At 37.6% G+C, this 52,417-nt stretch overlaps 1 protein-coding gene and 2 pseudogenes across 1 annotated transcript; all 3 read right to left on the bottom strand.

Annotated features, from left to right (window-relative positions):
* Positions 1–16,335: 16,335 nt before the first annotated feature.
* On the bottom strand, positions 16,336–18,251 carry LOC100659485 (olfactory receptor 143-like). The gene has a single exon (XM_003422065.3). The coding sequence runs from the start codon at positions 17,978–17,980 to the stop codon at positions 17,027–17,029; it is 954 nt and encodes a 317-aa protein (XP_003422113.2). The 5' UTR covers positions 17,981–18,251; the 3' UTR covers positions 16,336–17,026.
* Positions 18,252–37,090: 18,839 nt separating this feature from the next.
* Positions 37,091–39,261, bottom strand: LOC100667739 (olfactory receptor 143-like; annotated as a pseudogene).
* An 8,311-nt stretch (positions 39,262–47,572) lies between these two features.
* On the bottom strand, positions 47,573–51,093 carry LOC100666597 (olfactory receptor 8B3-like; annotated as a pseudogene).
* Between the last annotated feature and the right edge of the window lie 1,324 nt (positions 51,094–52,417).

The raw sequence follows: 52,417 nt of genomic DNA, 5'->3' as shown, positions 1-52,417 counted from the left end.
AATGAAATAAGGCAATCTACAGAAAAAGCCAATGAACACACTGATAAAGCAGTTGAAGAACTCAAAAAGAATATTCAAGAACATAGTGGAAAAAATAAGCTGCAAGAATCCATAGAAAGACAGCATTCAGAAATCCAAAAGATTAAAATTACAGAATTAGACAACTCAATAGGAAGTCAGAGGAGCAGAATCAAGGAACTGGAATGCAGAGTGGGGGAGGTGGAGGATAAGGCAATTGACACCGATATAGTTGAAGATAAATCAGGTAAAAGTATTAAAAACAAAATGAAAAAAACCTAAGAATCATGAGGGACTCTATCAAGAAGAATAACTTGCTTGTGATTGGAGTTCCAGAACAGGGAGTGATAACAGCAAATACAGGGAGAACAGTTGAAGATCTGTTGGCAGAAAACTTCCCTGACATCATGAAAGATGAAAGGATATCTATCCAAGATGCTCATCGAACCCCATTTAAGATTGAACCAAAAAGAAAATCACCAAGACATATTATTATCAAACTTGCCAAAACCTAAGATAAAGAGAAAATTTTAAAAACAGCCAGGGATAAAAGAAACATCTCCTACAAAGAAGAATCAATACGAATAAGTTCAGACTACTCAGCAGAAACCATGCAGCCAAGAAGGCAACAGGATGACATATATAGAGCACTGAAGGAGAAAAACTGCCAGCCAAGGATCATATATCCAGCAAAACTCTCTCTCAAATATGAAGGTGAAATTAAAACATTTACAGATAAACACAAGCTTAGAGAATTTGCAAAAACCAAACCAAAGCTACAAGAAATACTAAAGGAAATTGTTTGATCAGAAAATCAATAATATCAGATACCAACACAACACAAGGTCACAGAACAGAACATCTTGATATCAACTCAAATAGGGAAATCACAAAAACAAATTAACATTATTTTCAAAAAGAAAAAAATGCTCAAAACAGGGAATTATTGAAGTCATCATGTAAAAGATCACCATAATGAAAAAGAGGGACTAAACACAGGAGGCATAGAAGTGCCATATGGAGAGGGAAACAAGGCAATATAGGATGATACAAGTTAGGTTTTTATTTAGATAAATAGGTGTAAATATTAAGGTAACCACAAAGAGGTCTAACAATTCCATAACTCAAAATAAAAACCAAGAAAAACATAATGACTCACCAAACAAAAATTCAACTACTATGAAAATAAGGAACACCCATTTAAAAAAAAAAAAACTCAGCACAAAAAAGTAAGTGGAAAAATGAAATTGTCAACAATACACACCAAAGGCATCAAAATGACAGCACTAAACACATAAAAAAAAATACTTATGTATAATTATGCTGAATGTAAATGGACTAAATGCACCAGTAAAGAGACAGAGAGTCTCAGACTGGATAAAGAAACATGATCCATCTATATGCTGCCTACAAGAGACACACCTTAGACTTAGAGACACAAACAAACTAAAACCCAAAGGATGGAAAAAATATATATATCAACAAACAATAAGCAAAAAAAGCAGGAGTACTAAAAAAAATAGCAATATTAATTTCTGACAAAATAGACTTTATAGTTAAATCCACCACAAAGGATAAAAGAGGACACTACATAATGATTAAAGGGACAATTGACCAGGAAGATATAACCACATTAAATATTTATGCACCCAATGACAGGGCTGCAAGATACATAAATCAAACTTTAACAGAACTGAAGAGTGAGATAGACACCTCCACAATTATAATAGGAGACTTCAACACACCACTTTCAGAGAAGGACAGCACATCCAGTAAGAAGCTCAATAGAGACACTGAAGACCTAATTACAACAATCAACCAACTTGATCTCATTGACTTATACAGAGCTCTCCACCCAACTGCTGCAAAGTATACTTTTTTTTTCTAGCACACATGGAACATTCTCTACAATAGACCACATATTAGGTCATAAAACAAACCTTTGCAGAATCCAAAACATCGAAATATTACAAAGCATCTTCTCAGACTCCAAGGCAATAAAAGTAGAAATCAATAACAGAAAAACTAGGGAAAAGAAATCAAATACTTGGAAACTGAACAATACCCTCCTGAAAAAAGACTGGGTTATAGAAGACATCAAGGAGGGAATAAGGAAATTCATAGAATGCAACGAGAATGAAAATACTTCCTATCAAAACCTCTGGGACACAGCAAAAGCAGTGCTCAGAGGCCAATTTATATCGATAAATGCACACATACAAAAAGAAGAAAGAGCCAAAAGCAGAGAACTGTCCATACAACTTGAACAAATAGAAAGTGAGCAACAAAAGAATCCATCAGGCACCAGAAGAAAAGGAATAATAAAAATTAGAGCTGAACTAAATGAATTAGAGAACAGAAAAACAATTGAAAGAATTAATAAAGCCAAAAGCTGGTTCTTTGAAAAAATTAACAAAATTGATAAACCATTGGCCAGACTGACTAAAGAAATACAGGAAAGGAAACAAATAATCCGAATAAGAAATGGGATGGGCCACATCACAACAGACCCAATTGAAATTAAAAGAATCATGTCAGATTATTACGAAAAATTGCACTCTAACAGATTTGCAAACCTAGAAGAAATGGATGAATTCCTAGAAAAACATTACCTACCTAAACCAGCACAATCAGAAGTAGAACAACTAAATAGACCCATAACAAAAAAAGAGATTGAAACGGTAATCAAAAAACTCCCAACAAAAAAAAGCCCTGGCCCGACGGCTTCACTACAGACGGAGTTCTACCAAACTTCCAGAGAAGAGTTAACACCACTACTACTGAAGGTGTTTCAAAGCATAGAAAATGATGGAATACTACCTAACTCATTCTATGAAGCCACCATATCCCTGATACCAAAACCAGGTAAAGACACCACAAAAAAAGAAAATTACAGACCTATATCCCTCATGGACATAGATGCAAAAATCCTCAACAAAATTCTAGCCAATAGAATTCAACAACATATCAAAAAAAAGTAATCCACCGGGACCAAGTGGGATTTATACCAGGTATGCAAGGTTGGTTTAATATTAGAAATACCATATAAATAAAACAAAAGACAAAAACCACATGATCTTTTCAATAGATGCAAAAAAGGAATTTGACAAAGTCCAACACCCATTCATCATAAAAACTCTCAGCAAAATAGGAATTGAAGGAAAATTCCTCAACATAATAAAGGGCATCTATACAAAGCCAATAGTCAACATCATTCTAAATGGGGAAAGTCTGAAAGCATTTCCCTTGAAAAAGGGAACCAGACAAGGATGCCCTTTATCACTGCTGTTATTCAACATTGTGCTAGAAGTCCTAGCCAGGGCAATTAGGCTAGACAAAGAAATAAAGGGCATCTGGATTGGCGAGGAAGAAGTCAAATTATCTCTATTTGCAGATGACATGATCTTATACACAGAAAACCCTAAGGAATTCTCCAGAAAACTACTGAAACTAATAGAAGAGTTTGGCAGAGTCTCAGGTTATAAGATAAACATACAAAAATCACTTGGATTCTTCTACATCAACAAAAAGAACATCGAAGAGGAAGTCACCAAATCAATACCATTCACAGTAGCCCCCAAGAAGATAAAATACTTAGGAATAAATCTTACCAAAGATGTAAAAGACCTATACAAAGAAAACTACAATGTACTAGTGCAAGAAACTAAAAGGGACCTACAAAAGTGGAAAAACATACCATGCTCATGCATAGGAAGACTTAACATAGTAAAAATGTCTATTCTACTAAAACCCATCTATACACACAATGCACTTCCGATCCAAATTCCAAAGACATTTTTTAATGTGATAGAGAAACAAATCACCAACTTCATATGGAAGGGAAAGAAGCCCCGGATAAGTAAAGCATCACTGAAAAAGAAGAAGAAAGTGGGAGGCTTCACTCTACCTGATTTTAGAACATATTATACAGCCACAGTAGTCAAAACAGCCTGGTACTGGTACAACAACAGGCACATAGACCAATGGAACAGAATTGAGAACCCAGATATAAATCCATCCACATATGAGCAGCTGATGTTAGACAAAGGCCCAGTCTGTTAATTGGGGAAAAGATAGGCTTTTTAACAACTGGTGCTGGCATAACTGGATATCCATTTGCAAAAAAATGAACCAGGACCCATACCTCACACCATGCACAAAAACTAACTCCAAGTGGATCAAAGACCTAAACATAAAGACTAAAACGATAAAGATCATTGAAGAAAAAATAGGAACAACCTCAGGAGCCCTAAACAAGGCATAAACAGAATACAAAACATTACCAAAAATGACGAAGAGAAACCAGATAACTGAGAGCTCCTAAAATCAAACACCTATGCTCATCTAAAGACTTCACAAAAAGAGTAAAAAGACCACCTACAGACTGGGAAAGAATTTCAGCTATGACATCTCCGACCAGTGCCTGATCTCTAAAATCTATATGATGCTGTCAAAACTCAACCACAAAAAGACAAACAACCCAATCAAGAAGTGGGCAAAGGAGATGAAGACACACTTCACTAAAGAAAATATTCAGGCAGCTAACAGATACATGAGAAAATGCTCTCGATCATTAGCCATTAGAGAAATGCAAATTAAAACTATGATGAGATTCCATCTCACTCCAACAAGGCTGGCATTAATCCAAAAAACACAAAAGAATAAATGTTGGAGAGGCTGCGGAGAGATTGGAACTCTTATACACTGCTGGTGGGATTGTAAAATGGTACAACCACTTTGGAAATCTATCTGGCGTTATCTTAAACAGTTAGAAATAGAACTACCATACAACCCAGAAATCCCACTCCTCGGAATATACCCTAGAGAAATAAGAGCCTTCGTGCAAACAGATATATGCACACCCATGTTTATTGCAGCTCTATTTACAATTTACACTAGCAAAAAGCTGGAAGCAACCAAGGTGTCCATCAATGGATGAATGGGTAAACAAATTGTGGTATATTCACAGAATGGAATACTACGCATTGATAAAGAACAGTGACGAATCTGTGAAACATTTCATAACGTGGAGGAACCTGGAAAGCATTATGCTGAGCAAAATTAGTCAGAGGCAAAAGGACAAATATTGTATAAGACCACTATTATAAGATCTTGAGAAATAGTAGAAACTGAGAAGAACACATGCTTTTGTGGTTACGAGGCAGGGAGGGAGGGTGGGAGAGGGTTTTTTACTGATTAATTAGTAGATAAGAACTGCTTTAGGTGAAGGGAAGGACAATACTCAATACATGGAAGGTCAGCTCAACTGGACTGGACCAAAAGCAAAGAAGTTTCCGGGATAAACTGAATGTTTCAAAGGTCAGCGGAGCAAGGGCGGGGGTTTGGGGACTATGGTTTAAGGGGACTTCTAAGTCAATTGGCAAAATAATTCTATTATGAAAACATTCTGCATCCCACTTTGAAATGTGGCGTCTGGGGTCTCAAATGCTAACAAGCAGCCATCTAAGATGCATCAATTGGTCTCAACCCACCAGGATCAAAGGAGAATGAAGAACACCAAGGTTACATGATAACTAAGAGCCCAAGAGACAGAAAGGGCCACATGAACTAGAGACTTACATCATCCTGAGAACAGAAGAACTAGATGGTGCCTGGCTACAATCGATGACTGCCCTGGCAGGGAGCACATCAGAGAACCCCTGAGGGAGCAGGAAATCAGTGGGATGTAGACCCCAAATTCTCACAGAAAGACCATACTTAATGGTCTGACTGAGACTGCAAGAATCCCGGGGGTCATGGTCCCCAAACCTTCTGTTGGCACAGGACAGGAACCATTCCCGAAGACAACTCAGCAGACATGAAAGGGACAGGACAGTGGGTAGGAGAGAGATGCTGATGAAGAGTGAGCTAATGATATCAGGTGGACACTTGAGACTGTGTTGGCATCTCCTGTCTGGAGGGGGGATGGGAGGATAGAGAGAGTTGGAAGCTGGCAAAATTGTCACAAAAGGAGAGACTGGAAGGACTGACTCATTGGGGGGAGAGCAAGTGGCAGAACGGAGTAAGGTGTATATAAACTTATATGTGACAGTCTGACTTGATTTGTAAACGTTCACTTGAAGCTCAATAAAAGTTAATTAAAAAAAAAAAAAAGAAGACTGGGCCAAAATCAAAATGTTAGCTCCACAACTCAAACAAATACAAACAGAACAGCAGAAGAAGACCACTGGTACAAAAAGACAGGAAATATAAAGTTTAGAGTAGAGCAAAATGAAACAGAAAAACGAACAATAGAAAGAATCAACAAGACCAAAAGTTAGTTCTTTGAAAAGATCAACAAAATCAACAAACCATTCGCCAACCTGACAGAAGAAAAGCAGAAAAGGAAGCAAGTAACTCAAATGAGAAATGAGAAGGGAGACATTACGACAGACCCAACTAAGATAAAAAAAAAAAAAAAAAAAAAGGATTGTAACAGATGACTATGAAAAATTACACTCCAACAAATTTGAGAACCTAGAGGAAATGAACAAATTTCTGGAAACACACTAACTACCTAAAGTAACACAAACTGAAATAGAAAATCTGAACAGACTGATAACAAGAGCAGACTTTGAAGAAGTAGTAAAAAACAACAACAAAAAAATGAAACTCCCAACAACAACAAAGATCTGGCCCAGAAAGCTTCACTGGATAATTCTACCAAACATTCAGAGGAGGGCTCACACCAGTAATACTCCAACTATTTCAGAGCATAGAAAAGGAAAGAATACTCCACAATTCATTCTATGAAGCCAACATAACCCTGATACCAAAGCCAGAGAAAGACAGCACAAAAAAAGAATGTTACAGATCAATAATTCTCATGAATATAGATGCAAAAATTCTCAACAAATTTCTAGTCAATAGAATTCAACATCATATCAAAAATAAGAATAATAATACACCACAACCAAGTGGGATTCATATCAGGTATGAGAGAATGATTAAATTTTAGAAAATCAATCAACACAATCTGCCACATAAATAGAACAAATGAATCAGATGACCATCTCAATCAATGTAGAAAAGGCACTTCAGGAAGTCTAACATCCATTCCTGATAAAAACTCTCAATAAAATAGGAATGAAAGGGAAATTCCTCAACATAATAAAGGGCATCTATACAATACCAACAGCTGACGTCATTCTCAACAGAGAGAGGCTGAAAGCATTTCCCCTGAGAATGGGAAAGACAAGGATGCCCTTTATCACCACTCCTATTTAACACTGTTTTGGAGGTCCTAGCTAGAGAAATAAAGCAAGTGAAAGAAATAATGGGCATCCACATTGGAATGGAAGAAGTCAAACTAACCTTATTTGTGGATGATATGATACTATAAATAGAAAGCCCCAAAGATTCTTCAATAAAACTACTAGAACTAATAAAAAGATTAGGAGAGTAGCAGGATAAAAGATCAACATGCAAAACTCAGTTGGATTCCTATACACCAACAAAGAGAATTTTGGAAAAGGAAATCAGGAAACAGTACAGTTTATAGTAGTTCCCCAAAAGATGAAATACACAGGAATATATCTAAGTAGAGACATAAAAACCAAACCCACTGCTGTCAAGTGAACTTGAACTCATAAGGACCCCCTAGGGTTTCCAAGCTATAAATCTTCACAGAAGCAGACTGCCATGTTTTTCTCCTGTGGAGCAGATGGTGTGTTCCAACCACCAAACTTTACCTTAGTAGTCTATCATTTTAACCACTGTGCCACCAAGGATCCTTAGAGATATAAAAGACCTATACAAAGAAAACTACAAAACACTATTACAAGAAACCAAAAGAGACCTCTATAAATGGAAAAACACACCATGCACATGAATAGGAAGACTCAACATTGTGAAAATGCCATTTTTACTAAAAGGGATCTAGAGATATAAAGCAATCCTGATCCAAATACCAGCAGCATTCTTCAATGAGATGGAAAAAACTAATCACCAGTTTTATATGGAAAGAAAAGAAGTCTCAGATAAGCAAAGCATTGTTGAAGAAAAAAAAAAAACAAACACAAAGTATGTGGCCTTACACTACTTGATATCACAAGCTACTATATAGCCGTGGTAGTCATAACAGCCTGGTACTGGTAGAACAACAGACACATAGACCAATGGAAAAGAATTGATAACCCTGCTGTAAATCCATCTATCTATGATCACCTGATCTTTGATAAAGGACCAAAATCCATTAAATGGGGAAAAGGCAGTCTTTTTAACAAACGGTTGGGGGTAAAATTGGATGTCCATCTCTAAAAGGTCAAACAAGACCCATACCTCACACCATACACAAAAACTAACTCAAAATGAATCGAAGACCTAAATATAAAACCTAAAATGATAAAGATCATGGAAGAAACAGGGAAAAGACTAGGGGCCCTAATACCTGATATAAATACATTACGAACCGTAACCAACAATGCAGAAACACCAGAAGATAAACTAGTTAACTCGGAGCTCCTAAAAATTAAACACTTATGCTCACCAAAGAGTAAAAAGAGAACCTTCAGACTGGGAAGAAAATTTTGGCTATGACATATCCAACAAGAGTTCAATCTCGAGAATCTATAGGCTACTTCCATGCCTAAACAACAAAATGACAAATAATCCAATTAAAAAATGGGCAAAAGATATGAATAGATACTTCACCAAAGAAAACCTTCAGGTAGCTAACAGTACATGAGGAAATCCTCGCTATCATTACCCATTGGAGAAATACAAATCAAAACTACAATGAGATACCATCTCACACCAATATTACTGGTATGATTTAAAAAAACAGAAAATAACAAATACTGGAGAGACTGAGGCGAGATTGGAACTCTTATGCACTGCTGGTTGGAATGTAAAATGGTACAGCCACTATGGAAAACAATATGGCACCTCCTTAAAAAGCTAGAAATAGAAATACCATACAATCCAGCAATTCCACTCCTAAGAAAGAATACATGCTAGAGAAATAAGAGCCATCGCACAAATAAACATATGCACCCCATGTTAATTGCAGTATTGTTCACAATAGCAAAAAGATGGAAACAACCTAAATGCTCATCAACACAGGAATGGATAAATAAACTATGGTACATAATATGCAATATAAAGAACAAGGACTAAAAAAAAAAAGAACAATGATGAATCCATGAAACAAGAATCTGAGGGCATCGGGCTGAGTGAAATAATTCAATCACAAAAGGACAAATATTGTATGGGACCTCTATTATAAATACCCAAGAAAAAGTTTAAACAGAGAAAAAAAAACTTTGAAGATTACAAGGGGTGGCTAGGTTGGGAAAAGAATATCATTAAATAGATATTTGTTTTAATAGTTAGGTGCCATTGAGCCACTTCCTATTCATAGGAAAGCTAGGTACAACAGAAAGAAACACTGCTCTGTCCTGCACCATCCTCATGATCGTTGTTAGACTTGAGTCCATTGTTGCCGCCACTGTGTCAATCCGTCTCGTTGAAGGTCTTTGATCTTCATCAGTAACTGTGTCAAGCCATCTTTACTTTCAGCAAGCAAGGTTGTGTCATCTGCATATGGTAGGTTGTTAATGAGTCTTCCTCCAATCCCGAAGCTCCATTCTTCACGCAGTCCAGTTTCTCGAATTATCTGCTCAAGCATACAGATTGAACAAGTATAGTGAAAGGATATGACCATGAAACACAACTTCCCTGACTTTAAACCAGCCAGTATCCCCTTGTTCAGTTCGAACGACTACCTCTTGGTCTACATACAGATTCTTCATGAGCACAATTAAGCGTTCTGGAATTCCCATTCTTCACAATTTTATCTATAACTTATTGTGATTTGCACAGTCAAATGCTTTCCCATAGTCAATAAAACACAAGTTAACAACTTTCTGGTATTCTCTGCCTTCAGCCAGAATCCATCTGACATCAGCAATGATACCCTTCGTTCCATGTCCTCTTCTGAATCCGACTTCAATTTCTGGCAGTTCCCTGTTGATGTACTGCTGCAAACATTTTTCAATCCTCTTCAGCAAAATTTTACTTGCATGTGATATTAATGATATTATTGAAAAATTTGCACATTCCGTTGGATCACCTTTCTTTGGAGTGGGAATAAATATGGATCTCTTTTAGTCAGTTGGCCAGGTAGCCGTCTTCCAAATTTCTTGGCGTAAATGAGTACTTCCAGTGGTACACCTGTTTATCAAAACATCTCGATTGGTATTCAACCATTTCCTGGAACCTTGTTTTTCACCAATGTCTTCAGTGCAGCTTGGACTTCTTTCTTCAGTACCATTGATTTTTGATCATATGCTACCTCCTGAAATGACTGAATTTCGATCGGTTCTTTTTGGTACAGTGACTCCGTATTTCTTCCATCATCTTTTGGTGCTTTCTGCATCTTTCAATGTTTTGCCCATAGAATCCTTCAAAATTGCAACTCAAGACTTAAATTTTTTCTTTACTTCTTTCAGCTTGAGAAACGTTGAGCATGTTCTTCCCTTTTGGTTTTCCAGCTCTAGGTCTCTGAACATGTCATTATAATACTTTACTTTGTCTTCTTGAGGCTGCCTTTGAAATCTTCTGTTCATTTTTTTTACTTCATCATTACTTTTGTTCCCTTTAGCTACTCTACATTCACGAGCAACTTTCAGAGTCTCTTCTGACACCCATTTTGGTCTTTTTTCCTTTCCTGTCTTTTTAATGAACCCGTGCCTTCTTCAGGTATTATGTCTTTGATGTCATTTAGCAACTTGTCTGGCCTTCAGCCTTTAGCGTTCAACGCCTCAAATCTGTTCTTGCGATAGTCTCTAAATTCAGATAGGATATGCTCAAGATCCTATTTTCCCCTCTCCTGGACTTGTTCTAATTTTCTTCAGCTTCAACTTGAACTTGCATTTGCACAATTAATGGTCTGTTTTGAAGTCAGCCCCTGGCCTTGTCATGACTGATGATATCGAGCTTCTCCAATGTCTCTTCCCAAAGATTAGTCAGTTTGATCCTTTTGTATTCCATCTGGTGAGGTCCAAGTGTATCCTAGCCGTTTATGTTGATTAAGAAGGTATTTGCAATGAAAAAGTCCTTGGTCTTGCAAAATTCTGTCGTTCCATCTCTGGCATGGTTTCTTTCACGAAGGTTATATTTTCAGCTGCTGACCCTTCTTATATATTTCCACTTTCACCTTCTACACAAGTAATTATCAATGGATCTTGATTGCAATGCTTGATCAATTTCAGACTGCAGAAGTTGGCAAAAATCTTCAATTTCTTTATCCTTTGCCTTAGTGGTTGGTGCTGTAATTTGAATAATAGTAGTATTGTCATCTTTGTAGGAGTATAGATATTATCTTATCACCGACAGGGTTGTACTTCAGGATAGATCTTGAAATATTCTTTTTGACAATGAAAGGGACACCATCCCTCTTCAATTTGTCTTTCCAGAATAGTAGACAGTATGATTGTCCTATTCAAAATGAACAATACCAGTCCATTTCAACTCACTAATGCCTATGATATTTAGGCCTTCCATTTCATTTTTGGTGATTTCCAGTTTTACTAGATTCACACTTCTTACATTCCATGCTTCTGTTATTAATGGATGTTTTCAGGTGTTTCTTCTCATTTTGAGTCATGCCACATCAGCATATGTAGTCCCCTGAAGCTTTACCTCATCCATGTCAACTGCATTTTGAGGGGGCAGCTCTTTCCCAGTCGATTTTGAGTGCCTTCCAACCTGAGGAGCTCATCTTCTTTCACTGTATCAGATGATGTTCCTCTGCTATTCATAAGCCAGTTTTTCTAAAAGTAGGCCACTAGGTCCTTCTTCATAATGTGCCTTACTCTGGAATCTCAGCTGAAACCTGTCCACCGTGGGTGACCCTGCTGGCATTTGTGTGCTGGTGACATAACTTCCAGGATCACAGCAACATGCAAGCCACCACAGTACGAGAAACTGACAGATGCATGGGGAAGTAGATAGTAGACACTTGTTAACTTTGGTGAAGGGATAGACAACACATAATATAGAAAAAGTCAGCACATCTTGGCCAAGGCAAAGTCACAGAAGCTTCCTAGACACATCCAAACATCTTGAGGGTCTGAACTGCTAAGGCTGATGGCTGGGGACCATGGTCTCAGAGGACATCTAGCTCAATTGGTATAAATAGTTCATAAAGAAAATATTCTATATCCTACTTTGGTGAGAAGCATTCAGGCTCTTAAAACTCTTCAAGTGGTCATCCAAGATGAATCTATTGGCCCCATCCTATCTGAAGCAAAGGTGGATGAAGAAAAATAAAGAAACAAGGAAAGTATTAGTCCAAAGGACTAATAAACCACATGAACCAGAGCCTCCATCAGCCTAAGCCAAGAAGAACTAGATGGTGCCCAGCTACAACCACTGACTATTCTGACAGGGATCACAATAGACAATCCCTGAAAGAGCAGGATAAAAATGTAGAACAAAGTTCAAATCTGAACACACATACACACAAAGACCAGATTTACTGGTCTGACACAGACTAAAGGAACTCCTAAGACTAGGGTCCCAGACACCCTGCTGACTCAGAACTGAAGCCACTCCGGAAGTCCACATTCCAGTTAAGGTTAGACAGGCTTAAGAAACAAGCAATAACACATGTGAGAAACATACTTCTTAGTTAAATCAAGTATACAAGACCAAATGAGTAACAAAGACAAGAAGGCAAAAAGGGACCTGAAAAATAAACAAATGGATACGGAAAACCAAGAGTGGAAAGGGAAAGGGGAAGTTGCTGACATATTTCAAGGATTGCAACTAATGCCACAAAACAATTTGCATATAAATATATGAAAGACTAACTAATTTTCACTGTAAACCTCCATCTAAAACAATAAATTTAAAAAAAGATATACGATTTTTTAAACCAAGTACTTTAGAGAAAATGTCAAACCAATTTTAAACTTTATTTAACCAGGCACTTTAACAAATACAGACAAAAGAAGAATAGAAGCAGATAGGAGGCATTCAGATTCTGCTTGGGAAATAAAGTTTTCAACAAAATTATGACCATAAGTATTAAACAAACAAACATGCATACCTGATATTTTGGTCTCATAGTATTAATTTTAATCAAATCTAAGTAACGTTCTTAACTGGCATAATTATATTCTAAAACTGTCCTTATAAAACAATGTTTACAACTTTTCAAAACTCATATACCTTTCGATAAACATGAAAAAACAGAAATACTTAATTACATCCCCTGACTCAGATATGTCCTCTGGACATCATGCCCTCATGGAAAATAGTTATGTACAGTAGACAGTTTGTCTTCTGTGTAACACACAAACAAGGAAATTTTGTAGAGGTCTATTTTCTACTGTTTTTATTATGAATAACTCTTTTTCTGTTTCCAATTTTAAATGCTAACATAATATCTAACAGACTTTTTAAAGTGTATACAGACAGTGCTATCGTATATAAAGCCAAAAACCAAATCCGGTGCCATCCAGTCAGTACAAACACATAGTGACCCTACAGAACAGATTAGAACTGCCCCATAGGGTTTGCAAGGCTGAAATCTTTATGGAAAGAGATTGCCACGTCTTTTTCCCTTGAAGTGACTGGTAGGTTCAAACTGCCCACTTCTTGGTTAGCAGCCAAGAACTTAAAAATACATATTACTATATGGAAATTATAACATGCCTCCTCAGGGAGTCCTGTCCCCAAACTCCTCAATCTCACCATCACAGGAAATGATCAGTATAATGAAAAAATATATATAATATATATTTACATATGTAAATTTTTTAAACATATATAGATATATATATAAATGGATGAAATATTTTTTCGTATCAACCCAGGGCCATGTGGATTTCTCTAGTTTTACATCAAAGCCTCATTGGTGATCTATCTGCTACAGGCATCTTGGCTGAGAACATCATTTCCATAACCACCTTCATTCCTTTTTTTTTTTTTTTTTTTAATATTTATTGTGTTTTTGGTGAAAGTTTACACAGGAAAATAAGTTCTCCTTTAACAATTTTTATATACATTGTTCAGTGACATTGGTTACATTCTTCACAATATAACAGCATTCTCCTTATTTTTGTTTTGGTTGTTCTGTTTCCAGTAATCTAGTTTCTCTGTTCTCCCTGGCTTTCTCATCTTTGATCCAGAATAAATGTTAACCATTTGGTTTCATCTAGATGAATTGTTTGAGAAGCACAGTACTTACAGGTGGTATTATTTATTTTATGGACCAATCTGTCAATTGACTGAAAGGTGACCTCTGAGAGTGGTTTGAGCTCCAAGTTTAAAAAGCATCTCAGGGCAATAGCCTTAGAGGTTCATCTAGTCTCTTCTAGTCAGTAAGACTGGCCTTTTTTTTTTAGGAATTTCGATGTTGTTCTACATTTTTCTCCCATTCTGTTTGAACCATCTATTGAGTCCCTGGCCAAAACAGTAAATAGTGGTAGCTGAGCACCATCTAGTTCTTCTGGCCTCCAGGGAGGGGTATTGTGTAGACTATATTTTCTGTAGTTTCTTCTTTGAGTCTTTGGTTTCTTTCATTCTTCTTAGTTACAGACAAGTAGACACCAAGAGTTGTATCTTATATGGTTGCTCACAAGCTCTTAAGACCCAGAATATTGTCTTTATATTATGCCATTTGACTGAGTTGTCCCACAAGATGGTGGTCCTAAACTCTCAAACCCAGTAGACCAATCCTGTGAGGCGTTTGTGTCTCAGAAGTATCTGTAACTGTGCCCCTATGTGTTTTATTTTGTTCTTAAAACACATGCAGCACATATAAACATGTATATACATATGCCTACAGTTACTCATACATGACTTCCTGTACATACTTATGCATACTTATATATCTATGTAACCACATATTTTTAGTTGTTATTTTAGTTATCTAGTGCTACTATAACAGAAATACCACAAGTGGATGGCTTTAACAAAGAGAAATTCATTCTCTCTCAGCCTAGGAGGCTAGAAGTCCAAATTCAGGGTGCCAGATTCAGGGGAAGCCTTTTTCTCTCTGTTGGCTCTGGGGGAAGTTCCTTTTCATCAGTCTCCTGCAGTTGAGGAGGAGCTTCTCAGTGCAGGGACCCTGGGTTCAAAGGACAGGCTATTTTCCTGGCTCTTGTTTCTTGGCAGTATGAGGTCCTCATGTCTCTCTGCTCCCTTCTCTCTTTTTATATCTCAAAGATATTGATTTGAGACACAACCAGATATTGTAGATTGAGTCCTGCATCATTTACATAATTGCCACTAATCCTACCTCATTAATATAAAACAGATAGAATTTACAAAGTATAAGAAAATCACGTCAGATGACAAAATGGTGGACAATCACACAGTACTGGGAATCATGGAATAGCCAAACTGACACACATTTTTTGGGGGGACACAATTCAGTCCATAAAAGTTGTTATTATATATCCTCAAATGAATTTTTTTAAATAAATTTCCACATAAATTGTTCATGGACATTAGTTACATTTAACACAATTTGTCAATGTTCTCTTAAATTGTGTCTATACCCTTCTATTTGTGCTCAAACACTTGTCTTTACTATGGCTGTGCTCTGCTCACTACTTATACACTCTGAGCCACATTTCCAATCCCAAAGTAACAAGTATCTGAGTTCTAAAGCATACTTACTCCTACACCCCTCTTCTCTCTGATAACCACCAATTAATATGGACCTCTTTATATTTCTTTCCTCTTCTGTTCTTATAAAAAAAGGATACAATACTTGTCCGTACATACTTGACCTATTTCACTTAGCATTGTGCTCTCCCACCGCCTCCACATCCAAGCTCATTCTTTCACAATTCTCTTTTTCTTTCCTGCTATTACTTCATGGGATAAACAATGGATTCAAATGCTGGGCTCTGCAACTTTAGCTGTGTGTGACCTTGAGCCACTCACATAACCACTTCCTCATGTGGACCACAGGATAAGACGTAAGTTTCCATAGGACTGGTAAAGAATGCAGAACATGAAGAGACCAGAGATTTAATTTTTTCTTCTAGGAGCAAAAGGGAAAAATCTATTTACATATTGAAAGAATAAATCCCAATATGATAAGGTTTTTGCTATAATATTTTTGTTTATTTTTTAAAAAGAGGAAGCAGACCATCTTTTTGTTTTTAAAAAAGAGGAAACAGACCTTGACATTACATGTGGCAATCCATTCCATAGCTGAGAATGTTGCTCTGTAATTTTAATCACAATCTGTATGAATCCAAGAATACTTGTGCAGAACAAGAAAAACATAAATGTGCGAAATAACATTTGTTCCACTGATATAAGTGCAAGTCAGTGACAATTTCAATTCTATTAATGAGAACACATTTGACCAATGCAATAAAGTAGAGGCATTCAAACGAACTTCCTATAATTTTCTGCAGAGGAGTGGTTTGTGCAAGGTGAGCAGAGCGGTGACGCTCATCTGTCTTCACACATCCTCAGGGATAATAGAACCATGATTCAACAAGGTATTTGGTAACTTACAGATGTGAGGCTGAAAATCCAGAACAAAAACTATTTCTCAAAGAACGATGAAAAATTCTGGGAATTTTTATAACTGCACCATGTCTACATTTGTCACATCTTTCTCTGTTTTAATGCAATCCTAAGTGTTAACTCCCTTGAAACAAGAAAGGCAATACACTTATTTCAGAGAAAGCAAGAAAGAGATAGATTAGTCACACAGCACCTCACTCTGCAGTTCACCTTGGGTGGGAAAGACACATATACACACATAAATGATAGGCACTGTCACCTTTCCACAGAATGGAAATCAGTCAAGTGTCTCCATCTGATATGAGGAAAAATAATCAGGTTGAGTCACAAAGGGACTGGAATGACCCTGAAGTCCAAGAAAATGTCCTCATAGCTACAGTGCATGGTAAGAAAATAAAATATATTAGAGAAAAATCTCTCAAAGAATACTTTAGAAAGATGAAAAGAAGAAGAAGAGGAAAAAAGGGATAAAGAGAAGGAGAAGAAGACATAGCAATGGAGTCAGACACTAAGGCAACACTTCTGCTTGTGCTAAGTGTGTCATTCTCTTCACAGTTTTCTTCAGAGCAAGTGTGACATCCTTGTTTCTGAGGCTATAGATAAAGGGATTCAGCATGGGTACCACATTGGTGTAAACCACTGAGAAAAATTTTCCCTGTTCCACAAACCCAGCAGATGATGGTTTGACATGAGTGAGCATTCCAAATCCAAAGAATAGACCAACAGTTATTATGTGGGAGCCACAGGTGCTGAAGGCTTTGGACCAACCCTTAGATGATGACATGTGAAGGATATTCAAAAGAATCAAAGCATAAGAGAGAAAGATAATGAGGCCGGATACTGTGACAACTATGCCTGCGATGGAAACCACAAGCTCATTGACATAGGTGCTGCTGCAGGAGAGCTGGAGGAGGGGGAAGATGTCACATACATAATGGTTGATGATGTTGGAGTCACAAAAGGTCAACCTGATCATACAACCTGTGTGCACCATGGCACCAGCAAATCCCATCATGTATGAACCAGACATCAACAGGGAACAGACCTTCGGGGACATGGTGACTGTGTACAGCAGGGGCTTGCAGATGGCCACATAGCAATCATAGGCCATGGCTGTCAACACATAGCATTCAGAGTTGGCGAAGAAACAGAAGAAAAATAGCTGAGTCATGCATCCTGCAAAGGAGATAATGTTCCTCTCAGAAATAAAGCTCATCAGCATTTTGGGAATAAAGACAAATGAATAGCAGAGATCAATGAAGGTCAGATTGAATAGGAAAAAGTACATGGGGGTGTGAAGGTGAGAATTCAGGCGAATCAGATTAATTAAGCTTAAATTCCCCACCACAGTGACCACATAGTTCACCAACAACAGAAAAAACAGCGGCAGCTGGAGCTCAGGTTGGTCTGTTAATCCCATAAAGATAAATTCAATCACTGAAGAGTCATTTTTCACAGCCATTCACTTCACCAGTGTGATCTGTGGGAACAGAGGTAGAAGCAGACATTAGCAAAGAACTCTTTGTCTCCAGAGAGAGAGTTGGAGCTGCAGGTTTACAAGCTCAGAATTATCTGAAGACCCAGAGTAAGGTACCTAAGAAGCCTGGTTCCTATGGTGATTCCTGTGGGTTCCCCATTTTTCCCTCCCTTTTATCCATACTGTGTTTCTCTGTAGCATAAAGAATGCTGGCACACTCCCAAAGTCTCTGCACATCATTTCTTCCTTTCTTCCTAATATTATGCCCCAGTTCCTCCCTCCTAAGGATTAGTACTGAAAAAAAAAAAAAAAAAGGAGCAATAAATAGTGGTATTTCCCAGAACCTTTGATTCATGTAATTTAGGGTTTGATAGGAACTTATCAAGGCAGAGTTGATTCAACACTCACCTTCCTATTCCTATAGGCTTCACTGTTCCTGGACCTTCCTCCGCACTGCCTCCAGGGAACGAACTTTGATGATAAAGCAGGCAATAACCGTCAGCACAGTCCTCGGCCTTTGACATGCTAGAAGAGTGATTCTAGGTATTCTCCATGATTTCTATTTGAGAACTGGCCCAGAAGCTGCTCTTCCTTTGCAAGGAGAAAAACAATAACCTTGTATGAGCCTCCAAAACAATCATCTGGCTTGAATGGGAATGTATTTCCTGCCCTGTAGTTCTGGAGAGATGGATGAGAAACGCAGAAATTATTCTCTCCCTCCTGATTTCCTCCAAAGTTTGATGAGCCTCTTGAGGGTAGAAATTACTGAGCCTGTCTTTGTATCTTTTGTCATATATCTAATAGTGGATCCTTTGAGACTCAGTGTTCTACTCAGCTTGTAATTCCCAAACAGGAATTCTGAATCCCCAGAGCAGGGGAATGAGTGGCCTCCTTTGTCATGCCCCTGATTATCCTCTGAGTCTACGTACAGCTCTTAAAAAGGAAGGTCCAGGGGCATAGTCACTTTTCATTAGTAAAATATTAAAAGATTGCTTTAACACTAGATGTGCTGTGGATTGCACCTGAATGAAGAGTTGTTGTAGCAAAGTGGTTAAGAAAGTGAGCCCTCAAATCAGTCTGAGTTTAAACCCAGACTTCTGCACTTCCTAAATGTGATATTTTAGAAAAGTGATTTAACTTCTCTGACCTATGTGTCCTAATTGTGGGTTAAATGAGTTAATCACTTAAAGGATTAGAACTGTGTCTGCAGCATACAAAACAAACAAACAAAAAACCCATTGCCTTCGAGTCAATTCTGACTCATAGTGACCATAAACAAGAGTGGAACTGCCACTTTGGGTTTCGAAGGAGTGCTGGTGTATTCGAACTGCCCCCCTTTTGGTTCACAGCTAAGCACTTAACCACTGTGTCATCAGTTCCCCAGCACATACAAAGAGCCTGCTAAGTGTTAGCCTCTTCCCTTTCTCCTTATCTATAGCTTAGGTTTCTCATCCTTGCCACTATTGACACTTTGGACCTGATAATTCTTTTTTGTGGGGAGCTGTCCTCTGTATTAAAGGATGGACAGCACCCCTGGCCTCTAGTCATTATATACCAATAGTACACCTCTCCCAGTTGTTACAGCCAAATATATTCTCACCTCAGATCACATCCTGTACTATAAAAAGTTAATAATCTTGTATCATATGGCAACACCTATTAGGAAGATTTTTCTGTGACTACTGTTTTTCATGGGCATTCTTAAATGTCTTTCACCTTGTACCCACATACAGAAGACCCATTCGTAACTCATCTCAGGATTTTTGCTCCTTCAGTGGGCATATACAAACCCAGATAGAGCATAAGTGCCAGCAAGAGAAGGAGTGCTGCTGAAACAGTGTTGTATGACTTTTGTGTGTGGGCTACTTGCTCATGCTGCCTACTGGTGCCTTCTTTTTATGTCGGAATTGAACCCAGAGGTACTATTTCCATCAAGGGCCCCACGTAACTTGTGACATGGAGATCTGATAGAACCCAGTTCCCAACGGGCAGTCCAGATATGTCAAATAGTTTCTCTAGGGACCTGCATAGTGATTCTCTCACTAGGACTTGCCATAAACTCCACATTCCATCGTTTCCCACCACTAACAACTTCAATAGTACAAAGTCTGCTGGATTTTATGCCCCAAGTGCAGGGCTGCAGAGTTGCCTGCTGCAGAGGCTTTTTCTGCTCTGAGCTCCACTCGTATGAACTGACGTCCATGTTACAAGTATATGGGTATTCCTAAGAGTGGAATATGTTGCCTCACTAACTCTGCTTTGTGACAGAGGATGTAACAACTTCTCTTTTACTGTGGAAAGGATATCCCAACATGCCTCTGAGCACAGGACTCAAACAAGTTTAAGTGAAGTGGCAGGTTCCTAAATCTTTGTAGGGTTTGCTTTCCATTTCTTGGAGTGCATGTGTCTTACCATTGCCTCCAACATACTAGCCGTCTCTTGCTTGTATTACCTAATATGACATCAGTGCAAAAGATCAATTTTATGTTTTTTTAGGATGCCAAGATGGTTTAGATCTCTTCAAAATATCTCATGACAAAGGAAGAAGAGATAGCATAGCCCAGGAAAAAACTGTAAATATCTAATAGTACCCATTCCACTTGAATTCAAACTCATTATGATCCTCTTTTCTGATCAAAATAGAAAAGAATGCATTTGTCAAATGATTGAGGGCATAATGGATATCTACATCCTTATTAATTTCTTCCAGCAATGACAACACATATGTTACAGCAGCTGTTCATCATGCACACACTATCATGTTCATAACTAGCAGTGAGTTTCTGTTCATGGGAATGGAAAATATGGCAATGGACATTGGTGATGGTTACACAACATGATTGATGGTTTCAGTGAATTATACAGGCGGAAAACATTGAATTGGCTGAAGTTGTATTACCCATGCTTTTACAACAATAAAAATATCTTTTTAAGTTAACATCATCAATGATGGTACATTTTATAAACTAAGATCACAACATCACTTCTTTGATGTTCTTAACCAAAACGCTGCATTTGAAATTATAATGAGCAAAATAGACAAATCCAATCTAACAGACATTCTACAAACAAAATTGGTGAGAATTCCTTAAAAGATTAAGTATGGGGCAAGAGAAGGATTGACAAACAATATCACCTGGGAGGAGACTAAAAAGACATAACATCTAAATACAATGTGTGATTTTTGGGTTGCCTTGTGGATCAAAATTTTTAGTGGTTACTAGGGTAGCAGGGAGGGGGAATGAGGGAGTCTAGCTTAGGGGACACTGAGCTTTTGTTAAGCAGGTAGTGGTGATGGCTGCAAAACATGATGAATATCAGTGATGTCACTGAACTCACTACAAAGATGTCACTGTAAAAAATATTGAAATGGCAAATATTTTGTTTTATATATATATATATATATATATATATATATATATAAACAAGAACAAACCTGTTGTAGTCAATCCTAACTCATAGGGAACCTGTAAGAAAGAATAAAACTGCCTCATATGGTTTCCAAGGAGTGGCTTAAACCGCCAACATGTTGGTTAGCAGCTGAGCTCTTAACCACTGCACCACCAGGGCTCTTTTATACATATAACTTACTGCAATAAAAAAAACCTGAAAAAAATATTTAAGGCCATTATTGGGTAATTGATGATATTTAATAAGGCTTATATATTAATTACTGGTATTATATTGATGGCAGTGGCATTATGTTGATATTTTGATTTTGATAATGGTACTGTGTTTATGTAAGAAGCTGGATGAAATGTTTTAAAGAAATTCTATATTTTTAATTTTTTCTTTAAAATAAAAAAGTTTAAAATAAAATAAAACTGAAAAAATGTAATGACATTATTTTGGTACCGTATTAGCATAAAAGAAAAAGGAAACCTCAATATTATTTGTGATTCATTATTGTTATTTATTTATTCATTATTATCTAAAACAATAAATTTATTATTATCACTATTGATACAGGAAAATTCTACTCAACAAATGTTTCCTGACCTTCCCGTATATTAGATATTCTAAATATACAAAAGGGAAAATAAGGGAATTACAGGAAAGGGACTCTATGCTAAAGTTGTTTATTGTCTTACTGGTGATACAAGATATAAGTAAGTTCACAAAATGTTCCTAGTAACACAGGCTATTAGTATTAATAACCATTATTCTTTGTCTATGAATAACCTCATTAGATAAGTAAAACAACAGCTAAAATATTTCATCTAGCCAATTTTTTTTTTTTTTTTTTTAGTGTGCAGTGTTTTCCTTTCAGTGATAAATAACAAAAATTCACAATAAGGAATGTATGCCCTTTTTTCAAAATATTTGCTGTCATTGCAGGTAGTAGTAAACAAAATTTTTATTACATAAAACATCCTGCACCCTTATTGGAGTACTGAGATAAAACGAAAAAACTCTGGGGCTGTCGAGTCAATTCTGACTCATAGCGACCCTACAGGACAGAGTAGAACTGCTCCACAGGGTTTCCAAGGAGCGCCTGGTGGATTCAAACTGCTGACTTTTTGGTTAGCAGGTGTAGCACTTAACCACTACACTACCAGGGTTTCCAGTACTGAGATACATATGTATTATTTCTTTCATCCTCTGTTAATGATGTCTTTGACAATAAAAGTGTTACAAGCATTATCCTTAATATCAAATGCACTGGGCTGATAGACCCTCTCAAAAGCTGAAGAAATGTGGGGCAGATTTTGCCGCTCTCAAAAGAGAACAAGATAAGCCAGGAAAATAATAGGAAGGGCATAGGTTAAATAGAACAATAGGAGGGTTTGGTTCTATTTTAAAATGCATACAAATTTTGAAATGAAAGCTTATCACTAAATCTTTCTGCCCTGGTGGTGGAGTGGTTAAGTGTCCAGCTACTAACCAAAAGGGCAGTTCTACTATGGGGCATTTCTACTATGGGGCAGTTCTACTCTGTCCTATACGATCCATGAGTCAGAATCTACTTGACAGCAGTGAGTTTCGTTTTGTTATAAAACAGTGACAATATTAATAAGAATGAGAATGATTTTATTATATTTGGCACTTCTGTGTTTAGGTGAGTAAGCTGTAGCATAAAGTTTACCTTAGGTGATTTATGGAACTCACTAGATTCATTCAGGTTAGGAATAGACCAGGAGACAGAAGAGACATGAAACAATATTGAAAAGAGTTGGTGTATATGTTCCTTTTAGAAACACGTTCTTAATTATTCAGTAAGCTTGTGAGAGTTGCAGTAGACAAAGTAGCAAAGAATGAGAAAAGATTAGCTATAAAGAAGTGATAAAAACAAGTCTATTAAATCATACATAACACAATCCATAGAGTCAACATGGTTATAAACATAATCTCCTCGTGAAAAATGCCAATAAAAATTTGAGATGCCTGAATTTTTTTACATTACCACTGCTTCTAGTTAGAGTATGTTTCTCCTCTGGATTTTAATCAAGGCTTTCCTCGGCTAATTTGCCATCCTTGTCCTTCAAACATAGATCAGAGGGTGAGGCATGGGCCCCACGTTAGTGTAGAAAATAGATGAAACTTTCCCTGGTCCATAGATTCAGGAGAAGAATACTAAAGATGCATAAATGCTGCCGACCCCAAAAAGAAGAGAAATAGCAATGATGTGAGAGCTACAGCTGCTGAAGTCTTTTGATCTTCCTTGAGCAGATTTCTTATGAAGAATGCTAATAGGATGAAAACACAAGAAATTAGGATGGTAAAACTGGGTACTATAATACTGATACTCACCTCAATGAGAACTACTACCTTGTTAACATGGGTGTTGGTACAAGAGAGTTGGAGGAAAGGGAGGATGTCACACAAGTAATGGTTGATATTAGCATTGCAGAAAGTTAGTCTAAGCATGCAGCCTGTGTGGGGAGTGGCTCCAGCAAATCTCATGGCATATACAGCAAGTGTCAGTGCAGAACACACCTGATGGGACATGGTGACCCACTGCAAATGTCCACATAGTGATCATAGGCCATTCCTGTTAACAGATAGCATTCGGAGATGACAAAAAAAAGAAAGAGAAAAACAGTTGGATTATGCACCCAACGTAGGAGATGCTATTCTTCTAGAATACAGACTTCATCAGCATTTTGGGGATGAAGACAGAAGAGTAACAGAGATCAACGATGGGTAGATTGAACAGTAAATAGTGCATAAGGGTGTGAAGGTGAGAATTTATCCCGATAAGAACTATCATGCCAAGATTGCCCAACATGGTGACAATGTAGATCATTAGAAACAAATAAGAAGAGGTTGCTGGAGCTCTGGATAATCTGTTATCCAGCAAGAATAAATTCAGGCACTAAGAATTCATTTCTAGCAAGCATTCTCATTTTGGAAATCTGTGAGGAAAACAGAAAATTTCTTTAGTAGAGAACCCAGGTCTCTCGTGACACATACACACTCATTACAAAGGGACTCTGATTGGCAGAATCCAAGTTTTCCTTTGCTTCGTGGAGTCTGAATGTACTGCCACACACATCACTCAACAGTTCAACCAACTTATATTTTGTCTGCATGAGCTAACTTGTGATGAACAATTCCTTCTGTCTTTACTAGAAAATATAAGGATGGGGTCGCTGAGGTACAAGTCTACCTGATGATGAGCATAGAGAGTCAGAAAGCCTCTCCTATCTGTCCCTCTCATTCATCTGGCCCTTTACTTCCTGCTTCCTACTCATGTTTCCATCACTATACTCAACACTGCAGTTTCTCTGCGGTGACCATCAATGCAGACAGAACTGCACTACAGAGGAGATCATATTCATATTCTCCCTCCTGGAAAGAAGTCCCTTCACTGTCTATAGAATATTCAGGTGTCTTTCTAAAACAATTCTTGAAGTCAAAAAAGGGGGAGAAGCATTGTGGAGACCCTTAGTAGCCTAATATTTATAATCAAATATATACATCGGTGTTTCTACACATTCTCCTTCTTTGTTCCATCCCAGCTGGACAGACAATGAAGAAAGGAAGGTGGACGTGCTTTCCCAGCATCTGTATGAGGGCACGAAAGAGAAATAATTAATCTGGAAGCCGGTTACTTTAGTAATCAAGTTTGTTAAAATTCATCAAGCTATACACTTATGGTATGTAAATACTTCTATGAGAATATTAGACTTCAATAAATAAATTTAGGAGAGAGACACAGTTCTTTTTCCTCTGATTTTGCTCTATACTGGATATGCCACTTGGAACTGCTATCACTCTCTTATTACAGGAGTGAGGATGAAGCCAACACAGAGTAAGTTGAGAAGAGTGCAGACAGTAGAGGTAGTGTTGCATGCCTATGAGTGTCTTGCTATGGAAAGAAATTTCTCCCTTTTCAGCAACATACAGACTGAGTACGGACAATAAAAACTTGATGAAGTCACCCTTACTTCATGGAAAACCTCAGTCCTGGCTCTTTATGTGGATTTCACCTCCACTATTGGCTTTGAAGACAATCCTGGAGGAAGAATTGACTTTGGAGACACCAATTCTAACCACATGTAGTCACAGGATCTTCTTCCCCCTTTACTGGTAAGAGGGTGATAGCACAGATCTCACAGCCTGAAGGTTCCAAGAGTCATTCTGAGATATATATCAAATTTGTAGTTATAAATATGACAACATGGTGTGTGCAGGGAAACCACAGTCTTGACAACAGAGCCAGCATGTCATAGAGCACATGGCATTCACCTAGGCCTTTCAATTCTTTTGGCCTTGTTAGAAATCCAGCATAGGTCTCCCTTAGGACCTTCCCCTCATGATGACTCCTGCAGGGAAGAAATTACGGTGTTTTTCTTTACTCCCTAAATTGAAATAGTAAATGTAAACTACCCACAAGGGATTATATAAACCACAGGGCATAGAACTAAGGAGCCTCCGCTGTCTCAGATAAGGACATAAATAGAATTAATGTTACTGAAAATTTCACCTAGGTAACATAAGTAGTTTTAGAAAGGCTTGATGTATATTTCAATAAAGTTTATTTATAATGTTCCTTTTTAAAAATATTTTGAGTCTCTTTAAATAATCAGTGTTTAATTATGCATATTTATAGACAAAGCAAAATGATACTTTCTCATTGATTAAAGAGTTTATCATTCTTTTAAAAGTTATTTAATACAATAATGCTCCTTTATTTCATGAAAATTTATTGTTTTGGGTTCTTCTGACTTAATAAGTCTTTGCTTTTAATAGGTTAAAATCAAATGTATAAGAAAAATCACTGTTTATGGCTTCCAATTCAAGAAAATATGCCAAATTTCCCATCACTATAAATGTACACTCACTGCTTCCTAAACAGTTGTTCCACCTTCCCTCTCCCTCCCATCCCTTATAAGAACTTGTAATAACCACTCTAAACTTTGGCTCTATATATTTGCCTATTTTTATTATATCATGTAAGTGAGATCATACAATAGCTGTCCTGTGATTTACTTATTTCACTGAGCATCCATAAGGTTTTCAGGTTTATCCATGTGTAGTACGGAACAGGGCTTCATTCCTCTTTATGGCTGAGTAGTATTCCATTGATGAACACGTAAGTTGTTTTCACCTTTTAGCACTTACTTTTCATAGATTTTAAATTTTGAAATGATGATACACTTATGGGAAGTAGCAAAAACATGAGTCCCGTGAACTCTTCACCCAGGTTCCTTCAATGTCAGCATCTTATGTAACTGCAGTACAGTAGCACTGCCAGGAATTGGTATAATAATGTCAACTAGGCTTAAGGCTTTATTTAGCTTTTACAAGCTTTACAGGCCCTTATTTTTGTGTATGTATGTGTGTGTGTGCAGTTTTATATAATTTGATCTTATGTATATACTTGTTTCTAGAGCCAGCATAATCAGTCACAAAGTTATTTCAAAGGCAAAAAGAACACCCTCATAATACCTTATTTTGGGTTCTCAGTGAATTGGAATCCACTGGATAGCGACTATCAGCAATAGTATTCTCACCTACCTCCTTCCACCACCATCTGTGTCCCTGAGTAGTCATTAATCTGTTCTCCATCTCTACAACTGAGTCATCTCCAAGGTAATAAAAATAAAAAAGAGTCGTATGGTATATAAATATGGAGTCCAGTTCTTCTCACTCAGCATAATGCCTTTAAGTTCCATCTAATTTGTTGTATATATGTATAGTTCATTCCTTTTTATTACTGAATAAAATTCTATTGTTTACAATCTAAGCACTGTCAATCTTCTGAGATAGTTTAAACATTGATAGGTCCTTCCTTCAGCAAGAAATTGACTGATTTATTTTTGGAAAATGTTTCGTGGGCTAGATGATTATAGTTAAGACTTGTTTTTAGAATTTTCTTTAAGCTAACCTGAGTCAAGGCTCTCAGTCTTCCTCCTCCAAGAATAAAAATGGGACACTCAGAGTTTGAGAAGGTTGCATAATCAATCAAAGACCTGGTGAACACTGCCTATGTCCCACTCTTAACTCTATTGTGAAAGTGCACATCACCATTATTAGACATGAAAAAATTGTCAGTGAAAAGGCCTTGAGTATAACAAAATTGCAAATTATGTTCACTTGTCATCATGCAAAATGCTGACATTGCAAAAGATCAGGTAATAACAGACATTGTGTTAAGTGAAAGAATTCAGAAGCAAAAGACTATATAATATGCGCTTCCATTTATATGAAATGTGCGAAAGTGTCAAAGTTCTAGAGAATGAAAGCAAATCAGTGCTTCCCTTAAGATGGGAGTGGGAGCAGGAATCAAAATGCAAATGGGCATAAGGAAACATTTTGAGGTGATTGAAAAATTACAAATATAGATTGTAGGGATGGTGGTACAACTCTACATATTTACTCAAAATCATTGAATGTGCAGTTTATTTTGTTAGGTGCCATCAATTAAGTTCCAACTCATAGCAACTCTGTGTACAAAAGAACGATACACTGCTTGAGTTGGGCTACAACACAATCGTTGCTGTGCTTCCTGTGTCCTTTTTTTCCTTGTAGAGCCCTTCAACATAGAACCTCAAGGCTTGAATTTTTTCTTCAGATCTTTCAGTTTGAGAAATGCCAAGCATGTTCTTTCCTTTTGGTTTTATAAGTATTATAATGAAATAGGCAGGTTTTGGCCTATTTCATTATAATACTTTATTTTGTGTTCTTGAGCTGCTCTTTGAAATCTTCCGTTCAACTCTTGTATTCATTATTTCTCCTTTTCACTTTGCCTGCTCTAAGTTCAAGAACAAGTTTCAGAGTCTCTTCTGACATCCTTTTTGGTCTTCTCTTTCTTGCCTGTCTTTTTAATGACCTCTTGTTTTCTTCATGTATGATGCCCTTGATGTCATTCCACATCTCTGTCTGGTCTTCGATCATTAGTGTTCAATGCATCAAATCTATTCTTGAGATGGTCTCTATACTGAAGGTAATACTTTGTCTCTTGTGAACTTGTTCTAATTTTCTTTGGTTTCAACTTGAACTTGCATGTGAGTAAATGAAAGTCTTTTCCACAATATGCCCCTGGTCATATCTTTGGCATTAACGATTGGTGCATAAATTGGAATAATAGTCATATTAACTGCTCTTCCTTGTGGACGTACATTATTCTATTACTGACAGTGTTGTACTTCAGGAAAGATATTGAAATGCTCTTCTTCACAATGGCTGCAGTGACATTCCTTTTCAATTTGTCATTCCCAGGATAGTCGACCTTATGATTATCTGAATTAAAATGGCCAATACCAGTTCATTTCAGCTCACTAATGCATAAGATATCGATCATTAGCAGTTCATTTCCTTTTTGATGACTTCCAATTTTCCTATATTCATACTTCATACATTGTATGTTCCTATTGTTAATGAATGTTTGCAGTTGTTTCTTTTCATTTTGTGTCATGCCACATTACCAAATGAAGAATCCTAAATCCTGACTCCATCCACTTGATTAAGGTCTACTCAACTTTGATGAATAAAAAAGACCAAAGAAGAAGTGATGCCTTTGAATTGTGATTTTGGCAAAGAATATAGAATATGCCATGGACTGTCAAAAGAATGAGCAAATCTGTCTTAGAAGAAATACAACCAGAATGTTACTAGAAGCAAGGATGGCAAAACTATGTCTTACATACTCTGGACATGTATCAGTCCTTGGAGATGGGCATCGTGCTTGGTGAAGTAGAGTCAGTGAAAAAGAGAAAGACCCTCAACAAGATGGATTGACAGAGGGGCTAAAACAACCAGGTCAAGCATAACAATTTTGAGGATGGCACAGGCCCGGGCAGTGTTTCCTTCTGCTGTACATAGGGTAGCTATGAGTTGAACCAACTCCACAACACCTAATAACAACAACAACATACATAAAGAACTTGAAAGATTCCACAAGAAAATTACTGGAACTAATAGAAAGATTCAGCAGAGAAGCAGGATACAAGACCTACATGCAAAAATCAGTTGGATTCCTATGCACCAACAAATAGAACTTTTAAAAGGAAATCAGGAAACAATACCATTTATAAAAAAAAAAAAAAATTTTTTTTTTTTTATATAGTAGCCCCTAAAAAGTTAAAAACAATCAGGAATAAATCTAATCAGAGACATAAAAACTAAACCCACTGCTGTTGAGTAGATTCTGACTCACAGCGACCTTCTTGGGTTTCCGAGGCTGTAAATCTTTACAGAAGCAGACTTTCTCCCATGGGAGGCTGGTGGATTAAAATCACTGGTATTTTGCTTAGCAGTCCATCACATTAACCAAAATGCCACCAGGGCTCCTTAGAGATACAAAAGACATATACAAAGGAAAATGTAAAACACTATTGCAAGAAATTAAAGGTGATCTACCTACATAAATAGAAAAACATACCATGCTCATGGACAGGTAGACTCAAGATTGTGAAAATGTCAATTCTACCCAAAGATATTTACAGATATAAAGCAATTCTGATCCAAGTACCAAGAACATTTTTTAATGAGATGGAAAAAATGATCACCAACTTTATATCTAAAGGAAAGAGGCCCCAGATAAGCAAAGCATTACAGAAGAAAAAGAGCACAGATAGTGGCCTCACACTACTTGCTCTTACAACCTACTATATAGCCACAGTAGTCAAAAACCCTGGTATGGTACAACAAACACATAGACCAATGAAACGGAATCAAGATGTAAATACATCCACCTATGATCAGCTGATTTTTGACAAGCAAACAAAATCCATTAAATGGGGAAAAGACAGTCTTTTTAAGGAACTGCAGTGGCAAAACTGGATGTCTGTCTGTTAAAAAAAAAAAAAAAGGAACAAGATCTATATCTGTCCCGTACACAAAAACAAACTCAAAATGGATCAAAGACCTAAGCATAAAACCTAAAATGATAAAGATCATGGAAGAAAAAATAAGAACAATGCTAGGGGCCCCAAAACATGACCTAAGTAGAATACAAACTACCAATGCACAAACAGCAGAAGATAAACTAGATAACTTGAAGTTCCTAAAAATTGAACACTTATGCTCACCAAAAGAATTCAACAAAAGAGTAAATAGAGAACCCACAGACAGGGAAGAAAATTTTGGCTATGACATATTAGACAAGGGTCTAATCTTTAAAATCTATAGACTGCTTCCACACCTAAACAACAAAATGACAAATAATACAATTAAGAAAATGGGCAAAGGATATGGACAGATGCTTCACCAAAGAAGATATTCAGACAGCTAAAAGGCATGTTAGGATATGCTCAAAATCATTAGCCATTAGAGAAATACAAAACAAAATTACAATGAAATACCATCTCACCCGACATTACTGACACTAATTAAAAAAATAAATGAATAACAAATGTTGGAGAGGTTGCTGGGAGATTGGAACTCTTATGCATTGCTGGTGAGAATGCAAAATGCAGCCACTATGGAAAACAATATGGCTCTCCTTAAAAAGCTAGAAATAGGAATACCATATGAGCCAGCAATTCCACTCCTAGGAATATATCCTAGAGAAATAAAAGCTGTCGTGTGAATACACTTATGCACATCCACGTTCATAGCAGTGTTGTTCACAACAGCAAAAAGATGGAAAAAAGTGCCCATCAACAGATGAATGGATAAATAAGCTATGATATACACAATGAAATAGAACACGATAAAAATGATGAATCTGGGAAACATCTCACAACATACATAAATCTGGAGGGCATTATGCTGAGTGAAATAAGTCAGTCACCAAAGGACAAATATTGTATGAACTTCTGTTATGAAAACCCAAGAAAACTTTTATACAGAGAGGGGAAAAAAAAATCACCTTTGATGGTCACAAGGGAGAAGAAGGGTGGAAAGGAGAAATCAATAAGTAGATAGCAGACAAGTGTTAACTTTTGTGAAGGGAAAGACAACACAGAATATAGGGAAAGTCAGCACAACTTGACCAAGGCAAACACTTTGAGGGACCGAGTTGCTGGGGCTGAGGGCTGGGTACCATGGTCTTGGGGGACATCCAGGTCAATTGGTATAAATACCGCCTAAGGAAAATGTTCTACATCCTACTTTGGTGAGTAGCATAGGGGATCTTAAAAGTCTGCGAGCTGTCATCCAAGATGCATGTATTGGTCCCACCCAGAGCAAAGGTGAATGAAGAAAACCAAAGACATGAGGAAAATATTAGTCCAAAGGACTGTTAGACCACATGAACACAGCCCCCACCAGCCTGAGCTCAGAAGAACTAGCAGATGCCCGGGTACCACCAGCAACAGCTCTAACAGGGATCACCATAAAGGGTCCCAGATGGAGCAGGGGAAAATTGTAGAACAAAATTCGAATTCACAAAAAGACTCCAGACTTACTGGTCTGACAGAAACTGGAAGAACCCCTGAGACTGCGGTCCATGGACAACCAGCTAACACAGAACTGAAATCACTCCCAAGTCCACCTTTCATCCAAGGCTTAGATAAACAAACAATAACACAAGTGAGGAGACCAAATGGGCAACACCTGCCCCAAAACAAGAAGAGGAGGGAGGAAGGGACAGGAAAATTTGACAAATGGACACAGAGAACCCAGGGTGGAAAGTGAAAAGGGAAGGGTGCTGACACAATGCTGGGATTGCAACCAATGTTACAAAACAATTTATGTGTAAATTTATGAATGAATGAGAAACTAAAACTGTAAACTTTCACCTAAAACACAATAACATTTAAAAAATACATGTGAACTTTAAAAAACAAGCACTTTACAGAAAATGTCAAACCCAACAATTTTAAGCTTTCTATTTGGCCAGACACTTCAGTGAATATAGACAAAAGAACAGAAGCAGATAGGAGGTATTCAGATTCTGCTTGAAAAATAAATTTCTAAACAAAATTATGACCATGGGATAAGTATTAAATAAATACCTGATGTTTTGCTTTCATAGTATTAATTTTAATTAGATTTAAGTGACGTTCTTAATTAGCATAGTTATATTACAAAGCTATTCTTATAAAACAACATTTCCAACCTTTTCAAAACTCATATGCCCTTCAATAAACTCAAATAAAACAGTGATACTGAATTACATCCCCTGACATAGACGTGTCCTCTGGGTGTCATGACCTCATGGAAAATAGTTATGAAGAGCAGACAGTTTATCTTCTGTATAACTTACAACACAAGAAGATTTTGTGGAGTTTTATTTTCTATTGTTCTTTTTTCTGTTTCCAAATTTAAAATGATAGCATAATACCTAGTAGGCTTTTTAAAGTACATATAAACCCCAAAACCAAACCCATTGCCATCAAGTTGATTTTGACGCATAGCTACCCTATAGAGCTGCCCATAGTGTTTCCAAGGCCGAAATCTTTATGGAGGGAAATTGCCACATCTTATCCCTCAGAGCAGCGGGTAGGTTTGAATTGCCACCCTTTCAGTTAGCAGCCGAGAACTTATAAGTATATATACTATATGGAAATTAGGACTCCACAGGGAGTACCGTCCCCAAAATCCTCAGACTAAGCATCACAGGAAAAGATTGCTATTATTAGTATATATATACATATATAAACCCACACCCAGTGCCGTCGAGTCCATTCCGACTCAATATAAAAACATGTAATGTAATTACACACACAGATATATATATTTTTTTCTATATATATGTATACTGGTAAAATATTTATTGCAATCTATCTAGGTCCATGTACATTTCTCTAGTTTGACATCACAGCCTCATTGATGATCTCTCTGCTACCAGCATCTTGCCTGATGACATCACTTCTATTACCACTTCCACTTTTTTTTTTTATATTTATTGTGTTTTTGGTGAAAGTTTACACAGAAATTTGGTTATTTAACAATTTCTATACATATTGTTCAGTGACATTGCTTACATCCTTCACAATACATCAGTGTTCTTCTTATTCCATTTTGGCTGTTCTGTTTCCAATAATCTAGCTCCCCTTTACTCCCTTGCCTTCTCATCTTTTGTCTAGAATAAATGTTAACCATTTGGTTTCATTTAGATTATTATTTTGAGGAGCACAGTACTTACAAGTGCTGTCTTAGTTATATGGTGCTGCTATAACATAAATACTACAATTGGAGAGCTTTAACAAAGAGAAATCCAATCTCTCACAGTCCAGAAGACTAGGAGGACAAACTCAGGGTGCCACCCCCAAGAGAGGGCTTTTTCCCTCCGTTGGCTCTAGGGAAAGTTTCTTGTCATCAATATTCCCCTGCTCTAGCAGATTCTCAGTGCAGGGACCCCAGGTCCACAGGAAGCAAGCTATTGGCTCTACTTTCTTGGTAGAATGAGGTCACTTGTCTCTCGGCTTGCTTGCTCTTTTATATCTCAAAAGGGATACAGTTAAGACACAACCTAATCTTGTAGATTGAGTCTTGCCTCATTAACAAACTGCTTCTAATTTTACCTCATTAATATCATAGAGGTTTGGACCAGTCTGTGATTTGGCTTAAAGGTGACCTCTGGGAGTGGTTTGAGTTTCCAGTTTAAAAAGCATCTTAGGGTGATAGTCTTGGGGGTTCATCTAGTCTTTTCTGGTCTAGTATGTCTGGCTATTTTTTAGAAATTTCATTCTTGTTCTACATTTTTCTCCCATTCTGTTTGGGACCATCTATTCAGTCCCTGGTCGGAACACTTGGTAGTGGTAGCTGGGAAACATCTAGTTCTGCTCTCCAGGTAGGTAGTATAACTATTCGTGTAGACTATTGTTTCTGTAGTTTCTTCTTTGAGCCTTTGGTTTTTTTCATTCTCTTTAGTGTTGGGGTGGTAGAGACAAATCGTTGTATCTCAGATGGCTGCTTACAATCCTCTAAGACTCCAGATGCTACTAACCAAACTAGGATGTAGAATATTGTCTTTATGAATTATATTATGCCCAATGACTTAGTTGCTCCATGAGATTATGGTCCCAAACCTGCAAACCTAGTAGACCAGTCAAATGAGGTGTTTGGTTGTGTCTGCTAACTCTCTGTAGCTGGGCCCACATGTGCTTTACTTTATACTTTTATTTTTGTTTTGTACAAATGGTGCTGGAAAAACAGGATGTTAATCTGCAAAAAAAAAAAAAAAAAAACTGGACCCATACCACACAACATGCAAAAAAACTAATTCACAATGGATGAAAGACCTAAATATAAAACCAAAAACTATGACAAGCATAGAAGAAAAATATAGGAACAATGGTAGAGGCCTTAATACATGGCATTAACAGGATACAAACCATAACTATCAACACAAAACTCCAGAAAATAATGTAGATAACTGGGATCTTCTAAAAATTAAACACATGCTCATCAAAAGACTTTACTAAAAGAGTAAAAAGAGAACCTACACACTGGAAAAAATATATATATTGGCTATGACAACTCTGACAAATGTCTAATCTCTAAAACCTACAGGAAAACACAACACCTTTACAACAAAAAAAACAAATAATCCAAGTAAATAATGGGCAAAAGGTATGAACAGAGATTTCACCAAGGAAGACATTCAAACACCTAACAGACACAGGAGGAAATGCTCAAGATCTCTAGCCATGACAGAAAGTCAAATTTAAACCACAATGAGATACCATCTCACCCTGAATTTCCTGGCATGAATCAAAAAAAAGACAAAATAAAAAATGTTGGAGAGGCTGTGGGAAGATTGGGACTCTTATGCACTGCTGGTGGGAATGCAAAATGATACAACCATTTTGGAAAATGATATGGTGCTCTTAAAAAGCTAGAAATAGAAATACAATATGATACAGGAATCCCACTCCTAGAAATATGTCCTAGAGAAATAAGAGCCATCACACCTATACTCATATGCACACCCATGTTCATTGCAGCACTGTTTACACTAGCAAAAAGATGGAAACAACCTAGGTACCCATCAACAGATGAATGGATAAACAAACTGTGGTATATACATCCAATGGAATACTACCCAACCAAAAAGAACAATGATGAATCCAGGAAACATCTCACGATATGCGTGAATCTGGAGGGCATTATGCTGAGTGAAATAAGTCAATCACAAAAGGACAAATATTGTCTAAGACCACTGCTATAAAATCTCATAAAAAGAAATAATCTTTGATGGTTCTGAGGGATAAAAGAGGTGGGGATAGAAAAACACTAAGTAGACAATAGATAAGTGGTAACTTTGGTGAAGGGTAAGACAGTACACAATATTGGGGAAGTCAGCACAATTTGTCCAAGGCAAGGTCAGGAAAGCTCCACAGACACATCCAAACTCCCTGAGAAAAAGAATGACTGGGCTGAGGGCTGTGGGGACCATGGTCTCGGGAAACATCTAGCTCAATTGGTAGCATAGTTTACAAAGAAAATGTTCTACATTCTACTTTGGTGAGTAGCTTCTGGGGTCTTAAAAGTTTGTGAGTGGGCATCTAAGACACTCCATTGGTCTCCTCCTGTCTGCAGCAAGAGAGAATGAAGAAAACCAAAAACACGAGAGAAAGATTAGCCCAAGTGACTAAGAGACCACAAGTACTACAGCCTCCACCAGACTGAGCCCAGCAGAACTAGATGGTGCCCCGATATCATCACTGACTGCTCTGACAGGGATCAAAATAGCGGGTCCTGGACAGAGGTGGAGAAAAGTGTAGAAAAAAATTCTAACTCACAAAAAAAGACCATACTTACTGGTCTTACAGAGACTGGAGAATGGTCACTGGACACCCTTTTAGCTCAGTAATGAAGTCACTCCTGAAGTTCACCCTTCAGCTAAAATTAGACAGGCCCATAAAACAAAAAGTGACTAAATGGGCACACCAGCCCAGGGCCAAGGACAAGAAGGCAGGAGTTGCCAAGAAAGCTGGTAATAGGGAACCCAAGGTCAAGAAGGGGAGAGTGTTGACAGGTCATGGGCTTGATAACCAATGTCACAAAATGATATGTGTACTAATTGTTTAATGAGAAGCTAGTTTGTTCTGTTAATCCTCATCTGAATTATAATAATAAAAATCTTATTTTACAAATTTCCATAAAAATTGTTTGTTGACGTTAGTTACATTATCATAACTTGTCAGCATTCTCTTTAACTGCGTCTATACCTTTCTATTCATGCTCAAGCTCTCATCTTTACTATGTTCTGTGCTCACTACTTCCACGCTCTGAACACATTTCCTATCACTGAAAGTAACAACTAAGTTCAGGTGTTCTTAGCCCTACCCTGTCTTCTCCCTGGTAAGCACCAATTAATATTGGCCTCTGTATATTTATCTGTTCTTGTCTTCTTCAATATTTGTCCTTATATACCTGACTTCTTTCACTTTGCATTATGCCCTCCAACCACCTCCACGTTCAAGCTCATTCTTTCACATTCCTGCTGTTCCTTCTTAGGATAAACAGTGGGTTCAAACACTGGGCTCCACAACATTAGCTGTGTGACCCTGAGCCGGTCATATAACCATTTCCTCAAGTGGAGGACAGGACAAGGAGACGTATGTTTCAATAGGGTTGGTAAAGAATACAAGACACAAATAGACCACAGATTTAATTTTTTATTCTAAAAGAAAAGGGAGAGGTCAAAGGTAAATATTGAAAGGATAAATTCTAATATGAGAAGGCTTTTGCTATAATATTTTTGTATGTTTTTTTCACAAGAGGAAAAAGGACTTCTTTTGTAAAGGGTATGCTTGTTACACAGCTGAGCAAACAAAGAAACTTCATATTATACTTGGCACTCTGTTCTGTAGCCAAGAATATTGCTGTGTAATTTTAATCATAATCTACACTGATCCCAGAATACTTGAGGATAGCAAGATAAATATATAATGTGGAAAATAACATTTGTTCCACCAATACAAGTCAGGGACAATTTCAATTCTATTATGACAACAGATCATTTAACCAAAATCCATTGCCATTGAGTTGATTCCAACTCATAGAGAACCCTATAGGACAGAGTAGAACTGCCCCATATGGTTTCTAAGGAGCGCCTGGTGGATTCGAACTGCCAACCTTCTGGTTAGCACACATAGCTCTTAACCACTATGCTACCAGGATTTCTGATCATTTAACCAATGCAAAAAAAAAAAAGGGGATTTAAAAGAACTTCCTATAATTTTTGGTACAGGTGTGGTTTGTGCAAGGTGGCTACACGTGGTGACCCTCAGTTATCCTTGCACACTCTCATGGATAACAGAACTGGGATTAACAAGGTATCCAGTAACATTACAGATGTGAGCTGAAAGTCCAGAACAGAAATTATTACTAAAAGAATGCTGAAAAATTCTGAAAATTTTTACAGCTGAACCATGCCCACAGTTTTTGTCACCTCCTTCTCTGTCTTAATGCAATCCTAAGTAATAAAACCCTTGAAACAGGAAAGGCAATACAAATGTTTCAGAGAAAGAAAGAAAGAAATGCATGGGTCACACAGTATCTCATTCTACAGTCCACATTACATGGGAAAGACACACACACACGTAAATATTAGGCAGTTTTATCTTTACACAGAAAGGAAATCAGTCAAGTGCCTCCAACTCATAAGAGGAATAACAATCAGATTGGGCAACCTTGGGACTGGGGTAACCCTGGAGTCCAAGAATAGGTAAACATGGTTTTGGTTTATGGTGAGAAAAGACATTAGAGTAAAAACCCCTCCAAGAATACTTTAGAAAAAAAGATGAAGAGAAGAAAAAGACAAAGAGGAGGAAGAGGATAAGGAGAAGGGGGCAAAAAATAGCAACAGAGGCAGGGACTAAAGCAGCACTTCTTCTTGAGCTCAGTTTGTAATCCTCTTCAGAGTTTTCTTCAGAGCAAGTTTGACATCCTTGTTTCTGAGGCTATAGATGAGGGGATTCACATGGGCACCACACTGGTATAAAACACTGAGAAAATTTTTCCCTGGTCCACAGACCTAGAAGATGATGGCTTGACATGAGTGAGCATTCCAAATCCATAGAATAGACCAACAGTTATTATGTGGGAGCCACAGGTGCTGAAGGCTTTGGGCCAACTCTTAGATACTGACATGTGAAGAACATTGAAAAGAATTAAAGCATAAGAGAAAAAGATAATGAGGCTAGATGCTATGACAGCTGTGCTTACAACAATGGAAACCACAAGCTGATTCACATAAGGGCTGCTGCAGGAGAGTTGGAGAAGGAGGAAAATGTCACACAGGTAATGGTTGATGATGTTGGAGTCACAAAAGATCAACCTGATCATACACCATGTGTGCACCATGGCACCAGTAAACCCCATCATATATAAACCAGAAATCAGTAGGGAACAGACCTTAGGGGACATGGTGAGCGTGTACAGCAGGGGATTGCAGATGGCCACATAGCGATCATAGGCCATGGCTGTCAACACATAGCACTCAGGGTTGACAAAGAAACAAAAGAAAAATAGGTGAGTCATGCATCCTGCAAAGGAGATGATGTTCCTCTCTGAAATAAAGCTCATCAGCATTTTGGAGGTAAAGACAAACGAATAGCAGAGACCAATGAAGGACAGATTGAAGAGGAAAAAGTACATGGGGGTGTGAAGGTGAGAATTCAGGCAAGTCAGATTGATTAAGCTTAAATTCCACATCACAGTGGCCACATAGTTCACCAACAACAGAAAAAGCAGGGGCAGCTGGAGCTCAGGTTGGTCTGTTAATCCCATAAGGATAAACTCAATCACTGAAGAGTCATTTTTCATAGCCATTCACTTCACTAGTGTGATCTGTAGGAACAGAGGTAGAAGGTGATATTAGCAATGAACTCTTGTTCTCTGTCTCCAGAGGGAGAGCTGGAGCTGCTGGTTTACAAGCTAAGAATTGTCCAGAGGTACCGCAAGGCATTTCAGAAGCATGATTCTTTATGGTACAGAGATATACAATATGGGTAAAATGGAGGGGAAAATGGGCAGCTTCCCCATTTTCCCCTCCATTTTACCCATATTGTATATCTCTGTACCATAAAGAATGCTGGTAGACCCCCGATGTCCCTGCACATGATTTCTTCTTTTCTACCCAGTGGTATGCTGCAGGTCCTTCCTTCTAAGTGTTAGAGCTGAATGGGACAATAAGAATGGTGTTTCCCTGCAACCTTTGATTTATGTATTTCAGGGCTTGAAAGGAAATTATCAAGACAGAGGTGATTCAACACTCACCTCCCTTTTCCTGCAGGCTTCACTGCTGCTAGGCCTCCCTTCCAACTGCCTGAGGGGAACAAAATTTGATGATAAAGGAGACATAGTCATGAGCTCAGTCCTCAGTCTGTGACATGCTAGAAGAGAGATTCTAGGGTATTCTTCACAATTTCTACTTGAGAATTGGCTCAGAAGCTGCTCTTCACTTGAAAGGAGAAAAACAACCTTAAATGAGCCTACAAAACAATTATCTGGCTGAAATTGGAATGTATTGAATGCCCTGTAGTTCTTGAGTAATGGATGAGTAGAGCAGAAATTATTCTCTCTCTCTCATGATTTCCTGCCAAGTTTGATGAGCCTCTTGAGGGCAGAAATTACTGAGCCTGTGTTTGCATTCTGTGTTATACAACTAATATTGCATCCTTTGAGACTCAAGGTTCTACTCAGTTTATAATTTCACACCAGGAATTCCAAATCCCAAGTTCAGGGAAATGAGTAGCCTCCTTGTCACTTCCCTGATTAACCTCTGGAGTCTATACCCAAACCCAATGCTGTTGAGTTGATTCCGACTCATAGCGACCCTATATACACAGCTCTTAAAAAGGAAGAGGCATTGTCCCTTGCCATCCATACAAGCCGGTAGGGTTTCATTAGTAAAATATTAAAACAGTGCTTTAACACTGTGTGTTGTGAATTTCACCTCAATAAAGGGATGTTGTAGCAAGATGGTTAACAGAGTGGGCTCTCAAGTCAGACAGTTTAAACCCAGGGTTCTCCACTTCCTAACTGTAATAGGTATTTTAGACAAGTGATTTAACTTCTCAGACCCTTGTATCCTCATTGGGGATTAAATGAGTTAATTCACATAAAGTGTTAGAATTGTGCCTGGCACATACAAAGAGCCTACTAATTGTTAGCACCTTCCCTTTCCCCTTATCCAGCATATTTATAGCACAAGGTTCTCGACCTTGCCACAATTGACACTTTGGACCTGATAATTCTTTCTTGTGGGGAGCTGCTCTCAGTATTTAAGGATGGACAGCACCTCTGGCCCCTAGTCGTTATATACCAGTAGTACCCCTTTCCCAGTTACAAAGACCAACTGTATTCTCACCTCAGGTCACATCCTCTATTATAAAAAGTGAATAATCTTATATCACACTCACAGCAACACCTATTAGGACGATTTTTCTCTCTCTACTATTTTTCATGGACATTCTTGAATATCTTTCACCTTACACCCACATATAGCATAATTCATGCATAAACCATGCTCAGGACATCTCCTGCTCCTTTAATGGGCACAGACCAACACAGATAGGGCCATAACTACCAGCAAGAAAAGGAGGCTGGTGAAACAGTGTTTGGTGACCTTTGTGTCTGGGGTACCTGTTCATGCAACCTACTGGTGCCCTCTTGCTATGTTGGAATTGAACCCACAGGTACTATTTCCATCTACTGGTCCCATATAACTTGTGACATGGCAATCTGACAGAACCCAGCTTCTAATGGGCAGATCCAGATATGTTCTCGGTTAGGGTCTTGTGGTTTAAAACGCCTAAATCCACCAGGGTCCAAAAGCATACAATAAGTTGTTTCTTAAAAGGCATATAATTTTCCAATGTGGGTGGGATGGCCTTGACTCAGAGTCCCACGGGCCTGCGTAGTGATCCTCTCACTGGGACTTGCCAGAAAATCCACACTCCATCTTTTCCCATTGCTAACAATTTTGAAAGCATATTGTCTGCTGGATTTTATGACACAAGTACAGGGCTGTAGAGCTGCCTGCTGCAGAACCTCTTTTCTACTCTGAGCCCCACTCATATGAACTGACTTCAATGTCACCCAGTGTATCAGTCAGAGCAGTATTCCTAAGAGTAGAATATGTTGCCTCCCTAATCCTTCTTTGTGACAGAGAATGCAACAATTTCTCTTTACTTTGGAAGGGATATCCAGCATGCTTCGAACTACAGGACATACAGGTTTAAGTGAAATGGCAGGTTCCTGAATTTTCGTAGGGTTTACTTTCCATTTCCTGGAGTGCATAAGTGTTACCATTGCTTCCAACATACTAGCAATGTCTTGTTTATAGTACCTAATCAGAAATATGACATCGGTGCAAAAGATCAATGTTATGTTTGGTAGGATGGTTTGGATCTCTTCAGAATATCTCACGACAGCGGAAGAGGAGATAGCATATCCCAAGAAAAAGTATAAACATCTAATATTACCTGTTCCACTTGAATGCAAACTCATTCTGATTCTGTTTTCTGATTAGAATAGAAAAGAATGCTTTTGTCAAATGTTTCATTTCATAATATGTATCTAAAAAATATATACATAATATATATAATAAATATATATATATTATATATAATATATATCTAGACCCTTATTAATCTGTTCTGGCAATGATGATGTGGTTGCTACAGCAGTTGTTCACAATGAACACACTATCATGTTCATAAGCATTGTTGAGTTTCTATTTATGAAGATGGAAAATATGATAATGGATGTTGGTGATGGTTACACAACATGATTGATGTAACTGGTTTCATTGAATTGTACAAGTGAAAAAATGTTGAATTTGCAAATGTTGTGTTACCTGTATTTGAAAAATAATAAAAATATTTTTTAAAGTTAACATTACCTAAATGATATATTTTATAAGCTAAGAAGAGCACACTTCTTTGATATTCTTACCAAAATGCATAATTTGATATTAGTTATGAGATAACTTCAGAAAAATCCAATCGAAGAGACATTCCACAAACATTATTGTTGAGAATTCTTTGAGTCAATGTCATCCAAACACAGACAGACAAACCAAATCAAACAGGAGAAAAGTAAAAAGACATACATCTAAATACAATGCGTGGTCTTCGGTTGCCTTGTGGATCAAAATTTTCAGTGGTTGCCAAGGGTGGAAGGTAGGAGGAAAGAGGGAGTCTAGCTTAGTGTGTGATGAGCTTTTGTTAAGGGCAATGGAAATATTTGGAAGCAGACACTGGTGATGGCTGCACAACACGATGAATGTCATTGATGTCACTGAATTCACTGTAAAAATGTCACTGTATGAAATACTTAAATGACAAATGTTTTGTTTTGTAGATAAAAAAAAATTGCTCTCTAGTTGATTCCAACTCATAGTGATCCTATAGGACACCATAAAACTGCCCATTGGTTTCCAGTGAGTGGCTAGTGCATTCCACCTGCCAACCGTTAATGTTAGCCACTGAGCTCTTAAACACTGTGTACCAGGGCTCCTTTATACATATGCTTACTACAATAAAAAAATGAGAAAAAAAATTAAAAGGCTAATATTGGAACAGTTGGTGATGTTTAATAAGATTTGTATATTACTTACTACCATTATATAATATTTTGATTTTGATAATGTTAATGTGGTTTTGAGAATGGGAATTCCAGAACACTTAATTGGGGTCTTGAGGAACCTTTACATAGATCAAGAGGCAGTTGTTCGGAGAGAACAACGGGATACTGATTGGTTAAAGTCAGGAAAGCTGTGTGTCAGGGTTGTATTCTTTCACCATACCTATTTAATCTGTATGCTGAACAAATAATACAAGAAGCTGGACTATATGAAGAAGAATGGGGCATCAGGATTGGAGGAAGACTCATTAGCAACCTGCATTATGCAGATGGCACAACCTTGCTTGCTGAAACTGAAGAGGACTTGAAGCACTTACTAATGAAGATCAAAGACCACAGCCTTCGGTATGGATTACACTTCAACATAAAGAAAACAAAAATTGTCACAACTGGACCAATGAGCAACATCATGATAAATGGAGAAAAGATTGAAGTTGTCAAGGATTTCATTTTACTTGGATCCACAATCAACAGCCATGGAAGCAGCAGTCAAGAAATCAAAAGACGCATTGCATTGGGCAAATTTGCTGCAAAGAGCCTCTTCAAAGTGTTGAAGAGCAAAGATGTCACCCTGAAGACTAAGGTGTGCCTGACCCAGGCCATGGTATTTTCAATCACATCCTATGCATGTGAAAGCTGGACAATGAATGAAGAAGACCGAAGAAGAGTTGATACCTTTGAATTGTGGTGTTGGCGAAGAATATTGAATATACCATGGACTGACAAAAGAACGAACAAATCTGTCTTGGAAGAAGTGTGGCCAGAATGCTCCTTAGAGGCAGGGATGGTGAGACTGCGACTTACATGCTTTGGACATGTTGTCAGGAGGGATCAGTCCCTGGAGTAGGACACCATGCTTGGCAGAGGACAGGGTCAGCGGAAAAGAGCAAGACAAGGTGGATTAACACAGTGGCTGCAACAATGAGCTCAAGCATCACAACGATTGTAAGGATGGCGCAGGACCAGGCAGTGTTTCGTTCTGTTGTGCATAGAGTCGCTCTGAGTTGGAACCAAGTCAACAACACCTAACAACAACAATGTGGTTTTGTAAGCAGTTGAGTGAATACTATAGAGAAATCCAGTAAAATTATCTTCCAATTATTTTGTAAAATAAAATGTTTAAAGGAAATTAAAATAAGAAATTGTAATGGCTTTATTTTCATACCATTTTAAAGAGCATGAAAGAAAAGCAAACCTCAAGGTTAATTTATTATTATTATTAATTTATTTTCTTAATTATTATCTATATACTCAATTTATTACTACTGTTGATGAAACAAGAAAATTCTACTCAACAAGTGATTCTTCACCTTCCAATATTTCACATACTTTCAGTATACAAAATGGGAAATAAAGGAATTAGAGGACAGTCTCTATGCTAAAAATGATTATTACCTTACTAGTGATACAAGGTTTAAGTAAGGGCAAAAAAAGTTTCTGGGAACTTATGCTATTAATATTAATATACATTTTTTTCATGATGAGCCTCATTGGATTATTATAACAATATCCAGAACGTTTCATATAACCTAATATCCTTTAAGTGATAAATAAAAATTCACAGTAAGAACTACTTACGTTTTTTCAAAATATTTGCTGTCATTTTGTTGTTGTTGTTAGGTGCCATCTAGCCCGTTCCGATTCACAGCGACCCAATATACCACAGAATGAAAAACTGCCTGATCCTGCGTTATCCTTATAATCATTGGTATGCTTGAGCCCGTTGAGGCAGCCACTGTGTCAATCCATCTCTTTGAGGGTTTCCCTCTTTTCCGCTGACCCTGTACTTTACCAAGCATGATATGCTTCTCCAGGGACTGATACCTCCTGACAATATGTGCAAAAAATGTAAGACTCAGTCTCACCATCCTTACTTCTAAGGAGCATTCTGGTTGTACTTCTTCCAAGACAGATTTGTTCCTTCTTTTGGCAGTCTATGATATATTCAATGCTCTCCACCAACACCACAATTCAAAAGTGTCAGTTCTTCTTTGGTCTTCCTCATTCATTGTCCAGCTTTCACATGCACATGATGTGACTGAAAATAACATGGCTTAGGTCAGGCACACCTTAGTCTTCAAGGTGACATCTTTGCTTTTCAGCACCTTAAAGAGGTCCTGGGCAGAAGATTCCCCCAATGCAATGCATCTTTTGAATTTCTGACTGCTGCTTCCATGGATGTTGATTGTGGATCCAAGTAAAATGAAATCTTTGACGACTTTAAACTTTTCTCTGTTTATCATGATGTTGCTCATTGTTTCAGTTGTGAGGATTTTTGTTTTCTTTATGGTGAGGTGTAATCCATACTGAAGGCTGTGGTCTTTGATCTTCATCAGTAAGTGCCTCAAGTCCCCTTCACTTTCAGCAAGCAAGGTTGTATCATCTGCATAGCACAGGTTGTTAATCAGTCTTCCATTCCTGATGCACCATTCTTCTTCACACTGTCCAGCTTCTCAGATTACTTGCTCAGAAAACAGATTGAATAAGTATGGTGAAAGGATACCACCCTGATGCACACCTTTCCTGACTTTAAACCACTCAGTATCCCCTTGTTTGTCTGAACAACTGTCTCTTTCTCTATGTACAGCTTCCTCATGAGCACAATTAAGTGTTCTGGAATTCCCGTTCTTTGCAATGTTATTCAAATATGTTATGATCCACACAGTCGAATGCCTTTGCATAGTCAATAAAATGCAGGTAAATGTCTTTCCGGTATTCTCTGCTTTCAGCCAGGATCAGCAATGATATTCCTGGTTCAACCTCCTCTTCTGAATCTGGCCTGAATTTCTGGCAGTTTCCTCTTGACATAATATTGCAGCCGCTTTTGAATGGTCTTCAGCACAATTTTGCTTGTGTGTGATAGTAACGACATTGTCCAATAATTTCCGTATTCTATTGGATCACCTTTCTTGGGAATAGGCATAAATATGGATCTCTTCCAGTCATTTGGTCAGGCGTCTCCCAAATTTCTTGGCATAGACAAGTGAGCACTTCCAGCGATGCTTCCGTTTGTAGAAACATCTCTGTTGATATTCTGTCAATTCCTGGAGACTTGTTTTTCGCCAATGCCTTCAGTGCAGCTTGGACTTCTTCCTTCAGTACCATCGGTTCCTGATCATATGCTACCTCTTGAAATGCTTGAATGTCGACAAATTCTTTTTGGTCTAATGACTCCCTATATTCCTTCCATCTTCTTTTGATGTTTCCTGCGTCATCTAATATTTTCCCCATAAAATCCTTCACTACTGCAACATGAGGCTTGAATTTTTTCTTCAGGTTTTTCAGCTTGAGAAACACTGAGCGTTTTCTTCCCTTTTGGTTTTCTACGTCTGACTCTTTGTACTTGTCATTATAATACTTTACTTTATCTTCTTGAGCAGTCTTTGATATCTTCTGTTCAGTTCTTTTACTTCATCATTTCTTCCTTTGGCTTTAGCTTCTTGATGTTCAAGAGCAAGTTTCAGAGTCTCCTCTGACATCCATTTGGTCTTTTCTTTCTTTCCTGTCTTTTCAATAACCTTTTGCTTTCTTCATGTGTGATGTCTTTGATGTCATTCCATAACTCGTCTGTTCTTCAGTCATTAGTGTTCAATATGTCAAATCTATTCTTGAGATGGTCTCTAAACTCAGGTGAGATATATTCAAGGTCTTGTTTTGGATCTCATGGACTTGCTCTGATTTTCTTCCGTTTCAACTTGAACTTGCATATGAGCAATTGATTGTTCTACAGTTGGACTCTGGCCTTGCTCTGATTGATGATATTGTGCTTTTCCATAGTCTCTTTCCACAGAGGTAGTCAATCTGATTCCTGTGTATTCTGTCTGGAGAAGTCCATGTGTACAGTCACAGTTTATGTTGGTGAAAAACAGTACTTGCACTAAAGAAGTCATTGGTCTTGTAAAATTCTATCATTCAGTCTCCAGCGTTGTTTCTATCACCAAGATCATATTTTCCAACTACCAATACTTCATTGTTTCCAACTTTTGCTTTCCAATGACCAGTAATTATCAATGCCTCCTGATTGCATGTTCAATCAATTTCAGGATGCAGAAGCTGATAAAAATCTTCAGTTTCTTCATCTTTGGCTTTACTGATTGGTGCATAAATTTGAATAATAATCATATTAACTCGTCTTCCTTACATGCATATGGATAGTATCCTATCACTGACAGCATCGAACTTCAGGATAGATCTTGAAATGTTCTTTTTGATGATGAATTCAACACCATTCCTCCTCAAGTTGTCATATTTTGCATAGTAGGCTCTATGATTGTCTGATTCAAAACAGCCAATACCAATCCATTTCGGCCCACTAATGCCTAGGATATCGATGTTTATGCATTCCATTTCATTTTTGACGATTTCCAATTTTCCTAGATTCAGACTTCATGCATTGGTGGTTCTGATTATTAATGGATTTTTAAGCTGTTTTTCTCATTTTGAGTCATGCCACATCAGCAAATGAAGGTCCCAAAAGCTTTGCTCCAACCATGTCATTGAGGTTGACTCTACTTAGAGGAGGCAGGTCTTCCCCAGTCATCTTTTGAGTGCCTTCCAACTGGGGGGGGGTGCTTATCTTCTGGTACTATATCAGACAGTGTTTCCTTGTTATTCATAAGGTTTTCACTGGTTATTTTTTTTCAGAAGTAGACTTCCAGTCCTTTATTCTAGTCTGTCTTAGTCTGGAAGCTTAGCTGAAGCCTATCCTCCATGGTGACCTTGCTGATGTTTGAATACCGGTGGCATAACTTCCAGCATCACAGCAACACTCAAGCCCCCACAATATGACAAACTGACAGACACATGGCAGCCTAATTATTAAGTGGCATAATAAGGTGCTCAGTGTGTCTGTTCTAACTCCTAGTTCATTGCATAGTGCCTGGGGTCTTAAAATCTTGCAAACAGCTGTATAAGTCACAGCAATTGACCTCTATTCACCGGGCACAATAGAGGAAGGATGTGAGTCAGAAATAAAAGGAAGATATGGAATAGGTGTTAAGAGTTCGGTGGCTAACCAAAAGGTCAGCAGTTCAAACCCACCAGGTGATCCTTGGAAACTCTATGGGGCAGTTCTACTCTGTCCCATAGGGTTGCTATGAGTTGGAATCAACTCAAAAGCAATGGATTTGTGTTTTTGTTTTTTTATGGACTATCTGGTTAATTGCCTTCATGAAGAACTGCATTCTTTGCCATTAGACCAGAAGTGCTGGATGGTGCCTGGTTACCATTACTGAAAAGCTTAAATATTCTACAGGATACTGATCAAAAAGGGGAAAATGCAGAATAGAATATCCAATTCTTATGGACTCTAGATTTTCTGAAGCCATGGAAGGTGGATAAGCCCCTGAAACTATTGCCCTGAGATAATCTTTAAAACTTAAAACAAAAATATCTCCTGAATTCATCTTAAAACCAAACATTTTAGCTTAACATTTTAGATCCTGCCTTGAGCATCACGCTTTTTTAAGATCTATATGCAATCAAATTGACAACAGCAACTTGAAAGATTAGATAGGGACCATAGAGGAAGTATGCATATATTAATGAGGGAGGAACAACTCAGAAAAGGAGGGCAAGAATTGTTGCACAACTAGAAGAATGGAGTCAATGTTAGTAAATTGTACATGTAGGTTTTTGTTGAATTGGGGTGTGTTTTGCTGTATATATTCTCAACAACCAGAAAATAAATAAAATATACATAAAAAATAAACTGAGGGAAGCATTTATTTTGAGTTATAATTCCTATATCAGCTGCAATTTGAGTTTTGTACAGTTTGAAATCCACGTGGACATAACACATCAAATCCACAAAAACAGGTATGATTTAGTTGTTCCCAGGTAATCGTGCTCTCTGAATTTAAACTTTCTTTAATATGAAATAACCTCAGCCCTCATTCTACCCAGAAAAATTCCGTGATCTCCATAATATTTCCAGGAGCTTCCAGAAGAAATAGGGTAGAGACTTCCATTTTCTCATATTTTGCTTTCTAAATTTCTGCTTCCTAACTACAGTTTCAATCACCACTCACTATTTTATCTCCTGAAGTTGCAGTACTCTCGATACCTGATTCCCCACATATTTGGCTACACCTTTGCCTCCTTTATTCCCCAAAACAAAACTAATGGCGTATGGCCACTGTGCATCAAAAGCTTTATCAAAACTTTTTGTACAGCATAGGTGAATTGCAGTACTCGATAAAATGGGATACAAGAAAGAGTGAAATCAGTATCTGAAGCCTCATGGAGCATTTCCCACACTGTGTCTCCTGTTCCTGGTCTAATGACATGTTTCTGGACTCCTTTCTCTCCCATGTCCTGTATTCTCTGAAATAAAAACACTTGCAAATATTTCAAATTCACTTTATCTTATTTTTCAAAATAAAATCAGTGTCTGTTTGGGTCATTCATCTCCCAACTATATTAGCCCAATAGGCATCCTCTTGCCAACAAAAAGAACCATCAAAATGTTTCCCTAAGAAATAAAAAAGCTCTACTCACCCTGAGAGAAAGTTATGTATCTTCCTGGAAAAAAGCAGAGTCAACTTTCAAGATAGACATATTTTCTCATATTTCATGTTTACTGAAATTTTTTAAAAAGCAGAAACAAAGGGTATTAGAAACTAGGCTTGAAATCAGTAGGCTAAGACTTTAGTCTCAGCTTTTTCATTAAGAAGTTTTGTGACTTTCATTAACCCCACGAAGCTTCAGTTTCCCATCCATACAATAATTATAGGATCAATTATGTGTTTGTTTGGGTGCAAACAAATCAAATATGTTTCCATCAAGTTGATTCCAACTTATACTGACCTTATAGGACTAAGTAGAATGGACCCATAGAGTTTCCAAAGAGCACCTGGTGGATTCAAACTGCTGAACTTTTGGTTCGTAGCCATAGCACTTAACCACTACACCACCAGGGCTTGGTATAAAAAGAAAAAAAAACTTTTAGGAAGGTGAATATCTAAACTCTTTGTCAAAAAAAGATTGGTGCATAGTGTTTATACCTGCAGATACTAGATAATGTTCATGGAACATTTGTGACATATGAAGTGTATATGTTCCTGCCCAGTGGAGGACAGAAAATCAGGAGCAGAAAGAGTATCTGACTCATGCATCCAATGGAGCATTACGAGTACCTAATAAGAGATCTCCACCACAATGGTATAATGTCACACTAAAATTACTTTATTGGATCATTAACAAAACCATTAATATTTTTCCAAGAGAGAGAAAAAAAACTTCAAATTTGCAATGAAAAATACAGTGATAATCAACACCTTCCTTAATGTTATTCTTAAACAAAAGGAAAAGTGAATATTAGAAGAAATTTTACAAATGTTGAACAAGAGAAGGCCAACTCAAAAAAAAAAGTAGAAATAAATTATTGAAAAAAGACAAACACTACTCACCAAGGTAAGACAGAAATAGGATAAGAAGACCACCATCAAAAATACTGAAATTAAACACACAGAGCCTTCCTGCCCTCTAACTACCTGCACAAAGGGATAATATTTTTTATCGCAACATGTTAATACTCAGAGTTCTCCTCAGGGCAAGGTTAACATCTTTGTTTCTAAAGCTGTAGATTAAGGGGTTCCTCATGGGAACCACATTGGTCTAAAACACAGAAGAGATTTTTTTCCTCACGCATAGACCCTGCAGAAGATGGTTTGAAGTACATGAATGCACCTGATCCAAGGAACAGAGAAACAGCAATTATGTGGGAACTGCAGGTACTGAAGGCTTTGGACCTGCCTTCAGTAGAACTGATGTGGAGGATACTAGAGAGAATGAAACCATAGGAGATAAAGATGGTAAGACTGGACAAAATAATGTTGATGTCCGCCACAATAAAAACCACCAGCTCATTGACATAGGTGCTAATGCAGGACAGCTGGAGCAGAGGGTGAAACTCACAAAAGTAGTGGTTGATGGTGTTGGCATCACAGAATGCCAGTCACAGCATGCATCCAGTGTGAGCCATAGCACCAGAAAAGGCTAACAAGTATGATCCAAAAATAAAGTTAAAACACATTTTAGGGGACGTTGCAATGTTATACAAAAGTGGATTACAGATGGCCACATAGCGATCATAGGTCATTGATGTCAACACATAGCCTTCAGAAGTGACAAAAAAAAAAAAAGGAAAAAGTAGAGCTGGGTCACACACACCTTTTAGGAGATAATATTCTTCTTTGATATGAAGTTCATTATCATTTTTGGTGTAAACACAGAAGAATAACAGAGGTCTATAAAAAAAAAGGACATGTTAAAGAGGAAAAATTATATGGGGGTGTGAAGGTGAGAAATCAGCCCAATCAGAGTTATCAAGCCCAAGTTTCCCGACACAGTGATTACATACATTCCTAGAAACAGGAAGAACAAAGGGAGTTGGAGATCTGGTTGGTCTGTTAACCCCATCAGAATGAATTCAGTCACGAAAGAACCATTTCCAGTAGCCATTTTTCTATAGGATTGTCTGTGGGGACAAGAGGAAGGAGTTACATTAGATGGCAATGCAGAACTTCCTACAATATCTCCTCCACCATGAGTGGGGTATATGCTGAGAATGTTTGAGACTAACCCAGCTACCACCCATATAATTGGCCTTTACTGGTAACAAGACACAGAGTGACACTGATCTCCTGTTATTAGAATCTTTGTAAGCTAAAAATGGCAAAGACTACCTCCAACTTTGTCTACACACAGAATGTCAGTGTTGCCTTATCTAACATGACAGCTGGAATTACCAAGGAATAAAGAAAAAAGATGACCAAGACAGTATTGCCTGTTTCTCATCTCATTATTTCTTCACTCACTTGAGCCCTCCCCTCACCAGTAAAATTGGAGGCAGAAGCCCTAGGAACCTGGTGCTGCCTTCAGATGCAAATTAGATGCCCTCAGAATGGGAACCATGAACATTGTTTCTAATTCAAAACTAAGGAACCAGAGTCTAGGAGAGGTTCTGTAACTAGTCCCTGTCACAGAGTAAAAGTCACAAATCCAGAAAAATGAGAGTTTCCTCGTGGAAGAAGAAATTTACTGAGACAGAATCCACTGTAGCCCTAATGTCTGAACATTATGTGCTCCCCGCTCAGTCAGAATCTTCCAATTACTGTTGGACTATACCAAATGGCAAAGAAAGGGCATATGGTAGATCCCAGCATTTTCTTTCAAAACAAGTGGGACATTAATATGAAAGGCATCGAAAAACTCACCTCTTTAAACCGAAATATATATGTGTTTCTTTATTGATTTTTTCCTTACTCCTGTGGTCCTAGAATGGACATTTCAACCTCTGAGGCTTTGCTTCCTTTGATTTTAACAGGACGTTGCACTGGGTTAATTTCTGAAAGGCCTTAAAATCTTTTTGAGCTAAAGATGATATATTCTGATTTTATTATTGAGCATTCTCAAGCAACAAGGAAAAAATCATTGTTATTATCACCATTTCCACTCAATGAAACATAGATGATTTAGCGT

This window comes from Loxodonta africana, chromosome 15 (genome assembly GCF_030014295.1).
Source record: "Loxodonta africana isolate mLoxAfr1 chromosome 15, mLoxAfr1.hap2, whole genome shotgun sequence".
NCBI classification, from domain to species: domain Eukaryota; kingdom Metazoa; phylum Chordata; class Mammalia; order Proboscidea; family Elephantidae; genus Loxodonta; species Loxodonta africana.
This window is presented reverse-complemented; position numbering and strand designations above follow the sequence as displayed.

Bases quoted from the DNA above. Each gene is read 5' to 3' on its own strand.
- LOC100659485 (XM_003422065.3), bottom strand. From the start codon at position 17,980: ATGGCTGTGAAAAATGACTCTTCAGTGATTGAATTTATCTTTATGGGA.